This window comes from Scomber scombrus, chromosome 2, assembly GCF_963691925.1.
Source record: "Scomber scombrus chromosome 2, fScoSco1.1, whole genome shotgun sequence".
In the NCBI taxonomy this organism is placed as follows: domain Eukaryota; kingdom Metazoa; phylum Chordata; class Actinopteri; order Scombriformes; family Scombridae; genus Scomber; species Scomber scombrus.
The window spans coordinates 20,565,409-20,637,497 of NC_084971.1; positions in this window are offsets into that span (position 1 = coordinate 20,565,409).

Genomic DNA, 72,089 nt, shown 5'->3' on the forward strand with positions numbered 1-72,089 from the left:
GCATACAGCAGCAATCAGAAGGATTATACGAGAAATATTTCCAATCAAAGTGGGAAACATCAAATGTTTTTCTTGCCACAAACTTGAAAAGTCTTAATTTGAAAATAATTACATTTATACTCACTATATGGATTTTTCTGATAACACTATTGTCATGATGAAAACGGGGTAATAAACATTGCTAAAGATAGCTTTAGCATTAGAGTTTAAAACTACAATATACAGTTTCAGTTTCACTACCTGGCAGGATAAAATGCCTCTCAACCCCTAATTCAGACTTATCAAGGGAAATAAGCCTAAAATAAAATATTGAGTTAACTTTTTCATTGTATCTAGCTGATCAAATCCACTAACACCATCTGTCATTTCAGTTGATTCTCACCTATTAAAACATAAGAAGGCTTATAGCTACTTTATTTGGTTAAAGTGGTAAAAACAAGCAATTTGTGTATAACCAAACACTGACCCTAGGGAAAAACAGAACATAGATCATTATTTGCTCAAAGTGTAAATAATGGTGATCTTAACTGACAAGAGAGGCCACACAAAGATATTATAGGTATTGTATAAATGTATAAATGTACATCTGCCTTCAAAGAAAATGGGGGTCAGTGCAGCTCTCACAATGCATAAATATCCAGTTCTTTTATGTAGTTTCCCCTGACTCATACTCTGTCTCTGCTTGTCTTTTGATGACCTCTAAAAATATGATGCTTAAGACCTGGAAACATTTTTGGTTCTCAGCTAAACCTGATCTTTTTCATTTAAAAGAGAAATGGAAGAAAACACAAAGATCTGCTGTTCTAGTTTTGTTTCTGCCACTCGTCCATTATGTTGCTACTTTAAAGTCCAACAACAAAAACAACAACAACAACAACAACAACAACCATTCTGCTGTTCCTTAAACATCAGTATCAATAATACAAGTTCCCATAATAATTGCAACATTATGGAGATATACCTGACTTAAAAAATCACAGTTCATCTTCAATAATATTTGCATATTTCTTAGTGAATACCTAATGACTGTTAAATGTTAAGAAACTGGCAACAAAAAAGGGGAGATACCAGCATATAGATAGGAGTTTAGCAGGACAGGTAAACAAATGAACAAGTGAAATGAAAACCAACGACCATCCATTGAACTGAATTCCCAAGTAAGATTAGACTTTCTGCACAGGTAAACACTTTTACTAACTATGATGTTCATGTTTGAGCTCCTTCTTTACATCTTTCAAAAACGCTTTTACACTATATCTATTCACTTCAAGTGCTACTGAACATAATTCAATATCTTCTGTAGAGTTTGCAATTTGAAGCAATGATTGGAAGTTGAATTCCCAGCATACTACCCATGTTACCTGCATACATCTGCAAAAACCAATCATTCACAAACCCTCAGATAGACTGGTAAATTGTATAGAGCCAACTTAAATCACACCATATCATCTCAATTTACAGGTAAAGGTAGTTATCTCTGCCTCCTGTTGGCAACTTGCAGTACATGTACTTGGCCCAATCTCCAATTTCCTTTTGCTACAGTAGAGACAAGCACTTAAGTATTAAAATGCATATGCCTCTATCTACATTCATGCACGACCATACAAACATCACTCATGTGCACAGCCTCGTGGTAGATAGCCTGATAGACTAAAATGCTATTAATGTCCAATACAGTGGCATTCTGATGAAAAGCAGGGCTGGATATGAAAGCTATAATAACCATACATGCTTCGCTGTACAAAACACAGACATTTTTATCTCCTGAAGGCACTGAAAATTAAAGTCCTTGGAACATCTTCACAAAATAGTGAGAAATGTTGCTACCAACTTATTGGGGAAAAGGGCTATTTGTTATTACCAGGGACACTGGGGGAAAAAATGTAGTTTGATAAATAAATCAAATCTCAGTCATCAGCAGCAGCTGAAGTTCAGAAGTAAAAAGTGCATATTGATCTAACCTTGTGGTGTTCCTCCCAACAATGTGTTAATGCTGATGTGAAGGAGCTAATTACTGTTGAACTCCTGTGTTAAAATATCTCGTTTCAATAAATACCCACGTCCTATACCTGCTAAGCTAAACTAAATGGTGAATCTGACTTTGGCTTATGGTGAAATAATACTTTGTGGACCAACAATGCCTGGCAGCCTTCCCTGATGTCACTCCACTACTATGCAAATGGTATCCATTTTCCTCTGCCTGCATTTGTCTTTTGAGAGCATAGTGCTCCCTCTGCTCACTGTTTGTGGTTAGAAATGTAAATTTTAATGCAACGCTGTGAGGTATATTAACAATTATGCAAATATATAAGAATTTCTGATATGATCTTTCCAGCTGTTCTTGAGTGCAGGGGCTGAAGTAAAATGTGTTCAGGCAATTCCAGCATGTTGGGAATTGAGGGAAATAAAAGCACTTATGGATATAATATACTGTATCATAAACCTTACTGCACAGGGAATAACAGATGGTTCATTTATATTAGGGTCATCTTTACAATGGGGATATATTTGTGTATTGTTGCAGGGTAATTTCTGAATATAACCAGTAAACAATAAAAAGCCCAGAAAGATGATGATGGGATCAAAGCATGTTTGTTCTAACTGCTCTTTATAATGTGCGGTTTTCCACACATTATTTTACTGTGTTTACCATCATAGTGCAAATAGACGTTTTTGAAACTGATGTTCTAGTCTGTGTTAGTGTGAGTGTCTGGCATGGATGCTTGAAAATGAGAACTCTTTATACATTATTCCAGACATCTCAACCTGCAAAAAGTCATTTCAGGGAGGTGGTGTCGGTCCAGTGGCGGGTGGGGTGGGTGCGATTGGTCTAATAAGCAGCAACACAGAGCTATCAGGACGCTTTGCTCTCAGACGCGCTGAAATTGATAGTCACACAAACACACACACACACACACACACACACACACACACACACACACACACACAAGTCACTCTCTACAGCGCACTCTTGCTTGCTCGATCCAGATTCCGGGAGATTGTATCTCATTTGCGGGCGTCAAGGAGCCGCTAGCAATATGCGGGAAACTCCCGGAACTTCCGGGACAGTTGGGATGTCTGTTATTCATCAAATCAAAAGATTTAACAATGACACAAGAGAAAGTGTATTGCACCAATAACAGGAACTGAACCTAATTTTCACAGTTGATTAATCTGATGAGGTTTTTTTTCCAAATTAATGTTTAAAATGTTATAAAACAGTGAAAATGTACGAGACTCACAGGTCAATCTCTAAACGCTTAGTTCATTGACGCTGAGGACAATCCAAAGTCTTCAGGGCGGCTCTTCATACTGGGGTGGTGACATATAGTTCACTCTGGAGGAGATAGGAGGAGAGCATTATTTCCAGTACGGCATGTCTTTGACAAAGTGTATCACAGTTTCACAGAGACCAAGGCCATATTGTCAAATTGCTATTTAATGCATCAACATTCCAAAACCCAAATATATTCAGTTTACAATGCTATTTAGGGTTTGATAAATCACATAAATAATTATAAAAAATTTCTGTCGACTCATCACCATTACACGTACACTTTTTGACCTGAACATTTACAGTCTTGTGTAAATGAAGATACAACAAGGGTTGGTGGTTCTTTCTTTTGTTTTTTGTATTAAGTCTGGGAAAAGTGTTTTTTCTTTATTGCAATGTTACAAGTTACAAGAAAATAAAATTTAACTATAACTGTTAAATAGAAATCTACAGAAATCTATACATTTACTTTTACCATTCACGTCTTTACTGAGGTTTGTACTTGTTCCCTAGAAAGTGAAGATTCCTTGTTTTTTTACATTTTATAATATAATATGAGCATGATGACTGTACCATCTTCTAGCACAGTATAGACATGAATCCACATTATAGCCTCGATGAACCCACATGAGGACGTGCTGATTCAATGTACTCTCTCTGATGTTGTGTTCAATCAACTGTAAACCTTAAAATACAAGAGAAAAGCATTGCTCCAATCTACTTATACTGTATTACCCCAGCAAGGTTTTCGCCATATTACAGCCATCCCACCTTATCAAGGTAATCAATTTGCAGCCGCTTGCTCAGAAGATCAATAACTGGTTTAGATGCAAAGTGCCACCTCCCAGTTATGCTGCCTGTATATTTATTTTGACAGTTAATAAAATTGGCAGCCCAGCCAATTTGTGAAAAAATGTACTGTGGCTCATCCTGAAATGACATGTCTTTAGCTGTGTGCTTTTTCAAGTCACTTCAAGGTCTCCTGATTTACTTTTTTAGAGGTAAACATATTGTTTATGTAAAAAAAAAACACACAGACAAACAAAAAACAACTATTTTTACATTGTATTTGTGAACTGTAGAGAGAATAAAAAACATTTGAGGGTTTATTTATTACCATAAAAAATAATAAATATAGAACCTAACGTTTTCATATTTATTATGTATCACCATAGTAACAGAGTAAAGTATAAATTAACACATTTAATAACATTTAATTGTTAATAATATAAACAAATATAAATTGGTTAATTACTCTGTTTGGGCAATTGTTACATCTGAGGTAAGTGTCTCTCATTTGAAGTCTATTGGTGCAATGAGTGAACCAGAAACAATTCTCTATTCTTTTGTAATGAAATTAGTACACTCATTATCATATACTTATTAGTAGACTTGAAGTTATTGTAATTCAAAGCAGTATTTTGTTCTGCAAAGCTGTGCTTATGCATGTCCGTGCCTTCAGAAAAACTTCATAAACAGAGTCTCAAAAAGCTGTAGACACATTCATTTTCAGGCTAAATCTAACAAATTGTATCTGAAATACATTTGCTGTGTATTTAGAAGCTAATGAACTAGACAGAAATGAAGCATAACTCTGTGTGGCCCAGATAGATTAAACATTTGAAATAGATGCCATAAAGCAGAGAGGAAAAAAAACAAAAAACATTGATCACACCTCCACAGAGGCTCAAGTTTAAAAGTAAGATATCCAAAGGAAATGGTCTCTGACTTTCTGAATCTTGGTGCTCATTCCCCTTTAATATCCAATATTGTGCTGTTGTACCATAAGCCCAGGAAGAGGCAGACTTATTATATTCATACTAGGTGAAAATGTGTGTGCCTTTTGCTTGTCATGAATATCTGAATATAGTTCAAGGCCTGATCATCAAAACAAACACCCACATAGTCCAGCTATGTGGGATTTTGACTTTTGGCTTGATGTTTGCTTTTTTAAGATCTAAACTCCAAAGTAGTTTAACTTAAAATATATTGTGATGTTTTTTTCCTTCCTGTGCCAATTGTCTAACAAGGGAAATGGGAGTAAGAAAAGGGAACAGGGAAAAGCTCCAAAAATTATAAAACCATCACATGTTCTACTTCTCCAAATCTGTCGACTTTCAGTAGCGAGTCTAAAATTGGAGCACATTCCTGGGCAACAGCATTCAGGTCTAATCTGAAAAGGACTGGCATACGCAACGGCCCTCAAGGGACTCTCTTTCAGTCTTCGCCATTTCAATAGTTGCAGAAGCATCTTGGCTTTCCACAATTTGCACACACACACACACACACACACACACACACACATACACACACACACACACACACACACACACACACACACACACACACACACACACACACACACACACACACACACACACAAACAAGACTGAGTGAAACTGTATTGTAAAGCATGACTTTAATGAAGCGTTGTGCTAGAGTGCAATGACCAGCTCCTGGGAGAATGAGAGAGAAAGAAGATGGGTAAGGGAGAGATAGTTAGAGAGACACAGTGAAAAATAGAGTGACAGGGAGATAATGAGTCAAATGGGAACCAAAAAAAGACGGGAGGAAAACTGGGATGGAAAAGAAAAGAATGTGACTTTATTATTTGGTTTGGGTTTGTGAGATTACAGATTTAATTTTTGCCCTCTCAAATTATATAAAGTAATTGGTTTAGGATACATAATGTGTTCTGAAAAGGTTGTGGCATCGGAGTAACCCGAAAAACACAGATTTCATAGTTAAATTACTATATTAAACACAAGACACTTCCAATTACATATGCTGGCATTTAAGCTTTATGTGGCATCTACAAAATACAGGACTGTGCATGTCCTGTATGCGCTGAACCTTGAGATAATTATTTTTAAACTTGAAGACTACATTGTTCACACATGTATTTCCTTGGGGAGACAAGTTGGGCTAAGCCCAAGGCGAACATTGCTTTGGGACTCCCACTGCCTCCCAAGATGCAACATTATGTCCCTTGGTGCACCTCTTTCTCATCTATCATACTATCAAGTGACCCATATAAGAGGATATGTGAAAAGCTCTGAGAATACTTCAAGAAAAAAAGAAAGAAAAGAAAACCTTTTGGGATTTCTTTATAGATGGATACAAAGATGTAGAGGCTTTACTTTTATTTAAAAATCAAATAACTCCTTAACTATTGATAGAATGGCTCTCTGTGTGATGCTGTACACAATGAATTGTGTGTTAATATGAGTTGGATCATTCATTTTATCATGTACGTATTTCTGAGTTTTCTAGGTATAGAATGGCCTAGTTCTATTGATCCAGATATTACATCCTGATCAGAATCCTGTTGCTTTTCCTAAACAGAACAGAACATAAATAATAGTAACCTAATTACTGTTTGGATGTAAATTTGTTGCCTGGCAATTAAATATTTGGCACAAACAATGATCAACTTTTAAGCTGGGTGAAATCAATAAATTCTGCCATGCTGTTGCAAACTTTAAAGCTTTAAAGGGTGTAACATTTTCACCCTCTGCAGGAGCAAGAGCTACAAAGCAGAGATGGCAAAACTGTTGCAAGCCTACTATTTATTTGAATCAATCATTTTGAAACTTGGATAATGCCCCAATTGGCAAAGTGTGATACTGCTGGATTTATTCTTAATTTTGAAGCATGAAAACAAAAACATGGAATGAATATGTTGCTTCCAGTGCACTGGCTCTGATTTATTGGACAATTAGGACAAGTACAACCCTGTCAAACTCATCTCTGATAGTGTCATTCAGCTAATTATTCACTGTACACTACCTGCTCCCAATGATGGACATATTAACAATTTAGTTATTCAAAAACATGGATAACATTAAATACTCTAAGGAATATAACCAGGTGGCTATTTGGAAAGTCTGTCTTCGACAGGTTTTCTATTCCATCTATTTTTTATTATAATTTACTTTAAACTATCCTCAGTTTTTTCTTGAGTACATGAATTTACTCCTTAGACCTCCCTAACACACAAACCTTATGCCCCTTTTGATTTTATGTTTGTTAAGTTAGTGAAATGAACAAAGTAGTCCGAATTATTCAATTAGACCTATTTACAGATTTTAAAGCTTAAAATAGCACTGAAATATGCAACATATAAGAATAAGATATGGATAGAATTTACTTAATAACTTTATTACTTTTGTCAATGTTACACAGTCTTTGAACTTACAATAATACAAACAATGCTGTTGGCATACGAAAACAGAACCAGGACCTGGAAACCAAACAGCATGTAGAATCCAAAATATTTTATCATTTCTGAGCATTTTATAAGAGTTAGACATTTGTTTTGTATTAGAAATAATGTTACTTTTTAACAGTATAAAGGTGAACCATGTTTTTATTTCAATCCATCTGGTGTAGTTTATAAAATATCAGAACATTTTGCAGCAGACAGTCATTTTGTCAGAAAATTGCTCTCTCCCGTACATTCCATTGTATTGTCAATAGGTTAACATTTAACAATGTTTTCCTATAAAAATAAAAAGTGCCTAGTCATTTACAAAGTGAGCTCCTTCAGAGTAGGAGTGTATATCAACAGGAACAAATGGACTGAATCAGGTTTAGTTTTCTTTTTGCACTCTGCTGAATTTGGACCACAGGTCATGAAATATGGAATCTTGGATGCAGTCCTTCGTTTTGATCTTTTAAAAACCCTGTCACTATTTTACCTTTACATATTTTGAAATAGATATTTTCTGTTTTTTGTGGTGTGGTGGGCAGGCCAAACGGTTCTCAGAAACATCTACCTCTATCTTCCAGATAGTTCACCTCTGCATCGCATTGCCAGTCTACTTGGCAAATGGCCCATTTCACCCTGGTACTCCCTATCTAAGCCATCAATATCTGTCTCTTTCAATTGCTTCTTTTTCAAAGGTAGGAATGACAGTGATGCTGCACAAAGTATTTGGGGGATGTACACCTAGGAGGTGCAACATATTTAGCACAGTTTTAAACTGTGTTGAGAAAAAAAAGAGTTAAAACCTGTTTTCAATTGAAACACTCATATACAATTAGTCACAAACTTACACCTATTACATATTTATGAGCAGAATATACAGTATATGCAGGAGTATAATTCTGAAAATATATAAATAGTAAACGCTGTATGAAATATGATTGTTGAATCTGTTAATTAAGGTGCTGTACTTCTTTTTATAGAATCCATCTTCCTCCAGAGGTGCAAGCAGGAAGTAAACTGTTATGCTTATGTGACTTTTCACACTAGTAATGTGACAGTGATACATTTCAATTTTTTTCATTTAAAAGTTGAATTTCTTGTCCAACGCAAACAACAACACCTTTTAGAGATTAAAAAATAAATACATAAATGAATAAATAAAAAAATAAAAAATCACAATATAATTACTTTTTAAATTGTGACTATTGAGATTCTGCATTTACATATTTGGAGATCATTCAGTTGTTTTGTCTTTTAAATGCAACACTGTATGACTAATGTTTATTCAAACCTAGATAAGTTAACTAAATCCTGTTGCAATCATGCTGGTTTTATTTTCTCAATGGCAACATTGTAAGTGATGGATATAGCAAAATCAGCGTATTTTAAGTACAGGTAAATGACAGACAGTCACTCCCTTTCGCAAAATAGACAATTGACTGTGAACTTCTTTACTCGTGATTAATTTGGCCTTCCTGCGTTTTGCTCAAGCTTTTTCTGTTTTTCTGTTTTCTATCTGCGTGTTTTGATCGCTCCCAGAGTTAGAATACATTCTATTGAACTGTTGGACTTTGGATTGCTATTTTATCTACTGGGATTTACAGATTTTGGATTATATAACATAAAGTGCTTTCTATCTGTTTTACTGGGATTTGTGGATTTTTGGATTATTCAATGAAAAGTGCGTCCTACCTGCTCTACTAGAATTTGTGGATTTTTGGATTATTCAATGTAAAGTGCTTCCTGCCTGCTCTACTGGTATTCCTTTTCTCTGGAGGACAGCAGCTGTCTCTTCCTCCAGCCTGCAGGCTCAGGTGTGCCTCAAAGCCCAGTGCAGCTCCCCTCTCTATGAGTGTGGAAATCACCCAGAGCAACGCTGTCACTGACGGACTCTAGCAGGGATTTTCTTCAATGTGAGCTCCCCTCATGTTTGCTCTAATGTTTATATCTAATGTTTTAATTAAAGAATACCACTGCTAACAAAGCTCTGCTAACTCAGTGAACACATTAACCCAGCCATCATGACTATGGACCCCCAGCACACCTGTCGAGTTCTTGCAGCAGTGGATGAACTAGTGGCACTCTACAATGCATCTCTGAGCAATGTCTTTGATCTTCATGCCCTTGTCAAGACGTATGAGATCAATTTTTCATGTTCGGATCCCTGGTTCACAGTGACCTGTGGAAAGAAAACAACAACAGCTGGACATGTCCTTGAACAAGGTTTCAGACGATCTAAACTCGTTGTCCATAAACTGGCCTTCTGAATACATTAAAGGATTTACTCAAAGTTCCTTAAAAATGCTCGGCCACAGTTCTACTTTAACCTAATTAATAACAATCTTGGCAACCCTAAGTATCTTATTTTCACTATAAATCATCTCCTTAAGCAACAGTCATCTTCCCCAGATGAGGCTGTAACAGCTTCATTGACAGAGTCAAGGTCAACAACTTCTGTTCTATGATGTCCAGTTATTCCTATCTACCTCCTCCTGTCATTGAACCTCTGTCTGGGAGCTTGCCATCTCTACTCAATTGTATTGTGCCATCAAGCAAAGCCAAATTGAGGAAATCTTTAGGAAGATGAAACCCTGTACTTTTGTCTTGAACCCCATTCCCACTCAAATCACACACAAATTATGTCCAGTAGGGCTGAAATTGTCTCACTGGGAGGATGCAGGTCTACAGTAGATCACTACCTGTCACCTGTTGTGTTCCACACAGATCGGTTTCCAGCCCCATCTTTTTTACCCTCTACATGCTTCCCCTTAGACATGTCATCAGTAGACACAGGATATATTTTCATTGCTATGGCTGGCGACGTCATGAATACTCCACAGACCGGCTGTCACAAGCGAGTGTGCGGCCCTCCCTCTACTGTCAAGATCCGGTCAATATTCAGTCATGCAATGTACGCGGGTGACACCGATGCCGCAAGATACTGCAAAAACTTCAGTTTACAGTAAAACATGATGTATTTATACCGCTTTCTTGCTGTGCATTTCTCAGTCATGGTCACTCTTGTGGTCCGGTTCTTTCTTATCACTTCCAATTTTGCAACTTAAATCAACAACGAATCTGCTGACAGAAGCGCAACACAGCTGGAGCTGTTCGGTAAGGAAAACAGTTAAATTGGAAACCAGTTGGGACATAACGCTGGGGCCGGGGCCGGTGAAAAAAATCCCGGTGGATTTCAAGGCCTAACTCCGCCGCTGAATCTGGGTGTTGGGTTTGACCCTCAGGTGACTTTTGATGACCATGTAAGATATCTATGCAAAGCCTTCTCCTGCCATCTCAAAAAAATCTCTTGTAATCTTGTAAGGCAGAGAAAACTTGCTCTTTTCTTTATTTCTCAACACAGGACTATTGCAATGCGGTATTCAAAGGGATCGAGTGCATTCAGAACAGTGCCACCAGGATTATTCAGTTTTCTATTTCCATTGCACTGGCTCCCTACCTCCTTCAGGATTGACTACAAAGTCCTACTACTCACAACCAAATCCATCAACGGACATGCGCCTCTCTACCTAGAGGAGCTGATCATACCAAAAACCTCCACTCACACCCTCACATCTGCCAGCAGCGTGCTCCTCCAGGCCCCCAACACTAAGATCTGCACCATGGGGGGTCCAGCCTTCTGCTCTTTCACGCCTTTTTAAAAAAAAATTGAAAGCCTAAAAACCTCAAGAAGGCTTTTTCGTCTCAACTGGGTTTTTTTTGTTGTGTCTTCTATGTTATTGATACTGCAGCACTTTGAGTTTCACAATGAATCACAAGTGTGATACAAATTAAATGTATTATTATTATTATTCAATCAATCGATATATTGATAGAAACTTACTTATGTGTGCTCCTTCAATCCTGTGACAAATTCTCTCTAAGTACCTTTTCATGACTGCTTAATGCCGATCAGAACAAATGGAAGTGGTACAATTGCTCTTTAAATGACCGTTTACAGGGTAACAATTGAGGAACAAAGACCCCTTTACTACTAACACCTGCTGATTATTCGAGGAAGCAAAGGCAATTCTGGTCGTGTAAAGAAGTTAAAGAGACATTACACATCTGGGACCTGGCCCAGCAAGGGAGGAGAATAAACACAAAAGTGCTCTTTATTTGTTTTAACCTCCTCAGTGCTTGTCTTAAATAGGTCAAAGTCATCAATATTTCATTAGTATCCTGTTGAATACAAAACATCAGAAAGTTAAAGGATAACTGCAAATCAAAAACGGATTTCAACTTCTTAAATTAATAATGGCATTTTTAACATACATTAATTTTAATTTACAGCAACTGGAAATTTATGCACATTCTAATTAATGAATTCTTTTTCATCTTTGTTCATTTGTAGGTGGTAAGAACACCACATTTTGTTTCATATCAAGGTAGAAAAGCTTTTGTCTACTGTAAGTCAACTGGTCATCTACAAGCTTTTACCTCCTACACACTAGTAATTACAGGTAATTATCCACATCCATCATTTTTTTCAGCTGTACACAGGTGCATGTCATGGCCTGACTTCCTTTGTTATGAATTTTATTAACCACAATGATTTACATATGATGGGTTTATACAGTCAATGTCAGTGAGAGCAGGATGGTGTTCACCCTTAAAGCATACAGAAAATCTCTTTTATAGTAACTTGCATTATAATATGGCAAATTGTTTGGATTATCTTTTACACAGTATGCTTCTGTTTTATTGATATCTGTTGGAATCTTGCCCCTGTGAATTCATATTTTCTATCAACTGATTTATGTAGAAAATATGGAGTGTATTTTGGTTCTAAAATCCCATTATGGAATTGATGTAGCACACAGACCTTCAGGACATCTGAAAGCAGCAGAGGGTACACAGATGGGGGTCGGAGCTTAGGGGGTTTCTTCATAACCACTCCACAGGCGTGGTGTTGAAATAAAGTATTTTTCAATCTGAAGTGTCTTTTCAAACACCATATAGGCTGGTGGTGGTGCAGCTTGGTTGAAAAAAAGAGAGATTAAACTAAGATTGTATAACATAAATGTAAAGGGGACCCACTGATTTTTCAAATTAAAGTCAGTTTGGAGCTCTTAGGTAGTTCTACAAAAGTGAGAAAAGGTTGTATGACGATAAGAAGCGAGTAATGTCACTTACATCAGCGATTGTTGGGGTTTAAGAAAATGTTAATATCTGTGTGTGGGCAGAGAGGTATGGTTACCAGACATCTGCTGCCTGATCCTCATCCCTCTTCGAGGCTACATTAGCTCTTACAAGTACAATATACCTGAATCTCTGACTGATCTGTCACTGATCACCAAGTTTAATTGTGCGTAATGGAGGTGCCAGGTTTTGACAAGTAAGACGATGAATGGAATAAAATAAAGATGATATCTCTGTTCTGCTGCGTCAATTTTGATCCTTGTTTAAGTGTCCGCCCTGACAGACAATGCTAAAGGAGTGCAATGCTGACTCAGCAGAGTACTCTTTTTAAAGAATTTGATCTTTCTGCTACTTTATAGTATTCATGGTAATAACAACAGATGTGTATCAGCTTAATGAACCAAGATTTGGCAAAACCCCCATTTTCTTGCATCAGTCTACTATATGGCTGGACTGTGTATGAAACTCTACATGGTTTTAATTTGAAACACAGATACAGGAAGTGGCAACACGTGGCGACCAAGCCCCCAGGAAGTGCACTGGAAACTCATCATGTCTCCGAAAATGTCAGAGCAAATTTCCTAATTGGTGTTATTTGTATTAAATAACCACTTTGTAAATTGACTTTTTACACATATCGCTTCTGTTGCCATGATTGATGCCTTGGTTGAAATACTTTACTGGTCTGAATAATCGACCTATGGAGCAGCTCCAAAATGTTCAGAATTCAGCAGCGTATTGACCAAAACATTACACCAATCCTTGCTAAACTACACTGGCCTCCAGTCCCTTTTGGACTTCATTTTAAAGTGTTTTTAATTACATTATTATACATTATACATATATTGGCTTAGACAGCAGCCCTTCCTCTCTCTATCAGCTGAATGACTGAATGAGGATGAATGACTCATAGTGACTGATGTTTACGTTCTTCATTCTTCTAGTCAGTAATATTATTTATTTTATTTACATTTTTTTAAATTAATTTCCAGTTAGATGTTAGAGTTTATATAGTGACTTCTCTGTTGTAGACAATATTGTTGCTGAAAAAACATTTAGTTATATTTAAAATATAAATCAGTTCTATACGGGACATAGCACCAACTTCATCAGTGAGCATATTCCTTTCGCTTTTCTTCTCACTAATTTTCATTGGCATGTATTACAACTATTAAGGACATAAAGGCCTGGATGACCTGTAACTTCCTGCTGTTAAACTCAGAAAAAACTGAAGTTATTGTGCTTGGCCCTAAACACCTCAGAAACACATTATCCAATGATATAACTACTCTGGATGGCATTACTTTGGCCTCCAGTACTACTGTAAGGAACCTAGGAGTTATATTTGACCAGGATCTGTCCTTTAATTCCCACATAAAACAAATTTCAAGGTCTGCCTATTTTCATCTGCGTAACATTTCAAAAATCAGACACATACTGTCTCAAAATGATGCTGAAAAACTAATCCATGCATTTGTTACTTCTAGGCTGGATTATTGTAATTCATTATTATCTGGTTGTCCTAACAAGTCTCTAAAGACTCTCCAACTGGTCCAGAATGCAGCTGCACACGTTCTGACAAAAACTAGAAAGAGAGATCACATTACTCCTATTTAAGCTTCACTGCATTGGCTTCCCGTAAAATCAAGAATAGAATTTAAAATCCTTCTCCTCACTTTTAAAGCTCTTAATGGTCAGGCTCCATCATACCTTAAAGAGCTTATAGTACCTTATTTACCTACCAGAACACTGCGCTCCCAGAACGCAGGCCTACTTGTGGTACCTAGTATCTCTAAAAGTAGAATGGGAGGCAGAGCCTTCAGTTATCAGGCTCCTCTCCTGTGGAACCATCTCCCAGATTCGGTCCGGAGGGCAGACACCCTCTCTACTTTTAAGAGCAGGCTTAAAACGTTCCTTTTTGATAGAGCTTATAGTTAGCCAGCTCCTAGTTTATGCTGCTATAGGCTTAGACTGCCGGGGGACTCCTACCTCCATGATGCACTGAGCCCCTCTCTCCTCCTCTCTCTCTCTCTATCCATCCATCTATATCCAATAACATTCAAGTACTATTAATGCATTCAATAACCTACACTTCTTCCCCGGAGTTGTCTGTGCTTTCTCGTCTCACAGGCAATCTGGGCCTGTAGACGTCCGGATGACAGATTCCAGTCCCGGACCTTCTAGCTTCAATGTTTATGAACTATGTGCTTCTCTCTCTCTCCTATTCTTGCTCTCTCTCCCCCCTACCCCAACCAGTCGAGGCAGATGGCCGCCCACTTTGAGCCTGGTTCTGCCTGAGGTTTCTTCCTGTTAAAAGGGAGTTTTTTCTTGCCATTGTCGCTAAGTGCTTGCTCATGTGGGAATGTTGGGTCTCTTTAAAATTAAAACCTGAAGAGTTCGGTTTAGAACCTGCTCTATGTGTAAAGTGCCTTGAGATAACTTTGTTGTGATTTGGCGCTATACAAATAAAGATTGATTGATTGATTGATTGAACTACAGCTATCTGGGCCTCCAGATCCCCTCTGGTGTCAAAAGCTCCTGGTAAATTAACATGAACACGACTCGGTGAACATAAATAAACCTATCTGGAACAATTCTGAAGTACATTTAAGTTGTTCCACTGCCAGTTTGCAAAATACGGGTCCTGTCGTCATGGGCTATGTGCGTGCACAACATCACTGCTGCTGAAAATTCCTGGGGGAACACTGAGATGACATGGGAATCATTGGAGTATTTCTTCCCTGAGCATGGTTTTCCATAATTGGTTATGGTGGCTTTAAAAAAAAAGAAGCTACACTCTCTTAACAATGTATCATGCCTCGAGATATGTAACTTCAGACTTTAGAGTATGACTTTGCCATGAGTCACTGCTCAACAGCAAAACAACTTTATTTTCTTCTAATCTCTTTATCTGCTCCCTGAGGACATTACTCATGCTCTTTTTCATCAACATTTCCTGGGAAATGAACACTACCCGTTCCTACAGTCCTATTTACCAAACTCCCTTGGGTGCCCCCCCCCCCCCCTTTCCCATGGGAGCTGGGAGTGCACATAGGGCTTGTTGAATCAAATGTGAATTCAAATGTGAGGCATACTCATGCATAAAACAGACAAAATGACATTTACCAGAGCTAATTCTCCCATGCAAAAAGTTTAAAGAAAGAAAGAAAGAAAAAAAAAAGAACAAATCGCACAGAAAAAACACAATGAAAAACAGATGATTTCTTCAAACAGACAAACATTTTGAAACACAGGCAGGCATACATTATAAAACACTGTACTTCACTTAATTGACGTATACTTATTCTAATACATTTAATGGTTGGTAATCACTGCTCCACATCGCTACTTTTGTTATTAGAGATGAGATGCCTTGTCCTTTGATCAGGTAGTGGATCTATGGAGAATTAATCATCTAATTTGTAATCGATTTATCATTTTTCAATATTCCTTCCTTACAGATTCTCAGTTGGATATTTTATTGAACAGGGCATAAGAGGTAATATCTCTGGGATTGGGACTGTTGGTCTGACAAAACAAGCAATTTAAAAACAGCTTTGACTTTGACACACAGGCTTGAGAGCTTCTCCAATGTCCAGCTAGTTTGAGAGAAGAGGTGGGACTGACCTCCCCTTCAGGAAAACTATATATTTTTGTTTATGGAACAACACGGCGAAACAATACAAACAATGTTTGGCTGTAGAGTACAAGGACACTGAGAGTTTGTAGCTATATAATTTACAACTTTGTGGACTGTGGTTATCAGCCTACCTCAGCCATTTCCTGTCCTTGCCTGCTTTTCAGTACGTTACGCCGGTTGACTGACCACACCTTTAGAGCAGAAAGGTGACCAAGGCTATACAAATGTGTAGCTGTGATTGAGGCATTGATCGATCAGCCAATTATGTTGAACTGTTTTCAATAGCTTCCAGCTCTTTTGATCAGAAACCCTCATCAGCTAAAAGTTGTTAACTAGTGGCTACAATGGAAGTGAATAGCAGTGTGTGGGTGTCCATGTCAAAGTGTGAGAGAGAGAGAGAGAGAGAGAGAGAGAGAGAGAGAGAGAGAGAGAGAAGGTGCAACTACTTGTTTTACCCCCCGAGACATTATTTACCAGGACCCTTGCTGAGTAGTGCTGTGTGGTCTGCCTGTATTTCTGTTATTTCATTGTTATTCTTTTAGTCACTGAAATGGAACAGAAAGTGATTTAATGGCAGAGAACTGAGCTGAAAGCACAGAACAAGTCTAATGAAAAAGTTATGATATAAAGTGTTAAATGTTGAGAAAAACTGTAGGGAAATGCTTGTTGGATGTGTCCCCATTGGTGCTCTGTGTTAATGTGTTATTACTTTGCATTTTAAGTGATATAGGGTCATGTTTTTTAAATTATTTTTGATTGATAAATGCTTTGATTTTCACACATCTGTAGGTTTTTAAAAAAAAATGCTTTCATATTGAACTTATATTTATATGTGTGAGGGTTTGGTTTCCCTTTGTCCTTGTGATGACTTCTAATAAAGAAGACGAAAACAGATGGCTGTCAGTTAACTTAGTTTATAACCTACATATACCTGTCAGATTGCTAGATAGTTCACTCTATGCATAAAAGCTGGAACATCTTGCTCAGCAACATTTGTTTACATATAACTTAATTGATTTGTTTTAAACGTTTTGGCTGAGTAGTTTAGCATACATCAATTTTACAGCTTTCTAGGAAACAAATGTCAGTCTCAGGTGAATCATTTACGGTGACTGTGGGCTTGTTTTGTCATGATAAACTTGTAAAGCCTAAGTGAATGAAGGCACATTTTCAGAGGAATAATAGAGAGTTTTGTACTTTTTCATGCTATCATTAAGAATTAGATGTGTTTAAAAAAAATAGTGAACATTTTTGTGTTATTAATATTATACAATTTTGATACATACCCATTACCGTTTTTGATTATTGACATATATCACCTCCTGAAAGTAGTCAAAGTTCCTGGAGTTCCTGGTCATGCCCTTCCTTTCATATTTGCACATGCTCAGGGGTGAGTGGATGAGAACCTGAGCTGGAGAGCAGCCAAGCTGTGGCAGACACATTAGACAGTTGTAAGCACAAAGTAAGGTCATGCTCAAACTTAAGTGGCATAGACTGTGAACCTGCACCCTGCTCACTGGAGAGGTTAATAGGGATTAACAAAATAGGGCTCTCTCGGGAGACAACATTGTGTTGGCTGTTTTTAAAGGCAAGTGTAGACTTGACACACAGCCGGGCCTGAAATGGACATTTGGAAACTGTAGTTCAAGGAGCCATAATTGGTACAGATTTTTTTCTTATCTTCTTGAGAAATAGAGAAGGAAAAGTGTGTTTTTTTCTGATACCTGCAAGTGTCTATGCTCATATACGGTAGTGAGCTATGGTGTAACAACTGTGTATCCTTCTTGGTTTGAGTGTGGAGAGATTGATAACAGTGAGATATTGTGGGCATGGACCTGTGGCAGTTTGGGCTGGGTCAGCAATCTCCCCCCAAGGCTTAGGTAATGAACAGACAGAGCCGTTATTGCTGCGATAAAAGCCACTACATCAATACAGGAACATCATTAAGAATGTACCATTTCTGAGAGCTGAGAGGCCAAAGCCGTCGTGAAGTTCGGTTTTCCACACTTCATCTTATTCAAAAAATGTTCATATTTAAAGAGCTGGTACATCTTGCTTACTATTTCTGGAGTTACATAAACAAATGTGAGAAATCATTTTAATTATTTACAGGATAGCTTATCTGCAGCCAGACAGATTCTATTAGAAAAATATTTTACTTACATGTAAAAGCTGCCTTACTCTAGTGTATTAATTTATGGGAAGATGAAATGAAGAGAAGGAATAATAATCATGTAATTACTTTTGTTAACACAATGTCTGTACATAGTTTGTTTCACTAAAATGCGGGAGTACCCACCTACTAAAAGTACCAGGTGATGATGTAGCCCTTAATCAAATTTATTTCCTCTTGGCAAGTTACGTGTAGTCATAGCAGCAGATATTATAACCTCCCATTAATACTCAATGAGGCCCACGATAAATTAAGCAAAATAAACTGGGGAAAATGAGCACATCAGTCAGCAATGTTTATGTCAGGTGGGCGAATGCAATTAGCAGTTCTGGCACAGTGCTTTTGCATGGTGAAAAATGACTGAACGAGAATTTGAACAATATTAATTATCTTATAGTGAATGAGCTGCAGAAGCAAATGAAGTATAACAACAAAATAAGGATTATGTTAATATACAGTATGATGAACTAATACATACACAGTAATGAGGACATGAAAAAATGAGGTGTTACTAAAATGTTGGCATATAAAAACATGTTTCTTAGAGGCCAGAAACAATGTGTGTATACATGCTGTTCTCCCATCATATGTTACACTGTATATCGTATGTTCCCATCTCATCTTACTTTCTCTGTTAGTCTCTTCTCTTTTCTGTTCTACTTTTTCTTCTCTCCTCATTCCACCTTTTCATCATTATTTCTATTGCCATCAATTTGTTTCCCTTTCTGCTCCTGCACCCCTTTCACCTCTTATTATTACTGCCCCTTTTTCTTCTTACTCTCTTTATGTCCCTCCTTATTCTTTCCTTCTTCCACTCTCATTCTCTCTCCTCATGCCTTTCATCATTTACTTTTTGCCTACCTCTCACCTATCACTCCCTCCCTCCCTCCTCACTTCATCATTCCATCTTTGTACTGGTGCAGCTGCAGAAATGAGACTTGGCTGTGACTAATCTGCTGGCAAAGCCTCCGAGGGCCCCTTGTGGTGATGCCTCTTCACAGAGGACACATGTGATTGATTGAACCTAGGGAAAACTTTGTCAGGCTGGCCATCATGACTGGATCTCTTGCCTGATAATAAATTCCCTCCTCCCTCAAGTACTATGGGGAGACACAAGTGTCATGTGGCGCATTTTCATGACACATGGTGCCCTCGACTATTACCGTTGATCCACACTGCTACATTTTTACTTTCTCTTATACATACAGTCTCACTCTCTTCCTACTCCCATGGTTACATGCCCCTGACTCCAAACTAGCCAACACATTTCTATGTGCAGCATGCTTGAACAGGATTGGATGCAAAAGAAAAATTGGGCAATGTGTGTACGAGCATGTGTTATTGAATATGGACATTAGTCTGTCCAAGTACAGGATCACAGGGCGTGTATTTGCTAAATGTCTTAGTGTTCAACCAATCATTCCAATAACCCCCTTCTTGGTGCTAAGCCTAGTGTGCATATCAGATGATGGCCGGGGAGAGACAACAGGGAGAATTACTTTTATCGGTAAAGTGTCATGACAAATTGATTTTCTCACTTAAATCCTAGACAATGGACAAGACATAGCAGGTTGACTGTTTCTCTCCCTAAATGGCCCATTTTCTCTTTCCTTCACAGATCAACGCCGCAGAGTCATTAAGAACGGTGAGGTAGACCCCTGCGCCAAAACCAGAGGGGCTACAGCGCCAGCTCTCTCTCTCCCTCTTCACCTTTCCCTTCCCAATGCCACACATGTTCATTTATCAAGTTTCCTCCTGATGACTCTGGAGCAAAAGTCCATGTATTTTATCATAGGCTCAGTCACCCATTGAAAAGACTCTGAGGTACGTTTGTCATTGTGCTGCTAGATTTTTAGTGAGGTTAGCACATAAGCATGAACAACCACAAAAGCACGCACGCACGCACACACACACACACACACACACACACACACACACAGACTTAAGAGTAACAGTACCATGACCTGTAATGTAACTGACAAACGTAATGCAGTATACTGTGTATTTATAGATGACCTAAATCTATCAAGTTTCCAGAGGTTGATTTTAGAGCTTTAATGAAATTAGTGGAAACCAACATTTACACAATCTTCAATAGGATTGCACTGAACACTGTTGAACAAAAAATCTGTAATGTGAATAATATATGATCTGTAACTCTAAAACAAGTTTGTTGATAGTAGCTCAAAAATCATAAAGATGAACATAAAGATTTTCCGAATATCATTTAAAATTGAACATTTGGTTTAAACTCTAAAGTTTTTCTCAGTAGCACTACATACACGATACTAAATAGGCATGCTCAAACTTTAAAGGGAAAAAAACATCCTTAGATCTTATTTATTGAGTTTTAAACACTTAAAAACTCAGCTTTATCAAGACTATGTGGGTGTGGTTTGATCAAATTCAATCAACAGTGCCCTCACAACATGGCAAATAACCCCACAACTGTTCATCATCTGTTGTATCATCTGTTATCATACCACTATGTTGATTTACATGTTGCTAAACTTAGATTTGCGCACAGGAAAACGGCTTCTTCAAAATTACCCATGTGCACTTCAAACCATTGAGAAGACTGCAGAAAAAAGCACTAGAGACAGAAATCTCTCAATTGAAATAACCAAAACATGTTTTAAACTTGACTAAAAACTGCATGTCTGTGTAGGATCCCAAAGTCACAAGCTGAAAAAATAGAGAATTCAGGACATGTTACTTATCTATTTTCATTTTCCACAGGATTTGAAAATATTGACTACTACTTATGTCTGTATGGCGTTCCTTTAGTCCTTGCGCCTGGTAAAAGTGATTAAAAGATAGTCATGTGCTCTAGTTTCTCCTGGCCTAAGTTAGTATACTGACCTGTCCTTCTCTGAGAGCACCAGTCCTGAGGCTGAAGCACATGATACAGGATTGCCAGATTATAGCAACTTGTTTCAAGCTGAATCACCAGCTTGATCGTTGGAGAGTAAACATTTTTTTTTGCGAAATATGTTTTCCACATAGACATTGAAATGGGTGCTTTTTGCCATGTAGCACTCAGATGTATAAATATTCTGTAATGTTATGTGTGTGTGGTAGTGGTTGTATGATTAATGCTACTGTAACTGTGGCAGTTAAAACCATAAGTGGCTACACAATGTAGGATGGTCTTGAGGTAAAAACCTCATACCCTGTTACTGTAAACCCCCCCTAATTTTTTCTACTGGTGTCACTGCACAACATCAAGATACAACATACGGGCGCATGCCACGTACACAGCCGACCCCGGTTTGAATCCCGGCCGGTGGTCCTTTGCTGCATGTCACAACCTCCCTCTCTCTCCCATGCTTCCTGTCTGTCTACTGTTGAATAAATGCCATTATAAATTTAAAAAAAGATACAACATACAATGGTAATTATCTGTATTTATCAACTGTAAAGGCAGCATCAGTCAGTAAAAGAAAAAAAAAGTTAAAATTCTTGTCACTTACATATTAACCCTTACATACTGTTCATAATCTGACTCATAATTAAGTGTCTACACTAATTTACATTTATCAGTCATTAATAAATGTTTAATTAAGCTTTCATGAAGTGTATTCTATTTATCAATCACTATTTTATGATTTATAGATTATAGATCATGAAGACTCCAAAAACATGTTTGCATGCCGATTTTCACAGGTCAAATTTGGACGTCTGCATAAGTTTTACATTTTTAAAAAGTATTTCATTTCCATTTTTGTATATTCAAGGTCACATTAATCCTAGAAGAAATGTGTGAATGGTGTTTTTACAGCTTTAAAATGTAAAAACGGGTCAAATCTGACCCCTGAACAGTATGTAAGGGTTAACATATGTGACTGCACACTGACAATCACAACTCTTATCAATACTCCATATCAGTTTGTTTTTTATCGATACTCTAAACTGTTATTTTTCATTACTAAATAATTGCTTTTAAGACAGAATTAATTCATTAAAGTCCGTGTAAAGTAAGAATAAATATGTGTTCTGAGTTTGACATACCACAGAAAAGTGTGTTGTTAACCACCCTGCCAAATTTGAATGATTAAAAAAATCGGCAAATATATGAAATTAGGCTTCAAAGTTGTGTAAAAATCAGCCTGCTGTCTCCGGTAGTGACAAGGTTAACCACTGAGGAGAGCGGACTCTCGGTCTTATATAGTAGGGGAGGGACCAAGGTCACGCGGGTATGCCACTACGTCACCCCTTTTTTGCAGGCTCAGAAAATCAGGAAAAATGAGAGGGTGAGAAACAGTTTAAGGCTCTATCTCCACAATTCAGTACTGCATAGTTATCAGCCTTTTCACATTTTCTGTAACCATTTTCCAACATGTATAATATGTTTAGAAGTAAATCAATGAATTGACTTTACACAGACTTTGAGAACATGATTAGAATTTATTTATATTTTAAATGTAACTAAATATTGTTTCTAGAGCAGCAGCAACATTTATATTTACAATACAAGTAACTCAATAACATCTTGCTGGAGAGAAATCTAAAACGTCATTAAAATGTATGATAATCTTGACATCTAAATACTGCGTCAAGCATATGCGTTAGCCTGCATACAGACAGCAATGTTTGCCCAATAATTGTACAGGCGGTTGTTATTGCGGAGGATGAGAGACTGCAGACAGAGCAGACTGAAATAACACGTTTTCTACATGTTTATGCTTGTTGAACAGGTGTATTGATAAAGTATTGGCTTTTTACTCGCAAAGGTTTTATTGCACTTACAGTAACAAGCATAGTTGTCATCACCTCAAGTAATCTTGGAGTGCACTTCACCGTGTTTGTGTGTGTGTCTATGAGGGGGAACTAAGCACTGACACAGAAAGCAGAGGAGAGGGTGCTGTGTGATAACGTCTGGAACAATGAGTGTCTCGCTGTTTAATCATATACAAAGCAAATAGTAGTGTCATAGTAAAATCTTTTCTCTTTTTTGGCATTGGTAGTAGTAAAATAATTTATTAATTACTATTTACTATTTATTTATTAATTCACTTTTTGGAGCTCTCTTGCCCCCCCCCCCCCCCCCCCCCCCCCCCATGCATTTGTGCATTTTTAAGTCAGTGGTTTTAAACCTCTACTGTTACCAAAATGACCTTTTGTGTGTATACAAGCTCTGAACTTAATGGTCCATGGTGTATTTGAGGTGATACACTGTTGTGCACAGCAGTTCCATGCTTGGAGGATTGGGGGACCTTTGTGAATATTGCTAGTCAAGTTTTTTAAGATTCATTGCTAAAATGAAATGTTAACACAAATGGCAGTGTGTTTTCATTTTATTACATCAGCACTGCTGGATAAAGAGAAGATGCAGTGAACCATAATTCTGATAGCTCACAGGTGTAGAGGCTTGACTGACTGACCTGAATGTGTCTCCAGACGCCAGCCATGGCGTAATAACACAAATGTTACCATGACTGAATACAGTCTTGGATGTTACACAGCTGACATGTTTCTACTCTCACTGTTAAGGCTGCCCGCTATCACTATATTCCTATTTAACACCGTAGTGGTACAGTTAGGGTTAGTTACTGAGACTCATTTACCACCCCCACTGAAATTACTTAAAATCATACACTACTATGGTGAAGTCATTACTGCCTTTTATTTACTGCCTCAATGAATTAACGGCTAAATTATGTTTCATTTGTATGACAAACACATGTGATGCTGAGCTCCACACATTTAACCACAATAATGAAACAACAACTGAAACAAGCCATGACCTCTAAATTACCCATTAATAACTGTCGTCCACACTGGAGGGAAGCAAGAATAAAATATTGTTATATTATATGAATACTTCCTTGACCCTGCAAAGGCCTACACATGCATCTATAAAAGACATTTGTCAATATATGATATTGCATATTTGGAGAAACATGACGCTCAGACACTATCAAAAGCAGGGAGAAGGACATTTGATCAGGCTGTCATTTCAGTTTTCTCCTACTATACGTGTATACAGGAGTAAATGCTATACTGCTAAAACTCCATTATATAAGAAAAACAGTCATGCCTTCAGCATCCAATGTCATGTGTCTATAATGACTTAATAATATCAGCGTCTACCAAGATTACATATCTAGTACCCAAATGGTTGGCTATCTAGTGGGTCAGCATGCAGCATGTCTTAAAATCATCTCAAATGATGTTTGACTATCTTAGAGGGGTGCACTGCTTCACAAGTGATATGCTGCCAGGAAACACAATTGCTGCATGTTTTAGTCTCTTACGCTGTGCCAGTGTCAAATTCAAAAGTGTTTGTTTTTGTCTGATAGTAAATGCCTCTGTAAAAAAATGTAAATGCATCACATTTTGTGAATCTATGCTGCTTTAGAGTCACAGTAGCTATGACGGGTAAGAATGTACGCTAGATTGGGGTGCAGGTCAATATGTCACAAATGTATTGTGACATGAGAAACCTAATAGAAACAAACATGTACATTTTCAGGTAATGATGTGATGTCCAAAGCCCTTTATGCAGTACAAATAGAGAGAACGTTTCGAAAAACACATTTATTGAATCTTTTAATCTCTGTTTATCTAATGATATGAACATGTATCAAGGGTTATTTCACGTTTAAACTTGTTTCAAAAGAGAATGCACCATGTACATTTTTCATGTACCTAGATGCTTAATATTTATATCATTATTCATCATTTACAGTTGATATGAGTGTGAGTTCAGTTTTCACATTTTAAGATTTTTTTTCCTAGACAGTACTGTCAAAAACAGAGAGCGGTGAGGTGCAGATCCCAAAAGAATGCTTACCCATTGCATAGGGAGGAGTTTATTATGTTATCATACCTCTATTGACTGAATAAACTCTGTTTATATAGTTTATGCCTATTAGGGTACTCAGTGTAGAAGACACACGTGCTACTCATTAAAATGAAAAGTATTACAGTAAAAATAATTAAAAAGGGAATCAAGCCGTAGTTCACTTTGACAACAATTTCACTTTGTCTCAATTTCATCTCAGTTATACAATATAATTGTTTTGGTCCACCTACCAAATATGTTTAAGAGGCAGCGATATCTATTGATACATTTGCTGCAGAGAAAAAGAGGAGACAATGGAGGCAAAACCAACAAGACCGTAGGGAAATATTTAAGCAATTAAATGCAGCGTTTAACTCTACCTCTTACTCTATTAATGACAGTGTGGCCTGAGCAGCTTCATCAACATCAGCCACATAATACACAGCCAACTCACCCTCATGCCAAACAAGATGAGAAACCCTCACCTACCCCCCAGCAGCCCTCACCTCCAATTGGGCCATCAAATCCAGAGAGAGGTAACATAATCAATAACATCATCTCTAAACTGAAAAGAGAGAAGTCAGTGTTGAAACAAAAACTGCTCACAATGAAAATGCAATTAGCTCATCAAAAAGGGAAGTGTGAAAGAATGTGCATAAGTCTAGAAAGGTCTTATCAGATGAAGAAGACTGTGAGTGAGAGGTACAAGCCAAGGGGGGAAAGAAACTGGCAGCATCAAAGAAAAAAGAAGTCAAGAAATGTCTTTGTAGAGATAACAACAGCTGAATTTTCACTGGGAAGAGACACCATGACCCAAGGGAAAAAATAAGCAGTAGCGCATAGTGCTCTTAAGGAATCTGAAAGAACTCCACAGTACATACAAAATAGCAGGGAAGGAGTTAAAAATGTCATACAGACAGTTTGTGCACCTGCGACCCTTTTTGTGGCAGAGTCAAAGATGTGATGGCAACACGTGTGCTTGTCTTGATCATAAAAATGTTAGGCTGCTGGTAGAAACGAATCAAGTATACATTCACTTCACTCACATATAGCATGCGATCAATCAAGCAAATGTAAACAAAGACAACAAGGCAAACATCAACTTTGTTAAAAAGATGGAAACAGAGTCTTGGGGAGAGCTAGTTACATCTTTCAGTCAAGAAGCAGATATGCGGCAAAGCACCACTTCAGTTGGCTTAATCAGCTGGAAAAAATGCGGAAAGCTCAAAGAAAACCTCAATGACATTGAGGTACTGTAGTTGTCCATATCGACATCTCTGAAAATTACAGATGCAAGCTGAACTAAGAGATCAAGGCCTTTCATTTTGGTGGAAGTCAAAAACAGGCAACCATACACACCTGTATGGTATACACGAAGCATGAGTGCACGTCTTATGCCGGTTTCATCAGAATGAAAGAGCTGTCTGGGCTACTTGAACAGCTTAAACCAATCTTGAAAAAAATGAAGGAGGAGAAACCAAGCATAAAAACGTCCACTTCTGAAACAATGGCCTAGTAACACAGTCCCAAAATAAAAAGACATTGTATCTTCGGAGCACAGTCCCATTCCCCTGGGGGTTTGATGACATCACATGGAGTTTCTCTCATGGGAAAGGTGATGAAGTTGGAGGAGTCATGAAACATACTGCTGATGTCCTGGTGAGAGAGAGAGATCCAGACTCTTGAGGAACTTTACACGGCTCTGAACTTTACAGCTCAGCCATAGATTACTTCTGAATTAAAAAGAAGGATTGGACCAGATATGATGAATCTGTACCAAGTCAGCTTCCAGTTGTGAGGGGCACAATGAATATACACCAAATTGCTGCACAAACCCCCTGGAAAGATCACTCACAGAGAGATGTCTTGCTTTTGCGTGCAGTGAGGAACGATCTGTCAGTGCCACAACCCCATACTGATCGACTTCAATCAGTCAGAAATTGAAGAAAATGTGGAGGCCACCACCACAACACAGCACCCACTACAAATTTGTAGTTGTGACTTATGGAGCTCCAACTTTTGTTGGCCATGTTCTCCAGGTGGTGGAAGATTAAATTGTGCTGCGTGAGACAAATCGGTGGTAAGAACTCATTTGTGTGGACAGAGACACCTGAGGTCATCTTTTACTAAAGATACTACTGATATCCAAGCAATCATTTCTGAGCCGCAGCCGTACACTAATCGAAGCTCTCAACTGTGCAGCCAAGACTGGAGAAAGTTTAGTGAGATGTGGTAATAATCTGCAGTTGCAATCATAATAACATAATGATGCTTTTTTAATTGCTTTAAATGCTTTACTCTGAATGTTTCTGTCTTCGACATTAGATTTTAGAGAATGGCTACGAAACATGTTTGCTGTTCTGTGATTCATATTCAATTAAATTAATCAAGGTACTTTAACCCATTAATTGTTGGGTTTTCAAAAATGTTGCTGTTTTATGACCTTTCATTGACCTGAAAAAATGTTTACCAAAGTGTAGTTTGGTAATGATTTTGGAATTTTCCCTTAAAATTGATTATTTCATTTTATGTAGCTGAGAAAAAGAAACATTTTGCAACTTAAATTACATTTAACTTAAACTACTTGAACAAGTAGGATCACTTAAGAAGCAAACACATAATTAATCAGAAAAATAATTGCGCAAGCTTTATTTTCTAAGATCTAAATATTGGTTATTGTCTCACTTTACATATGTATTAGGTATTTAACACCCCCATAAAGGCAAAAACTACTCTGATGTGCAGTTTTAACATATTTTAATTTTTAGTCAACTTGAAAACCTTATTTCTCACTGGGTATGAATCATGTAAGTACTCATGTAAGTTTTGTCATATATAAAATGTGGCAACATTTTTATTAGTTCCAACTGACCGTGCACTAAACCTGTGACCCTAACTACATTATTATGTAGAGTTATTGTGTAGAAAAAGCTTTGTTAAGGATCGACACATTAAGTGTGTAAGCTGAAATGACAATGGTCCCAGATACCTCAAACAGTATACCACTAACATTAGAGTTTAGGGTAATGTTATTGGCTCTGCCCTGCTCTGTACTGAATTTGGTTAACTTTATTTAAAATTACCTTTCCAAATACACTGGTTAGTCCTTGTCCTTAACACCTTTTTCATGTAAAACTGTAACATACTGTTATAGCAATATAGAAAATTATAGCAATAAAGCTTAAATGAAACCCTTGGGGTATGTTTATCCATATGTTGGAAGTCTTGTATTACAGGTTGTTATTATAATACTGTGCTACAGTATAATTCCACGGTTAACCAGCTTTACCCTGCAAAATATGAAAATTGCTACCCCATTATTTTCGCGTCTTCTACATGGATCATTAACTGGTGAGGATGCTGGAGCTATACCCTTTAGCCTCAGTCCTCTTTGCATCATTACGTAAGACTGAAATAGCACAATATTGTATGCTATATACTGTATAGACATAAACTGCATATTTAAGACCCTTTTGCAGGTTTCTCACTTTCACAGATGTCAGCTAGAGTTTTGAACCAACTCACAGCAAGAAAAATACAGCTTAAAAATCATCCAGTTATAGCAAGAAGCTACTAATTCTGCCAATGTCTTACTAACTAGGCTGTTACAATATCATACTGTTTATGCATTTCATACAGGTAGCTGAATAAAACTTATTATTTAGTAATGATCTTGTAGATTCTAAACTGCCACTGATAATTATGTTTATAATCTGGAAATATTAAAACATGCATGTTTAAGCAAGCTTACTTAAACATGCATGTTTTAATATTTCCAGATGGCACCTGAAGGCAGCAAAATATTCATTTATTAGAAAGACTATTTGAAGTGGAACGGCACATCTAATACAGGACTAGAAAACAGCAGGGGATTTTCTGGACTATTGAAGGCACACAAACACACTAGTCCACTGGGAAAAGTCTTGCTCCTGACCGATCCACCTCTGCTTAAACTGCATGATTTCCCAGATGAAGTGCAATGCACTCACTATACATATAATGTGACAAGCAGTTGAAACAACTCCTTTAAGACACAAATTAAATTACCCAACTCATTGTGGCTGAGAGGCTACCTGTGTAGCTTAGAATGCAAATAGTCATCTCATGTGATCTGACCACATAAAGAATTATGTTTTATGATCATTGAATGACCTTCTTTATACAAGCCATGAGCAGGCATGTACCACAGAAAGAAAAACAACTTTTAATTAAAATGTTCTAGTTTCTTAAAAACTCAACTACTTGCAGATACTTTGATGAAGCTCTGTTGATGGAGCCAGACCTCATAAACTGTAGCTGGAAGTGTCAGTAATACTACTCATTTCAATGCTGTGTAAATATATTTCAAATTAATTGATTTAAAGATGCTAAGACTGTGATGAGTAGCATTTACGGATTTCAGGTAAAAACAATTAAAGCAACACAATTTAATTTTATAAAAAATTTTAAAAATCTCTGCACACTGAAAATGTGACCGGTGTGTTTGAGGAAAGTGCAACTTGAAAAAAATTAGAAGAATTCCTGTACATTATCTTGCTTATTACTGGGATAGGTGTTAGTTCACAACATTTTGGTCTGTCTGACCTTCATCAGGTACATCGGCGACGTCACAACACTTCTATTTGTATACAAACATAAGAGCTTCCTCAATCATCCAATCAGTGGACAACATACGTTAGTTTGACTGATCAGCACCGTGAACTAACCTTAAATATACATGTCAACATCCAGGTCAGTCAGTAAAAAAAAGCATTGAAAAGAGCAGAAAAATACAAAATGACATAAGGGTAATAATATCAATACAATACAACACTCTTTTTTAAAGTAACAGACCTTCTTCAATACAAAAATAATACACTTGAACAGGGTTGCTGTGGGTGCAGGATGCCACTTGTCTCCCATTATGATGCTGGCATCAGCATCATTAAAAGGATATTTTAAATTTGTATTATCCTACTTATAAGTACTGTGTGTGTATTCAAAGCCTGATATATTGTTTTGTAGAGATTTTTAGATAATAAACAAATATTTTTGAAAATTGCTGGCTTTATCTTTTAAGAGCATCATTTACAATCCAAATACTCAATATGTGAGCAGTGTCATGAGATGTTTTCAGGTTTTCTTTTCTGCTAGCAGCAGTTGGTTCCTGTCGCTAGTGGCAACGCCTTCAGTTATATAGCAGCTGCAGCCTGACTGACATTTTTACCCCCCGCTTTTAGTCAGATGAGTGAGCAAGTAACTACTGACAAGAGTCTTTTATCTTCTCCACAAAATCCCCTTGTTGGAGCATTATCTGTCGGTATATTGTTGATTTTTTGCTGTCTGAGACTAACATGTTGGAAATAGAACATTTTAAGCATGTTTAATGTTAGACTAAGATGTTTTTTACTCTGTTTACTTTTACACTTGTGGATTCTGTGTTTCTGTCATGGAGGACAGTGTAACCAATTTGACAGTAACTCCTATTTGTGGTATGTCATCTGTAACCACAATGATTGAAATTGTGTATTATCCAATACTGTTTCACAACTGCTTTCTGTAAAACATGAAAGACCAACTCTTGTCTTAAACCTTTATTGAGGTGAAGAAGTGAGGGCAGAGGAATCTCTATGTGCATGGCTATCTGTTATCTGTCTACCTGTTGAATCTGTTGCCACACACTTTTTTGGTCTGAAACCTTGCAAAGTAATGACTTATTACTCATGTGCAGATATTTTATTGTTTATTCCTGGCAAGTGACGCTCGCTCCTTGTATTATTGTTCTTAATCACATTCAAGATTGGTTTGTTGGGTTAATTCCGACAATGCCAGTACTACCCAACTTTATCACTTTAGTAAATAATACAATGTGTACTAATACATTGCTTGGTTGGTCAGTTATATTCAGGGCATACTAACAAAAAGGTGAAGCAATGCAACAAGCAACTGTATTGTAGTTTAAAAATGAAGAATGTTGCTTCAGCTTTAAAGCATCTATTTTATTTATGGACATAGCTTGAAATCAATTCTCTGGGTCATTATTCAAAATAGCTGCTACATATATAATTTACCTAACTGTCTATACCGATACTCCTGAAATCTTGTGACGCTAATTATTATTCTACTACACAGTTACAAAGAAGCAGCATCACAGCAAGCCAAAGGTTGTAATACACATCACAACATGATGTTCATGGGAATTAGAGGATTAGGACTTGGAGAGCTGCAGCTCAAAACTGCGACAGACAGATGCAGTGATGCAGTGATGCATCTGTTTGCTTCAAGCTTAATTTGTGAGTATATTATGGACAAAAAGGGTTTCAGTTTATGTTCCCCAAGAGTCGCACCAAATTCAACTTGCTTAGCATAACTTAGTTACTAAATCCCTCAGAGGAAGACTTTTACAGGTTTTAAGCTTGGTTTCTGTACAGTCTTTTCTTTGTATCAAGTTTGAAAGCAACCCAGAGATAAAACAGATGACCTTTTAATGATAACCTTTTTACAGTGGGTCTTCCATTCCTTTATCACTGTCGGCCTTACATTTTAGAGACAAAAATCCCCTCATATCTGCTCTGTTCTCCCTCTTACTGTGAATATGGTGGTTGAGGTCTGTTCCCCTCTATAGGCTTGTCATGGCTTTGCAGCCTGTCAGCATCCTCTCACTAAAGTACTCTAGGGGTTCCGACTGAGATGACCATCCTGTAAAGCAAGGATTGCCATGTAAAGCTGCCTCAGTTTATCACCCGGACCATGTTTCTCTGTGTTCTCCTCTCCCCTGTCCTCCCAGGTGACCGAGATGACATGTGTCAGTGGTGCGTGTTAGTGTAGGGAGATGGAATGGGGAAAGGGCAGGGTTAGCCTCCCCTGCATCAGAAGTCAATGATTCACTGGGTTGAGAAGGACATTCTGCAACAGTGAACACTTCCTTTAGAGCACTCTTTTCCAGTCCACATTTTCATCCCTTAATGCTTTCTGTTATTTCTATCATGTACAGAACAAGTGGTTACAATATGAACCTAATCAGAATGCGGGGAGATTTTATTTGACGTTACAGATAAAATATGTAAATATACTGTTACAATATAGCAAAAAACAAGACATTCTGTAAATATACTATACCAGTACAATGATATAAATAAAATGAAAGTTTCTGCTCAAAGCTCATCCTGGCTCAATAACATTGACAACAGTAGGGACAAAAACAGTTGCTTAGAAATGTAAATAAATAGAAACAGACTGTAACAGCTGATGTAGTGATGTACAATGACAATAAAGACTTTCTATTCTATTCTATTCTATTCTAACTATATAGAGAGAATAGTATTTGCTCAGCGAGTGGGGGCCAGGAATTGGAATGGACCAACCAACAAAGTGTACAGCCTGGCCTGCAAAGCAACACTAATATTATTAGGTACAAAGTACACCTGAATCAAAAGTAATGAAATCTGGCATAGAGTGAGGACACAGTTTCCCAGCAGTGGAAGGAGGGAACTGCAAAGCTGCAGCTCAATCACTATTGATAGCAGATCCGAGACCAAAAAGACAGAACTAAGTTCAGCTCGAGGCCTGACAGGAGTGACTTAAAGTTAGCTAAATAAAATTAAGCTAGCCTACCATGACACACAAATGGCGCTGTGTTAAACAAGGGCTTGAAGTGAGGCACTATTAGTCTGGGTCTGCCGACAGGAGACAAGCAGACAAATGCTGCAAAGCCAGAGAGCAGAGAAAATATAATGCCAACAGCACACGCTATCAATGTGCAGCACAGGAAGACTGAAAAAGTAGGCTTACAATTGCTGGGACACCAGATCACAAGGAAACACGGCAGACACTCCAGTACACCAAACTACGCACATGACAGTTAGAAAGTAAACCAGGCTCAGAAAGAGGCAAGAACATCCATCCGAGAAGCGGTCACCTGCCTAGATATAGTGCTGAGTGTGCTGCTGCATAATCAGTGCACAGCTGATTTAGCGGGCTAGAGGAAAGGAGACAACCTTAATCTGCCACACTAAGAAACCCTTTAGGTTTAGGTGGCTGAAACACTTGGTCATTGCTGAATATTCTATTAGCAACCCCTGACTCCATCCACAGGGCCTGTGCACATTCACAGTAGATCCAATATGCATGTGCTTATTTATCACAGATGACACAATGTTTGCATCTTTTCAGCTGCTCAGTAGCTGAGTTTCCTGTCCAATGGACACACAGGAGCCTCTGTACTGCGCCTGTGTGTTTTGTGCTTTTTGAAGCTTGTGCAAGCTGCATGCTTCAGGTGATATGGAACAAAAAGAAGGAAGAAAAGATCAAATATAAATGTACATGTGTTTAAACCGATGATCCTGGAAAAGGTTTTTTGTAGTTTAGATTTTAATACATGTCAATTTTTTTTCTCTATCTACACACCATTTAATGTATTTTTGTACAACCTTGGCATTGCAGAATCCAACAAAGCAACTGCAAACACTTGGCTGATTTCACAAGTGCATTTTCTCAGCAGCCTAATAATACATACTGATCTAAACGTTAGAGCTGTGAATCTTCACTGGCTTCATGATCTGATTCGAATGAATAATAATTCAATGTATGTTGATGCATCTCAATGTACCACATCCTTAATTTCCACTGCACATGGCTACTTTTCAACAATTAACACAAGCAGTCAAATATATCTGACTTCTCTGTTTACTTCTCTTGACTAGCTTTAGCTTCATTGACTCCGTTAACTGGACTTTGGTTTCACTGTGGAGAGCAAGTATAGTTGTTTCTCTAAACTGACTTTGTGATGGGAACTTATGCTGTGGCATCAGGGTCTTCAGCAGGTGGCAAAGCCAGTTGTTCTCTGTGACCGAATAAGGCCATAGATTCTTACTATTCTTTATGGTTGCAGATGTTAGCTCAGGGTGAAAATGGCTAATGTGGCTCCTCTAATTCATTTAATTACCAAAGTATTTAGTTTATGTGAGGCAAATTATACACACAGCATGTGTCTTGTCCAGTTCTTGATTCCTGTAATTTTACAAAAATCAGAAATGTGCCCCAACATCTGCTTTCAAAATAGTTTTGTTTTATCATTTGCTGCTGATCTCTGGCTTCCTCCACCATATCTGTCAACATATAAAATTAAAGTTAGCCTTACGTTTGCCCATAATTCAATGTAAGAGAGAGATGTTGCCTCCTGAAAGTAACTGTCATTTTACAACTTTATTGTGCAGCTGAAGCCAGAACTTTAACAACAGTCAATTTCACACCAATTAATAAACTTGTGACAAGTAAGATCTAGGCTTTTGCTGGCTTCTTGTAGTCTCAGTTGAGTGTCACACTCAAATCTGCATTCAGGATCGAGTAAAACTCCATGTGGGTCGACGTGACTTCAAAAGCAAATACTATTTGTGGTAACACAAGAATTAAAACAAAAGATCTTGTTTCAATAAAAGATTAAAACCGAAGCTGCTTGGTCCAAAAAGAAACAAATCTGTCTTAATAGAATACAATAGAATTGTGTCACATGATAGTTCATGAGTCACTGGAGACTAGCTCCAAGGAAGATTCCTCTGAAGTTTGCCTTTTAGCAGTTTGGACAAGACTTTAAAATGTTATTTGTCAAAGTTCTGATGCATATTTATTTACTCTGTTTGGGACACAGGTGTTGCTGACACAAAAGTTGCAGTTCAGAGTACTACATGTCATTATTGCAAATAATGTAGTGTAAAAACATTCAGAAAAACTGTTAAGTATTATTTATTCATTTCATAAGTCAATCCTTCCTAACATTGTAGACCAAACATTAACATTCATATTAATGCTTCTCTGCATTTCAACCTTTTTTGATTCAAACTGTCAACCAATCTATACGTCTAGTATATAGTGGATTAAAGGTTAAAGCAGCAATTATGTGACTAGATAAACATTCAGTAACATAATTTCAAATATAAACTCAATGTTACGCTTACTCCATAATACATACAAATTATTCAACATGAAATTCTTCAAACATTATAGCTGCTCTTACTTAACCACTTAATCCATTCAATGTGACTTCTAATTTAATTTAACTATTAAAATATGATTGTCTATAAGTTAAGTAGATAAAAAATTAAACACTACTTAATACTTTTGCATAGTGACCATATAGATATTCATTAGGTCTTTAAAAAAATGTTAATATGAAGTTCTGACCTCATCAATGGAGGGCAATATTCTCACATGTAATACAATCAAAACTTAATATCTCCTCAATAGATTGCTGAACAGTTGTAAAAGTTCCACCATTATTTATGAATTTTTATGATTAAAATATTACATGATTTATACAATAAATGTATGCCCTTCAGGAATGTGAGCTAGTTTATGATGGTGATCTTGGAAGATATGGAGACCAAAAGGGGAGTTTTATCTGCATGTTTGCATGCAGTTCTCTGGTTCCAATGACCCCAAAGGTCAATTATGCTTTTAGTTCATACCATAATTTAGTTATTGGTCTGAAATGACTTCTCAGGAGGTCAGTTCAATCTCCATTTTGTCACAGTGTTTAACTTTGTCCAGTGTCATGCTGTTAGACCCCTACTTGGCAGAGAGGTCAGTGTGGGTCGTGGGTTAGGAAATTCCCCATGTCTCTTTGGAATTCACTTACCTCCTCAGTCTGAGTCAAAGAAAAGTTATTTCATCCCATGGAATTAAACAAAAGAGGGCATGGTGTCCTACAGCAGAAAAGGTTCAAATTTAAGTAAAAAAAAAAAAAAAAAAGTGTGTATCCTCTGTAAGGAGACAGCCAAGTTTATTGACACACCATGAAACTGTTGTTATTCAATAGCAGCTCATCTTTTAGTGGTGTTGGTCTTTTTGCTAATCTTAATGTATCATAGTTCCTTACCTTGTTTCTTATACATTAAATACATCACCTCATATTAACAGATGAAATTTCCTGCTTTGTGCTGTCTTACCACATTACTTTGATTTAGATTACGGTTATATTCTAAATGGAAAAGTGACATAAGACGGATTCATGCAATTATTTCACAATTGCCATGAAAGTGTGAAAAACAAAGTAAAAATATGCTTGAAATATTTAAGATATGTTGCATCATTTTGTTAATTTCAGCTTTGCATGTGTGGGTGTGTGTGAAAATGTTGAGCATGCATGTATTTTTCTCTGATAATGTAGCTGCTGTCTCCCTCGAGGGGTTAAAGTTTCATAATCAACCCACTGCTCGTTCAACTGGCCTTGAGGATGTTAAAAATGAGTGCTCTTGGCAATGGAGGTGACATGAAACTTCTTTAAAAATGATGGGGAAACTTTGATAAGTCCTCAACAGGGACATAGACTGTCAGGAAGACAGATACCTAAAGTGAAGCAGGGACCTTTCATTAATGTAACACAATCCCTCGACCATCTGTTTAAGCTGACATCAAGAGGTTCCTTTTGAAGCACTCGTGAGCCTCGTGTGAAGCGCCTCACAGCTCGGCTTATCATTGACACTCTTAGGACTCTTCAGGTGATTAAATGTGTATCTTTTTTCTTTAAAAAAAATATATATTTCTTTAATAATAGAATACATTTACAGTGGATACATGTTTTCTTAATTATATCTATTTATTTGTTGTGGAATGTTGGGAGATTGCTTGTATAAAATAACTAATCAATATCTAAATTAAAGAACATTTCTGTATGGTTAATTTTGTGTTGCTGCATGATTTAGCGTGAAGAAACATAAAACATCATGCTTTGCTTTTACATATTAAACCTTAATACCATATTTAAGTAAAATCAGTACACTAATAAATGTGAGGCAATTACTTCGAAGTTGCTTAGATGTTGGATATTATTTGACATTCTACTTAAACAATGGCAAATACAAAATAAAATCTTTTTAACTTTGTGTTGTTTTTTTCCTTTTTTGTCATTTTTTGCTTTGTATCATTTCAGAAGCGAATTGCCTTTGAAACCGAGATACAAAAACAAGTCTGACAGGCCCTCAGCTGTTTTGATTGATTTAAAGAACTGCAAACAACTCATTATTTTTCACCTCTAGTATCTCACAATGAACAGTGGATGTAGGCCGACATGTCTGTTACACAGTCTGCAGGTGTCTTGGAGATCTGCCTGGTGCTGGTGGATGATTAGTCATCATTGTTTGCTGATGGTGCTGCTTCTCTCTGTTTCTTAACGCTGAAAGCAAACACTCACTCAAGAACAGTATCTTGCAGCTTAAGTGGACATTGTATTAAATAAATGCATCTCCCTACTATGTATGCCAGGCTTGTGCCTTTGCCTCTTCACTACTGCAATAATGTATCAGCACAACTATCAGTTTGTTTTGTTTTAAAATGTTTCCCACATACTCTAATGTTTGTCTGACCTAGAAAAGCAGTATTGTGTGATAATGCACTTTTTTAACTGAGTGGTGAAATATCTTAGACATACCATCTCAGAAAGAAGACTTTGAGACATAATCGATTATAAAACACACTGATTCAAATCATATGAACATATACAGTACATATGGATGTTTAGGCAGTTTGTCACACGCTTAAATTAAATTCAGATATCCTGTCAAATCCTGTGTCACGTCAGGGCACAGCAGCTTATTATAGAACTTTTTTTTGTTGTTCCTCCACTTTTCTTTTATTTGTAACTTTAAAGCCTTATGTGACCATGGTTTTGAAAAAGAACTATATGAATAAAGTTTTTCTTACAAAACGTGAAAAGAATGTGAAATATTTTACACTGCTTGTGTTTCCCAAAGTTCTTGCACTTATAATCAGATGAACAAAAGAGTCTAGTATACCTTCTTGCCATGTGCACAGGACTATAAAATCAAACTACAGGTGGTTGACAGCTCTGAGCTGCATTGGTATTACAGCTACAACTGTCTGCACTATCTCAAGTTCTTCGATTTATAAGCCTCCTCCACTACAATTCTTTTGTGTCCAACTACAAATAAAAATCTCTGGCCAGCACACTACTCGAACAAGATGGTGTTGTAACTTGCTACTCCCAGTATCAGTATTCAAGGCACAGGCCAAAGATACATTTTCAAAACACAGCAACCGCAGCTCATGGACAAAAGTGTCTCCAAAGTGGGTTTTACAGCTCACTGAAGTAGGCCAAAAGGGGAGCAAATTTTTCATAATCAAAGACAGTTGTACTGATGTGAAAGCATCAAGAATGAAGTAATCATTGAGCACAACTAGCTTAGGAGGTGTCTGACGGAGTGACAAGGATCTAAAGGAAAGAAGGATGGAGTGAGGAACATAAAGCACTAATGCGTGTGACAGGCCACAAGAGAGGAACGAGACACAAAATGCAGAGCCTATATTGAGAGAGGGTAGACACTAATTAAATTTGAGAGAAAATCTCAATGTGAAACTTTATTCTAAAGGCATGTCTGATAAAACAGCACTCTCCTTGAACATGTTGCCTCTTTATTGTTCTTTGAGTGGCGGTCAATTAATTTGGTGGTCATGCATGACTAAAGGAGACAGTCAGTAAAGCAGCCAAGCATGCACACGAAAACGTGAGAGAATCTGGTGCCTGCTGTGATAGGTGTGAAGAGGCCACCCAATCGGTAGCCCGATTAAGCACCTAATTGAATGTTTACTAAAAAACAGAAAAAGAAGAATTACCTAGTCGTCCAATACATTCTTTATATTTCTATTATCTTAACCTATAGTCTTAGTGTCTCAATTTATTATGCTTCTATTTTCTCCACTGTTCCTGTAACTGTTCTTTACCCAGGCATAAGTACTGTAAATGGACTCCACAGTATCTACTCACGGTGTGATTTGTCTGAAGCCCACACCGTACACAAGCAAATTAGCCTCGTCTGCCAGATGAGTCTGGCGAGTTAGTCGAACTGTGAATCATATCTGCACTGTCTTTCCTCTTGCGTATGTTATCTCAGAATTTGAAAGTGTGAATGCAGTTTTCTGCAAAAACATATCTTCTAATCTGAGGAGAAGATGTTGCTGCTGTTTTCCCTAATAGAGTTGGCGAGTTCACTTGGTATTGAGGTGGAAAAACAAAATGGCACTGAAGGATAAAGCAGTAATCACTGTTGTGTTTCCATTGGTCATGGAAGATGCACATTGTACAAACTGTCACTGCCGCCTCAGATATCATCTATGGATGTCTGTGTTTGTTTATTTTTCCGCCAGCAGTCTAGAATCATAATTGATAAATGACTGGTGGAAGCTGTGCTAATATTAAGAAGATCGTCAAATCATCATTATGCAAATGAGTACATACTTCTAATATGTTATGATATTAAATATTGTCAGTAAAATATGCACAGTGCCAAATGAAACATTATCCTGAATGTTTTGGAAATGTAAAATAATGCAAAGTGTATTATCATCCTTCATAATGCAAAGTGTGTCTGCATAAAATGAGATTTTTAACAGTGTGATCAGCTCCCAAGACTCATCTGGTTTATGTGGTTATGAGCATATGTGATATGTGTACATACCTCACACATGAACACACACATACCAACCTAAACAGTTTGTGCAACTAGTACTCACACCTGCAAAATGCAGTTAGCCTTAAAATCAGTCAAACAAAATGAGCAACCACTCATATTCATGCTTGGGGTGTTACATAATGCTGCTTTAATTTCTCTCTCACTATTTTTCAACCACCCACACACACACACACACACACACACACACACACACACACACACACACACACACACACACACACACACACACACACACATTGATTGTGACATGATACATTATTATGTACTTTACAGCAACATACATTGTCACACTCTTTGCACTCTTTGCTCTTAGAAACAGCAGCGCTTCAAGCTAAATGCTAATGTCAGCATGCTAACATACTCACAGTGAAAATGTTAATGTACTGATATTTAGCAGGTAATGTTTACCATGGTCATCACCTTTTTCAGTGTATTAAGATGTTGACATGTGCTGGTTAGCACTGAACAAAATATACAACTGAGGCTGATTGGAATGTCACATGTTGCACATATCTGATCGTAAACTAAAAAGTATTGGACAAATTGTTTTTTTGAAAAATAATTTTCAAAGATAATTTTGCTGATTTTCTATATTTTCTTGCTGTTAACACATCTCATGTGCAGAGGCAAACCAACAATGAACTGATCATACTTACAAATGCATGTTTACAAAGCCTGATATATCTTATCTCTGTGACCTCCATTGTTGTCCAAAATTATTATAATACTATTAAAATGACATCAGTGGGCCACACTATTGCACTGGTGACATGACACCCTGATGACTATAAGCACATTAGTTTGTTTATATATAACTCCAAAAACTAATAACAGGGATCATATTATCAATCTATCTTGTGAGGCAGACTCCACTATGCATGTGTGGGTATGTGGCCACACAACTAACTCTCCTAAAGGGGCGTTCAGACCAAAAGCGTCTGACGCGAATTGAGCAGCAGGTCTACATAGAAAATCAATGTAAATGGCGCGATAACACACAATTTCATATCAGGCGGCGCGAATGAAGCGTCTGAAGCGGCGCGAATACAGTTGGAAAAATTTAACTTTTCAGGTGACATCGCACCGCGACATCCAATCAGTGGTGAGTTTCTCCCGACGTCACAAGCACAAATGAAGCGATGATCCAAAAATTGATATTTATGATCAAGTGGCGCGATACAAGCAATTCAAGCGATTCAAGCGATTTTTTCGCGTCAGACGCTTTTGGTGTGAACGCTGCATAAGACTAAAAATGTAAACCATTTCTTAACAAACTACCATGACCAAACTCTAAGAGTAACATGTCACAGACACATTTTTGATCTGATCAGAAAAATAACAGATTTCCCCACAAATCTACACATCTCCGTCTGCTTTTAGTTACATTCATGCTTACAGCGACCACATATTAGACAAAGCCTGTGCCCTCTCATTCCACATTACTTCTGAAGCTCTTATAGGTATGCATTAATGTTTGCAACAGTTTTGTTCTGAGGGACTTTGAAACTTTTAGCAGAGCATAGAAACTGGAATTTGGAGCAAATTATATGAATGGGGTCAGACAGGATTTTCTGAGCCTGTCTGATATCAGTCTACTCTTACAGTAAATGGACTGAAGAAGAGATGAATATTCTGTTATCTTCACAGCAGTCTGTACCAGATGAGCAATTTGAGATTTCAGCTGTTCAGATAAATGACCATACTATGGTTTCATTATGTGTCATACATTCCTCTCTAGGAATGGATTATAAAATGACAATATAAACTTTGGTGACGCGTATGTCAGTGTTAAGTATATACTTGCAGGTACCTTTCATTGTTTTCTCAGAGGCTTATGGAAGCATAGAAAACCTGAACTGCTCATAGCCATCCTTGAAGCAACACGGTCCTTATCTTTTACCACTAAGTATGGCTGCTTTTATGGAATGTTGATTGCCAAAAAGTTAATCTTGCGAGTGTGGAAAATTGACTCTGTACCCATGTATGTTTTGCGGTTGAGAGAAATAGCAAACACATTATATCTGGAAAGATTTTATAATGAAGATAGAGGAAATGTGTTCGATAAGATCTTGGACCCTGTACTGAATATTTTTCAGGGTCAGTACTAATGTGTTTTGTCCAATGTAAAGCACTTTGCTGTGTACCTTTGATGCACCTCATCTACTAGCAGCATACTTCCTTCCTGTACCAGCTTTGTTTTCTTCTTGTTTCCATTTCAGCAAATTGCCAATCATTTCATCCCTATTCATGAATGATTTCACACACTAAAATGAACTTTTTCAAAGATTACAATCACATGCAGACAAATGTGTAGTTTTCTTTACTTTCAGCAAATAGCGTTTTTATCCTTAAGATGGCCCTTTAGACTATTCTCATTCTTAAACGTGTCATGAATACAGGATCAGCTAATTAAAATCATGGAATATCATAGACATCTCAGAAAGACTGGGGTCAGACTGGCTTATGAGGGTGTGCACCAACCAACATGTGACCACTCGAGCTAATCGTAAGACTTTACTCAGAGCTGCTTCTCACCAGTACTCACACTGAAAAGTGCAGTCAAAAAAGAATAAAAAGCAATTAGTCTTATTCGAGTATATTAACTTGTCACGCAACACTGCTTCAACTTCTTGCGTATGTATGTGGGATGATTTGTGATGAGATATGCAACCATATCTGCTGTAGTTCCTATGCTTCTGGGAAACAGCTGCTTTTTTGCTGATCCAATCAAACACAATTAGTATCTCCAACATAAACACTGCTTTTTCCTCATCTCTCTGTCTCTCGCTTTCTCATATGCACACATTCACACAATTGCATGATTCCCTCCTCCCTTTATTAACACCACTTGCCTATAGGGAGCTGGCAAAGTTAAGTGAGCTCTCCATCTGTTAAATTAGAGAGTGTCAAAACTTTTAACTGCTGAGTGATCCAGAGACATAATCCCATGTCTCCTTGGGTAATGAATTGTACTCATGCTAATTAGCACGCACATGGCCAGCAGTAGCAGTGAGAATGTCCTAATCAAATAGACTTATGGTTTTGTCATGTCTATGGTTTCTCTTTTTCTCTGGGGCTGGCTGGCTGGGCCTTGGCTCAAACCACTGCTGCTCATCCTTCCATTGAAAACCCCACCGAAGGACACAATTTTATTGGGTAGTATAGAGCAACATTAAACATTAGCAGAAAGGGGTGGATGTCATGTGACAAAGGTTCCTAGTTGGGCTCAAAACAGGGACGTTGCTGTTACATGACACGCATTTTATACTGCAGAGACATTCATGTTTTGGATCATAGGATCTTTTTCTTAGAGGGTGAATAACAGGAATCTGGACTGACAACGTCCAAAGCTAAAAATACACCTATCCAATAAACAATGAAAAGACAGCAATACGAATAGACAAACAAATGTTCAAAAACTGCATTTCTTGAACCAATATTTGCACCTTTTATGTATGGGTACTATCAGTCTCCGCGATGGAGTCGATAGAGTGATAGAACAGGAGAGTGAGAGTGACACAGAGAAGGAGAAAGTCTTCAAGGGTGAATGGAGCACAGGGTGTCTGTGTTGCTAAACACTGGCTATAATAGAGGCCAAGGATTAGATGGCAAACTTTATACCCCTGCACCCACACACATACTGCATTCCATCAAGGCTTTATCTGGCCTTTTATTTGCCTTTATCGAGCATGGCGGAGGCAGCCCGCTCAGCGTTAACAATGTCGGGCTAAAGTCATTTCACACAACACTACTTGGTCATGTAAGCTGACAACTTTTATATTCCCTTATGTCCTTGGCTTGCTCTGTCGTATGGGCTTATCAGGAGTGGGGAGTGGTGCAACCAGTTGGTTTTCAGCACCAAGATGTGCCACAGAGTGGGGTAAATTGTGCTAATTTCAAGCCTGGAGTAACCATTACTAGGAGTTGAGCATAACTTGTAGTGGCAGACAAAACTGCCTAGAAAGCGGGAGTGCACATTGCTCATGGATCTACTACATGCTGCACTGGGTTTAACTGTTCAATACAGGGCGTTGGTGTGCATCAAAGCTTTCACATGCAATTTATTCTTTGGCTGACAAAGGGTGTGTGCATGTATGTGTGTGTCTCTGTGGCGATGGTGGAGGTTTTGGGTCTGGGGTGTAAGGGGTTCATCTGCACAGTCTTTTAATTAACCTCATGCCCTGTTACTATCCACACTTCCAGGACTTGGCTGACCTTACAACGATTTATGTTGCAATAAAAGTGACAAGGTTATGGAAATACAGGCTGAAGCAGGACGTGACAGAGGGGTTGCCGGACCAACCTTTAACAGGCTGACAGAGGCCATTATCCTTGATGTCAGATGAAGAGGTGTGAGATGGAAATGTCCCTTGAATTTCATGCTGTACTGCTTAGAGCAACCATGGAGATGAACTAATGGTGGGCAGACAAACGCAAAGTGTTTACTTAAGTATGACTCAGGCCCACTTCACAAAAATGCCTTAGTCATCTCCTTAGAGAAGTGGTGAAGGAAATTTTACACTCTCTCACACACAGACACACACACACTCAAACACATATGTGTGTGTATACATATATATGACAAACTCTGATTCTGATTCTTGCAAATAAGCTACCGAGTTCACTATAAATTTGGACCATAAATCCCTGTAGTCCAACTTTAATGCGTTATTCAGAGTTAAGCTTTTATATAGTGTGTTCAATATTTTATTTATGCTGCATTTTAAAACACGACATGCATGTCAATATTGTCTTTGTCTATGGCTGCCATTGTACGCCACCATTAAGAGTATTACATTTTTAAAAATGTTCTTGTTTTACTTTATCATTCTTTAATACTTAATTTGAATTGACATGGGCTTTTATATAGTGTATAAATCACTTAATACCTGACCTGTCATAACTGCCTTAAAACCACCATGTTTATCAGTTAAATGATAGAAAACTAGGGGAGAGCACAATAATCCAATTCTGTTTTGGATTGCTAGCGGCTGAGGAGATTCAGATGAGTGATGATTTTTGATTGAATATTGTGTGTTTTTTTCCTCTGTATTGCTAAATCAATTAAAAAGTCTGATATGGGTCTATTCAGTAGCACATAATTATCTTGTCATTCCAGTTAATTAGCATCCTATAAGGATTCACAGCCCACAACTGGGTAACTGCCCATCAAACAGCAGGGCAGATGACTACATAATAAGATGACTTAAGGGATGTGTACTTGGGTCAAAAGGTAGGTCTCTTTCCCACTGGAGCTGTGCACAGTAAACCTGCGGGTCACGCCGTATTCAAGCTCTGATGCATACAGATTAATCCAGTGTTAGGGACACACTAAACTCTGTGCAGCTTTAAGTTAGAAAAAGGGACACATTTACAGTAGGACATATAACACTAATGAACTTTAAAAAACAACAACATGCAATCGCTGCATCTAATTCTGCACATGACTACTGTTTGCATGCAAATGAGAGTAGAGTCTGAACTGCAAGACTGAAAAAGAGAGAAGCAGAGGGAAAAAAAGATTTAATTAGGCTGAACCAATAACAATGTTTATTTACCATTATTTTCATTATTGATTACTCTGTTCATTATTTTCTGGATTCATCTATTAGTTGTTTGGTTTACAAAATGTCAGAAAATTATGAAAAATGTTGATCTCCATCTTCCAAAGCCCAAGATGCAACCTCAAACGTCATCTTTTGTCCTGACAAATAGTCTGTAAAGATATTCTCTTTATTATCAAAGAGGACTAAAGAAATAAGAAAATATTCACATTTAAGGAGCTGGAACCAAAAGACCAAAAAACCAAAAAACATTTGCTAAATATAACTAAACACAGTATGTCCTCATCTTAAAACAGCTGCCTGCTGCTGCTGGAAATGGTGGTGGTAAGAGTAATAAGACTGGACATAAACAACAGTAAATTGCCGTTTCGTGAAACCGGGAATAATACACTGAAAGAAGCTAAATCTCTCCATATAAATTCAGAGTCAGATGATTATTTATTTCAAAAAGTAAATAAGAGAACATTCATAACTTCTCTTTTGTCTGTTCCTCCATAGTTGTTCACTGCAGCTTTTTAAAGCTCCTCCTTCCTACCAGCATGTATCATGCAGTGAGAAATTCTATTCTATTCTAAAATCTAAACTGATAACTAACTACAGCAAACACAGAGATAAATAACACAAACACTGAGATCAACTGCCAGATTTCAATGTGCTTTTCAGGGTTAATAATCAATTTGCAATATGGTGATTTCAGTGCCTCATAGTCCTCCAGCCAAACAGTTAGAAAAAACAATGCCAAATGCAAAAACAACAAAACAGAAGCATCACTTGAATCACACAAGCAGCGAGAGAAAAACAATGTGTGTGTGTGTGTGTGTGTGTGTGTGTGTGTGTGTGTGTGTGTGTGTGTGTGTGTGTGTGTGTGTGTGTGTGTGTGTGTGTGTGTGTGTATCATCACTGCTGATCTGGCTTAACATCAGGCATGTTCGTTATATCCACAGGTCTTTGTTTATAAAATGGTACTAGCTCACATTTAAACTCTATGCATATATATATATATATATATATATATTTTCCCTTTCTGCAGAGTTAGTTTGTTTTTTTATGTTTTTGTCCTGCTATGTAAATAGCTTCTGGCAATGTTCATTGATCTGCAGCACGTTGTGTCTGGATGTTGTTTTCGAGATAGGGCAGGATGAAGCAGTTTATGTAAGCAACAGTTGAAGTCATCAGGGGAAGGAGAGATTTTGCCGCACATCTATAGAAGAGAAGTGATGAGATATTACCAATATCAACACACTCACGCTATGCTTAAGCACATCCATGGATTCCAGAGCCCGAAGGCTGATAAAGACGCTGCAGCAGAATGGTAAATATCGCTGCGCTGCATGAACATCTGTTCATTACACTGAGACTGCTACATTACCAGCCTTGGAAATTAACTGGGATTGTGTGCCATAATGCCACTCAAGCTGGAGGAAAATAGAGACAGTATATATTTCGTGTTTCAATTATTTTCCCTGCAATATAAATGTACATATATAATGTAGGTCTGCAGAAATGCAGTTTGAACTTTTCTATAGCATATCTTTATAGATAAGCAGTGGGTGTAAATACAAAGGATTAATTAATCTTTATGAACAATAATTGTGCTAAAAACTTACATAAAAGCTGTAAGACACTAAAATGATCCATAGACCTGAGAGGAAATGTGGGTTTTTCACCATGAGTGAACCCTTTCACATTATTTAGTCATTTTATCCATTGTTAATATGAAAATATTGATTAATACAGCTTTAAGGGATGTCAAGAGTGTGTTTAACAGACACAAAAAAGATCAATCCCCATACCTCAGGCCCAAATAGAAGAATCCCACGCAAGAGGCCAGTTTATTTTGTCCATGATCTGACGGCATTCACTGATTCCACATGTGCAGCCAAAACTGAACAGCAACAGCCCTGAAACAACATCCAATGTAGCATTAAAACTGTGCTGAGTAAACAAAAACAAACTGAATGAATACGATGATGTAACAATTTCAGTTTTAGGGAAAGGATTCAGTAAATTGAGGGAATCTGTGCACATGATTTCTACAAACAGTCTTGATTCCTAGCTAGCTACAATAACCGCTGCCACAGCACTGCAAGTTAAAGCCATTAGCCTGATTTGAGCAACTATATGGAATGATTTGAGTGCATAATTTAATAATTCAAGTTCATAAATTAATTTAAGGAAGCAAATTAAGCAATTACTCAATTGAGGGGACAATTTACCAACTTGAAACTGTCAAAAAAAATGTCCTTGATATTTGGAAGTCTTTGTATGACAAGGGGAAAGGGAAACAATTTGTATTTCCTGACATTAAACAGACCAAACAATAAATAAATTAATTGAGAAAATAATAGGCGGATTAATTCATAAAGAACATATTTTTTAGTTGCAGGAAAGAAGCCTGGTCATGAAAAGAAAAAAACAATCTCAATTCTTAGCAAGGACTGACTTGCACAGTATGAAGTGCTCAAGATCAGATGGATTTCAGATGGATGTAATAAAAAGATCCATATCTGCAGTTGTATCACTACCTGGGTGATAAAGCTGCACTTAAAACAAGAGGAGGCTTCGTTTTTATGACCGTGTTACATCACTAACAGGCAAAGGTCACTCCGCAACAGCTGTTTTGTGGAACATCCCATCAGCTTTGAAGTAATTAATTTCAGTAAAGTAGCACAGCTTTAAACAGGAAAAGCTCTGAGGACACTGCTGACATTTTGGTGTTTTAAGTGATTTTGTTTTCAGTCCGTTTAACAATATCTCTTGATGATATATTGAAGGAGGTGATTGACCTTAAGTGTTATCATGCACTTTGTCTCTCAGTACAAACATTATAAAGTATAGCACACAAAATACTTCCTCCAGTCAGCCATAAAGTGTGCATTAAATCTGAGCCTAAGTGACAGTCAGAGGCTCCTCTCTGAAACTATGTCTGTGTCAAACATTTCAGTCTGCGTTAGCCTAAAATAAGTAAACAACCTTCAGTCCATTTAGTTGGTTGTACAATAAGTGATAGAACTTTTTAACTATGTAAAAATGTTAAATGTTAAATAGAGTTAGAAAAAAAACAAGAGTTTTCCATTTTCAGATGACCACATTAAAAACCTTCTTTGAAGAAATGTGCTGTGAGAGAACCCGTGGCATATTTGTCTCAAGAACACAGAATTGGTGAATTCTAATTAAATAATGCCCGGGGACATTTGAATATCAGAGTGCCACAACTCTCTGAAAGATACCTGCTCAAAGCAGTAATGGTAATGAAATAAAAAAAAAATTAAAAAATGAAAATGACTAACAATGAAGTCAGTCTTAAAAATGAATCCAGGATGATTTGGGCAAATACAGTTCATTGAGTATAACAGCATGGAAGAATTTAATAAACTCCTATGCTGCCCTCAGTGAGTTAAGTAGACATATATTCTCATTGTTTAAACACATGCTACCAAAACTTTATAATGACATCAAATGACAATTTTATATTAGGACAGAAACATCCAACTGGAGTTGCAATGATTAGATTATGGACTGCTGGTCAGGACAAAACAAGACATTTTAGGTTTTATCTTGGGCTTTGGGAAACAGTGATCAACATGTTTGTTAGTTACAGCCCGACATTAAACAACTCTAAGTCAACAACAACAGGAAAAAAAATCATGCTTTTTAAATATTTCATGGTTCAGATGGTGTTTTATATTTCAATGGTTCCACAGGAGTGGACCAATTTTGGTTGCAATGGGTGACTGTTGGGAGGACACTCATTGACATAATGCACTCCCTACCTTTACTATAACCTTTACCATTACAACTAAATGACTAAATCCAACCCTTACTCTAAACTGAACCAAAAAACAATTCTAACGTTAAACTAAACAATGTCTTAACCCTCAAATCCCCCTTGAAGTTGTAAGGACCAGCCAGAAATGTTCTTAAGAATCTGGGTTTTTTTTTACTGAAATGTGTTCTCTCAAAGATAGAACACCATGCACACACATGCACACAACTCATTAATTTATTAGCTGTAAACATGTTGTAACACATTAAACTGTAAACGCTACCACACAGCAATGTAAGTAGCACACACGTTATTTGGCAGTTCACATCAATACAGGATTTATAATAGCTAGAGGCATGATTGGTTTTCTTACACCTTCAAATTAAAGTTAATAAGTAACACTCCTCTCACTCTGCTAAATTAACCTGCACCAGAGACTGAATATTTTTAAAAAGGATCCTGTGTTTTTGCAGTTTCTCTTACACTCAGATCAAATGTTGGTATAGCAGGCTTATTCTGTGTCCAGTAACCAACTTAGATCACCAACCTAAAAAACAGAAAATTCAATTTCAGGATCTAACTTTAGAACTAAACTCATTTTGGGTAATATCACTATAGTCTTGAACCTCGATTCAGTAGCCTTCAAACAAATAAAAACACACCTGAGGCCCATGACAAACATGACTGCTGCTGCTGACTTTTAACATCACACCTACAAAGCTGCAACTTTTTGCTCTCATTCCAAAGTGGTTTATATAACAAATGTTCTTTTCTTGTACATAACAGATGATAATTAAATGATTCATTTGTAGTGGATTTTTATAGAGTTGTTGTGAAGGCCAAATGTGGCCTGCATGAAGTATTATTTTACAAAATGAACTGTTTCATAAAACTAATTTCTAGTATCTAAGCCTACACTTCATCATCAAGGAAACAAACAACATCATTTTTTATGGAAATGAAATAAACACACTCAAACTGATTTAAGTCAAGTCAAGTCAAATTTTACTTATAAAGCACATTTCATACACAAGATAAACTCAATCTGCTTCACAACAAATAATGATAATAAAATAAATAACAACAAAGTCAAGTGTAAAACAAGATAAACAAGTCCAATCAAACACACACAAACACACGTGCACACACCTATACACACAAATACACACCTAACCAAGCACTGTCATAAAAAGAAAAGTTTTTAACCTGCTTTAAAAAGTGGCCAATAACGTGGCGCCTCTCACTATTTCAGGCAGGGTATTCCACCTGCGTGGAACACAAAAAGCTGCCTACCCTTCCTTAGTTTTTGTGCAAGGAATAACTATATTGCTGCTGCCTGTGGATCTGAGGGTTCTTGCTGGTGTGTAACTGATGAGCATGTTTGGTATGTACTGAGGTGCGAGGCCATATAAAGCTTTGTAAACCAGGAGGAGGACTTTGAAATCAATTCTTGTTTTGACGGGTAACCAGTGCAAAGATTTAAGAACGGGAGTGATGTGTTGATATTTTTTAGTTCCATTGAAAATATGTGCGGCTGCATTTTGAATTAGTTGTAACCTGTGAATACTGGATTTCGGAAGGCCAGTGAAATGGCCATTACAGTAATCTAATCTGCTTGTTATGAATGTGTGGATTATTTTTTCAGAATCGGATTGTGACAGGAAGCTTTTTAGTTTGGAAATATTTTTGAGATGATAGAATGCTGTTTTTGTAACATGGTTGATATGAATTTTGAAATCTAAATTACTGTCCATTATTATTCCCAGATTTCTTACTGTAGATTTGCTCTCCAGAGACAGACAATTGAGATGTCCTGCAATTGTCTGTCTCTGAGCTTGGGCGCCAAAAATAAGTATTTCTGTTTTGTTTTTGTTTAGTTGTAAAAAGTTTTCTGTCATCCAAAGATTGATATCATTGATACATTGAGTGAGTGTAGTGTAAAATTTGGTGATAATTACTAACAATGAGCAATGTTGTATCTGCTAAAAGGGTACTTGATTGTTGACTATTATTTGCTGAAGATGTTCAAATTTGAAGGCATTATGTTAGACGAAAGTGTATGTGATTCTGCATTTAGTGAGTGAATAAGTACCTTTTAATTGAATAAGTATGAGAAACCACAATATATGTGATTATATATACCATACTTTTATATTATTATTATTAGTAGTACTATAGAAAAGAATGCAGTAATAACAGTAAATGGGTAATATTGAACTTAAAGACATCTGTGATAAACATTGCCCACACAGCTAATACCAGCTAAGGAAGATAGGTGGAAGCACTTAGTAAATGGAAAAGTACAGGAACTGGAGGCGGAGAATGATGTAATCCGAAATCTCCTATAGCAAAACACCTGCTAGCATAGAAACGGAAGGAAGAGCCATAAAAGGTGTTTTAAGGCGTCTTTAGGATAGGCGCCAAGAACGTGAGTTCAAGTTGAGGTGAAAGAGGGTGCGAAGAACGTGAGTACGAGTTGGGGGGAGAAAGAAGCGGATTGGTTGAAACTCACTCCACCGAGGGAGGGGTCGAAACTTTTCTGCAAGAGTCAGCAATACAGATCAGGATAAAAGAGGCTCCGAGTTTTAGCTCTTTGTGTCATGTATGCATAGATTCTGTCTGTGTATGCTGGCTCCGGGTTTTTCTGTCGACAATAAAACTCTAACTGCATTCAGACTGGACGACTCCTGGTGACTTTTTGATTGAGTATTTTTTGGAACTCCTGACTTTCTCCGAAGACGAAGTACTCAGAATGATTTAGGCTCTACATTTAATGGCACCTCCAGTAAAGGGACCGTTGTGGCTGACAGGTTGTTATCAACGGGAGGACACCTTTCGATCTGCGATCCAGCGTTTTTTATGGCCACCAAATTGAAATAAGGTAAGCAGAGCCTATTTTTCTATCTGCAAATTTTAATCGCTGAATGAGCAGGGATGAAAGAAAATCCTCCCAAAAGATACGACTTAATAACAGCCCACGGCATCCGAACCAAATTTATGTTGAAAAAGGAAAATTAATCACTAAAAGAAAACAGTCACAGAAAAAGAGGAGTTACGTGAAGCTGGATGCAGTTGTCCGTGTTGTACGTCTTGTCAAGTCTTTGTGTTAAATGTTTTAACCTTATGTTTGAATGCAAACCGTCGGCTAAGTAGCAAGTACAAAATAATTAAAAACAGTTTATCACCACTGACAAGCAGACATAATAAATAAGACTGCACGATATGGCGGCTTAATACCGACCATGTGTCTGAGGGGGAGGATTTGACTGGCAGCAGCACAAAACAGTTTATCACCACTGAAGATAGATAAGACTGTATGATATAGTGGTGTGCTGCCAGCTTTACATTTGAGGGGGAGATTCGGCTGACAGGAAGAGCGAAAAGAAGATAATCATATAGAGAAGGCAAACGAGAAAAAGATCAGAACAAAGAGTATTTTTGCTGGTAGAATTATGAAGGTAAAAGATAGTAAAGTTAATAGCTGTAGAAGTAGCAACGGGAACGATATTGTAACCAGTTTTAGATATTGAACTATTCTTTTGAGTAACAACATTTGAAGTACTTTGATTTAAGTGTACACGGAGTGAAGTGTGATAATTCTGCCCTGGAAGAAGGAGAGCGGAGGGGTGTGTGTGGTGATAAAACCGTGTTTGGACGGAGTGTGTCCTCCGTCAAGATAAGCTAACATGCTCGGTTGTGAAGTTGAATGATTCAGTTTGTTTAACCCAGAACCGACTAAAGAACACACAAACACATAAGTGAACCATACACACAAACATCGGAGAAAACGTTGCTGTTGTTCTCCCTCTCACGGCATACCCCTCTACAAAAATCCCCTGCTCTCTTCCCCGTGTACATACACACACTCACACACACATACACATATAGAGACACTATCGGGGACCCCGCCTCACACACACATACACATATATAGACACTATCGGGGACCCCGCCACACACACACACACATATAGAGACACTCTCGGAGACCTTGAACTTTTTTACGTTGTGCCGGCTGTTGAGAGACAAACACACATATACCTTGGCCTAAGACACACACTTAGGTTGGAGGAAACACATACACTTACCTTGGCCTAAGACACACACTTAGGTTGAAGGAAACACATACACTTACCTTGGCCTAAAACACACACTTAGGTCGGAGAGGACACAAACACACACACATACCTTGGCCTAAGACACACACTTAGGTTGGAGGAAACACATACACTTACCTTGGCCTAAAACACACACTTAGGTCGGAGAGGACACAAACACACACACATACCTTGGCCTAAGACACACACTTAGGTTGGAGGAAACACATACACTTACCTTGGCCTAAGACACACACTTAGGTTGGAGGAAACACATACACTTACCTTGGCCTAAAACACACACTTAGGTCGGAGAGGACACAAACACACACACATACCTTGGCCTAAGACACACACTTAGGTTGGAGGAAACACATACACTTACCTTGGCCTAAAACACACACTTAGGTCGGAGAGGACACAAACACACACACATACCTTGGCCTAAGACACACACTTAGGTTGGAAGAAACACATACACTTACCTTGGCCTAAAACACACACTTAGGTCGGAGAGGACACAAACACACACACATACCTTGGCCTAAGACACACACTTAGGTTGGAGGAAACACATACACTTACCTTGGCCTAAAACACACACTTAGGTCGGAGAGGACACAAACACACACACATACCTTGGCCTAAGACACACACTTAGGTTGGAGGAAACACATACACTTACCTTGGCCTAAAACACACACTTAGGTCGGAGAGGACACAAACACACACACATACCTTGGCCTAAGACACACACTTAGGTTGGAGGAAACACATACACTTACCTTGGCCTAAGACACACACTTAGGTTGGAGGAAACACATACACTTACCTTGGCCTAAAACACACACTTAGGTCGGAGAGGACACAAACACACACACATACCTTGGCCTAAGACACACACTTAGGTTGGAGGAAACACATACACTTACCTTGGCCTAAAACACACACTTAGGTCGGAGAGGACACAAACACACACACATACCTTGGCCTAAGACACACACTTAGGTTGGAGGAAACACATACACTTACCTTGGCCTAAAACACACACTTAGGTCGGAGAGGACACAAACACACACACATACCTTGGCCTAAGACACACACTTAGGTTGGAGGAAACACATACACTTACCTTGGCCTAAGACACACACTTAGGTTGGAGGAAACACATACACTTACCTTGGCCTAAAACACACACTTAGGTCGGAGAGGACACAAACACACACACATACCTTGGCCTAAGACACACACTTAGGTTGGAGGAAACACATACACTTACCTTGGCCTAAAACACACACTTAGGTCGGAGAGGACACAAACACACACACATACCTTGGCCTAAGACACACACTTAGGTTGGAGGAAACACATACACTTACCTTGGCCTAAGACACACACTTAGGTCAGAGAAGACACAAACACATACATATACCTTGGCACAAAAACATACACTCAGGCCGGAGCACACACACCTCATTGTTACGTCGTGAGGGCTTTTGAGACTCGCAAATCGACGGTGTGTGCGGGCTTTTGAGACGCACACACACACACACACACACACATAAACCAGCCTGAGTAAACACGCATACACACACACATCATATCACATAAAACACAATCTTCAACTCAACTCTTTCACACAAATCTTGCTTAAAGTTGAAAGCATAGACACACAAAAACATACACTCAGGCCGGAGCACACACACCTCATAGTTACGTCGTAAGAGCTTTTGAGACTCGCAAATCGACGGTGTGTGCGGGCTTTTGAGACGCACACACACACACCCACACACACATAAACCAGCCTGAGTAAACACGCATACACACACACATCATATCACATAAAACACAATCTTCAACTCAACTCTTTCACACAAATCTTGCTTAAAGTTGAAAGCATAGACACACAAAAAACATACACTCAGGCCGGAGCACACACACCTCATAGTTACGTCGTAAGAGCTTTTGAGACTCGCAAATCGACGGTGTGTGCGGGCTTTTGAGACGCACACACACACACCCACACACACATAAACCAGCCTGAGTAAACACGCATACACACACACATCATATCACATAAAACACAATCTTCAACTCAACTCTTTCACACAAATCTTGCTTAAAGTTGAAAGCATAGACACACAAAAACATACACTCAGGCCGGAGCACACACACCTCATAGTTACGTCGTAAGAGCTTTTGAGACTCGCAAATCGACGGTGTGTGCGGGCTTTTGAGACGCACACACACACACACACACACACATAAACCAGCCTGAGTAAACACGCATACACACACACATCATATCACATAAAACACAATCTTCAACTCAACTCTTTCACACAAATCTTGCTTTAAGTTGAAAGCATAGACACACAAAACATAAACTCAGGCCGGGGCACACACACCTCATAGTTACGTCGTGAGGGCTTTTGAGACTCGCAAATCGACGGTGTGTGCGGGCTTTTGAGACGCACACACACACACACACACACACATAAACCAGCCTGAGTAAACACGCACACACACACACACATCATACCACATAAGACACAATTGTCAACTCTTTCACACAAATCTTGCTTAAGTTGAAAGCATAGACACACAAAACATAAACTCAGGCCGGAGCACACACACCTCATAGTTACGTCGTGAGGGCTTTTGAGACTCGTAAATCGACGGTGTGTGCGGGCTTTTGAGACGCACACACACACACACACACACACACACACACACACATAGGCCAGCCTGAGTAAACACGCACACACACACACACATCATATCACATAAAACACAATCTTCAACTCTTGAACTTCACACGCACACACACACATAAACTTTGAACTTTGTTTGAACCTCAGAAGTACAAATACACACACAAGCCTGAGAGACACACATACACACACACACATCCACACACACCACACACACACATAGACTTTGAATACATACAACACACACACACACTGAATTAAACACACATACATATCCACACACACACACACACACACACATACACTCACCAAATTGAACACACACACACATCCACACACACACACATACCGAATTGAACACATATACACCCTGAAACCACACATATACACAAACATTCACATACACAACAAAATAAACCTTGCTTATAAAAAATCTTAGTTTTAACAAATTAAGTGTACAAAAACATCTGCAACGATAAAATAAAATATAAAAATATATACAACACTACGCATGGAAAAAGAAGATAGTAGTGACGATGAGGTTATAACAAAGGATAGTCATAGCATAAAAGAAAGCAACAACACTAAGGGAGTAAGAACACATTTTCGGCTTGAACGCACATATATTAATGAGGAAGGAGCAGAACAATGGCAGACTGAACAAAAAATCTGTCAAATGCTGTGGCATCTGACCAAAATTGTCAATTTATCACAAATTGCGAGAAAATTCCCTGCAGTATCGTGGACCAAAGTTTAGCAACAATATTAGAACAACTCTGTAATAATCCACTGTCTAAAGTTACTATCCCATTGAGTCCTTTTCTAGGATTTCCAGAAGGATTGACCTTGAAAGGACAAACAGAAGGGCAGTAGATGCATGACTGGACATCACTATCATCCCCAGAAAAGTAAAATGGGAAACAGGTAAATTTAGTAGTATTACCAAAACAATTTCAGAAGACGGCACTGAGGATGTAAAGTATAATCCCACACGAGAAAGGAGACTCAAACCAGGAATCACTGCAGGTAAAATAGTTGTGTGGATCAGAACAAAAGAGGAAAGAAAACCAGAAAAGGTTTAGACAAGAAGACAAGCAAGACAAGGACACATGGGGGCTAAAATGATAAAAGGGGAGGGGGTGTTGACTCCATTGGCAGTGGTGATGAGGACGCAGCCAGATCATGAAAAGCAGATTAGACTCTGTATGAAAAAATGGCTTAAACGCACATCAGGAACACTACAGTGGCCCATGGAAGGAACATTTGAAGCAGCCCGATGTGATGAAGAAGAAGCCAACAAATGCATGACTAATACGCTAACACAAATGCAACTACAAGAACTAAGTATAAAACAGAAGGAAAATAAAGTGCAGGCACCTATGATAACAATGGAACAAACCCCAGCACAAACCACTGCAACAATGGCACCACAAAGTCCAACAGGACCCCCATCACAGCCTCAGATGCAGACCCCACAAACATTCGAGCAAACGATGCCACCGGCTATGTGGTCACCAGTCCATGTACATATGAACCAGCCTAGACCCAATGTGGAAGCTCACTATAAGGGACAAACAAGGCAAAGAGGAGGTCCAGTTCAAAGAGGTGGTTCATACCACGGAGGGCAAAGATACGCCCAGAATCAAAATGAACACACTCAGCACCAAAGTCAACAAAAGCAAAAAAGATATGCACATACGATTTGTTGGAGGTGTAACAAAAAGGGACACCGTCAAAGAAATTGCCGCACCAATCTATGGTTGGGCCCAGCACAGGAGTGGCATTAGGGGTGCCCTGAGAAGCCGGAGGGAAAGTACATGACACCTGTGGTCCCAATGCAACCACAAGATGAGCCAACAATATCAGTGAGGATACAAGATCAAGAAAATTCATTCATGATAGATACAGGGGCGACTTATTCATGCATCGGAAATGCTGGCTCCAAACTCCCCCTGTCAGGATCATCTGTCAAGACTGTAGGCTTCTCCGGGAAAACACAAACAATACCCCTAACTCAACCTGTACCAATAGTCATCGCAGGAAAATCAATAAAAGCGCCCCTGTTATATTCCGACAATACCCCCATCAACCTATTGGGACGAGACATCTTGTGTCCACTAAACGCCAACATCTTATGCACACAAAAAGGACTGAAGGTGGACTTTCCTAGTGAACACACCTATAAATTGACGCCAGTGCAAGTAATGAAGAAATTCGACACCTTAATACAACCGGCTGTATACTGGATCCAATGGCCTCCAAAATCAAATCTGAAACAAGAATGGGAAGCCTGGAAGAACTGGATATTGAAACAAATGGGCACAGCACATGAACCACAGGCACCATTACATTGTACCATGATGTATGATGGAACACAAGAAGATACAGATTATGAACAATGTTGGGGAGAACTAATCAACAAAAGGCCTTTTATATGAACAGCCCGAACATATATGTGGGACCACAAGGAGCAGCAGCAGCAGTGAACCTTCAGCCTAAATTACAACAATGGTTCCACGTCCCAGGCGCTACACCACATGTCACACTCATGATATCAGATGGATATGAGTCACGAGATCTTGGGCCTATGATGAAGGTGGCACTACAGATACAACGATGGCAGTCTACAAAGGATAAAAACGTTCACACCACCTCGAACGGACAATATTTAAGAATTTCACTAAACACATGTGATGAAGGGACAGCAGTCAGGGTATTGTTGAATAGGAGATCACCGACTCACATAATGACCTCCTTGGAACATAACGCTTTGCTTAAACAAGTACCACATGAAGTATGGTCACAACATAAAACAGACGTAGGTTTAGTAAAATCAGCACAGCCTATCCGAATCAAGCTTAAAGCTGGAATAGTGCTACCATTTCAAAGACAGTATCCTCTAAAACAACATGCTATCGATGGCATCAAACCAACCATTGAGGGGCTGCTGAAAGCAGGAGTGCTCATTAAGACTCAAAACCCCTGCAACACGCCCATCTTTTCACGATTTCATGATCTGCAGGCTATCAACACCATTGTGGATGTTGAAGCACCCCTCGTCCCAGACCCACACACATTACTTTCAAACATTCCCCCAACAGCTCAAAGGTACATAGTAATTGATCTATGCTCTGCATTTTTTAGTGTACCACTGCACTCAGATTCATGATATTTGTTTGCATTTACCTACCAAAGCCAACAATATACGTACATTCGACTGCCACAAGGTTATGTGGACAGCCTTTTTCTTTTCAACAAAGTGCTAACCAATGACTTGCAGCACTTAAATGTGGCAAGTATAGTGATCTAGTATTTGTTAATATGTCGCCCCACAAAACAAAAACAATGCGAAAAAGACCCAATTGCATAATCAATTGCATTAGCAAAGGGGGGGCATAAAGACAGCAAAGACAAATTACAGTTATACCAGACAAAGGTTCAATGTATAGGGAGCTGAATAGAAACAAAAAGAAGCATAGCTTCCTCACAGATTGAAGCTATAATCAAAGCTCCCAAACCGCAAACGGGTGGACAAATGTTGTCATTCCTGGGGAGGGCAGGGTATGATCAATCGTGGATTTGCGTCTATGTAATCAAAGCAGCCCCAACTAGAGGACTAATTAGAACTGCAGGTCCAACAAAATCCTCTACTAACTTATACTGGACAGCAGAGGCAGAAGGGGCTTTTCAAGCCCTAAGAACAGATATGCAGACAGCTCCAATACTCTGTGATGCTGACTATGCTAAACCATGTCAGTTTTATATTACAGGTAGACTTGGCTATGCATATGCGGTTTTGGTGTAAGAAAACTCCAATGGGTAAGCAGCCATTAGCTTACTACAGCACTAAATTGTACTATAGTAAAACAGGTCTGCCACCCTGTTATCAGGGACTGGCAGCAGCATTTTATGTTAACCATTCTGTAAATGTCTCATCGACTACATGCTCTCCTCACCAGCCCCAGATTTGTACTTACGCAGGAATACTTTCTGCACCAGAATTAAGAATTCAGCGCTGCAACACTGTTAAACCAGCAGCGCGAATGGTGACACCTGTAGAAGGCTCACCACATGATTGCCTTCAAGCCACTGATGTGTTTCTGAACCCACGTGAAGATATGCATAATCAACCGATAACAGCAGATCTTACTAGGTTGGTTGACGGTTCCTGTTTTAGAGACACGACAGGTGACCAAAGCTTTGACTGCCGCATATAAACTAGCGGCAGGTAAGCGTCTCAATGTATATACAGACTCTCAGAATGCCTATACAGTCTGTCATGTATATGGTAACATCTGGAAACAAAGAGATTACTTAAGAGCTAATGGCATACCAGTAACTCATGGGGAGCCATTTAAGTACTATTAGAAGCAACATTAATCATTATTAAATGTGCAGCCCATCAAAAAGCAAACTCTTTCATAGCCAAAGGCAACTATTTGGCAGATGAAACCCCCAACTGAAAACAGAAACAGACAAATTAGAAACGGCCCAAGACAAAGACAAATATGAACAATTAATGTGGTTTGAAAGAGGTGCTATCAAAATTACTCAGGATGGACCTCAGAAAGACTTATGGCGCAGTGCCCACAGACACTTTGTCTTACTTGTTTTGTTATTGAGGTTTGTTATTTGTTATGCGCATTGCTTCGACCATTGCGCAAGGGGGGAAGTGATAACATGATCTCAAAGTCTGATAAACACAATTTTTGGCACAAACAGTATGATAAACACAATTTTTGGCACAAACAGTAGATAAAACATTGGCAGAATGCGATGTGTGTGCACACCATAATATAAGAAAAGTATTTTCAGCGCAGCTCACACACATCCCAGCACCTACTGGACCACTTCGCCATCTGACAATGGAATACGTAGAGGTGACAGGGTGAGTTAAAAGGTAAGGGAACATCTTGGTAATGATTGATACATTCAGTAGCTAAATTTGTTTGGAAAAAGTTTTTACAAGGTTTGGTTTCCCATATACCATCAGGTCAAACAATGGAAAATCATTTGTTGCTGCTTGCGCTTATGTTCATGCGAACAAAAACTAACAAACTAACTCACCTAACAACGCATAACGCATAAAATAATCACAGGGAGACCAATGCTGGTTTCCTATTTAAAGGGTCCCTATAATGGACCTCCGCTTGAACAGTGAATCAACGAAATTTTCTGCAAACATCTAAGGTTATATGTCAACAGGGGAAAGATGCAACTAAGAACAGGGACGCAAACATCCCAAACACACAGCAGAAGATCAAACCTGGGAACTGGGTCCACGTTAAGGTTTCCAAATGAAAGTGGGACGAACCTCGACAACAAGGTCTATAAAGTCTTTTTAGCAACTCCAACTGCTCTCAAAATCAAAGGTAAGAGAGTTTGGTTTCATTTAAGTCACTGCTGCAGAATCAGAGACCCAAGCGAGACAACAGCAGTACAGCGTGAACCTGAGAAGGTCAACGCCACCCAACTGGAAAATAACATTACTTGGGTGATTGGATGGATATATCCAATTTGGTACCAGAACCTAAAATCAAAATACGAAAAATTGACAGAATGTGCAATTGGGGTGTCAGCAGTACAACAAAGGATAATACCAATTGGCAAAGTGACAAAATTCACATACGTAAAATCAGTGTCACATAACCAGGCACTAATGACTGATCTGAACAACACCAAAATAATTGGCCTACCAATTCACAAACAATGCAATACGGAAGGAGTGGTGAATGTTGTAATGCTAGGCTCAAACCAATTGTGCACCAACCACAGGTACAGTAAAATGTATTATGAATTGTAAAATGAATTATGAATTAAACAACGGATTGAGCATAGGACAACAGTGTACTCCTATGGTATAAGTATTATTTGATAGGAAAAGGCAGATGCGCACCTCCATACACCAAGGGAAAAATAGAAATTTGGTGTTCCTTGGAGAAGAAACACTTTTTAGCGCACATTTGACCTTACAACAAAAAGGGAAGTAAGGAGTAACGACACTGTCAATCATTATGAAGGAAAATACAGAGAATATACAGATGAACCTTACATTGTGATTGGAAACAAGCACCATTGGTGCAAAAACTAAATATATTGGTGATCCAGACCAGTGGAGAACTGAAATTACAATGAGAGATAGAGACTTGTTTTTAGGGTTTTGATGGTTGAAAGAGAGGAATGGCACCAGTGATCCCATTGATTGGCATAAATAAGTGAACTCATCCTTGCTTTAATATCATCCTGATAGATAAGCATGTGGAAGAACAATCCATACCCAACAGCAGGGCCAAGCCAGGATTTCTAGGCCCAGCAACTGTCACCAATGCTTGGGCCACAGGGGGAACCTCATGAACTGGTCCAGGGAAGCTACTACCTGCCATATCCGCAGGGACCAGAGACCATGACAATCATGGGAGGCAACCCATCACGAATCATCACGGGACCATGGCCACCCAGTCCTCCGGTATCAGGAATCAAGGGACCAGGACCATCCGTAAGGACATACTATCATCAAGGACCACCTGTGCCTTTACCAGCATGGCGTCAGAAGCAGATAAATACAGGAGTGGGTACTGGTGAAAGACCCAGATGTCTCAAACACACTAGAGATAGTACCACAAGGCATGCCAGCAACTGATGAGCAGAAACGGCAGCTCATTGACCTCGAAAGAGAGAACAGAGAACAAATAAGAGGAAAACTGGCAACAGAAGATGAGCGGTCTCATCGGCCATGAAAATCATCTGAGGAATCAACTGATCATGACCAAGAGAGTGATAGAGCACAATCAGACCCTGCACAGGGGTTCGTATGCTACCTTCTGGGATGTGGCATGCATAATAGTGCATGATACTCCTACTTCTGCCTGGATGTTGTCTTACAATGTAATGGCAGAAAGGGATCTACCTGCACTGTCAATACAATGCCACCAACTGACAGTGACATGCCAATCAAAAGAGAGACTGATGAGGATTGAATTGTATGCCTGAAAAGGACCAACACTGGAACATTTGTGTGAACTGCATCGAAACTCACTGAAATGATGAACTGCATTAAAAGTCACTGAATTGATTGAATATATAGAGAAGTACAGCTATAACATCTATTTCTGTTTTTATACTCGTAGAGTACAGAAAGCACTCATTTAAAGGACTCACATGCTACTAATTCTTTTAAGTTGTTATATACTGGAAATATGAAACTACTGAAAATGTTAGACTACAATCAATGAAAAATGAAGTGAAAGTAAAACCAAAGAATTATTCAAGTATTTGAAGGAAAAAGTAAAAACCTGCATATAATCTCTAAGACTTTCTGGAAGCATTGAAGGGGTTGTACCTAAGTACTGATGTGATGGATCACTATTGCAAAATAGGTGCATAGTTGAACCCTTACTAGGGGGACCCATTGGTGTGACTATAAAGTCACAAAGGGGGGATATGTAGTGTAAAATTTGGTGATAATTACTAACAATGAGCAATGTTGTATCTGCTAAAAGGGTACTTGATTGTTGACTATTATTTGCTGAAGATGTTCAAATTTGAAGGCATTATGTTAGACGAAAGTGTATGTGATTCTGCATTTAGTGAGTGAATAAGTACCTTTTAATTGAATAAGTATGAGAAACCACAATATATGTGATTATATATACCATACTTTTATATTATTATTATTAGTAGTACTATAGAAAAGAATGCAGTAATAACAGTAAATGGGTAATATTGAACTTAAAGACATCTGTGATAAACATTGCCCACACAGCTAATACCAGCTAAGGAAGATAGGTGGAAGCACTTAGTAAATGGAAAAGTACAGGAACTGGAGGCGGAGAATGATGTAATCCGAAATCTCCTATAGCAAAACACCTGCTAGCATAGAAACGGAAGGAAGAGCCATAAAAGGTGTTTTAAGGCGTCTTTAGGATAGGCGCCAAGAACGTGAGTTCAAGTTGAGGTGAAAGAGGGTGCGAAGAACGTGAGTACGAGTTGGGGGGAGAAAGAAGCGGATTGGTTGAAACTCACTCCACCGAGGGAGGGGTCGAAACTTTTCTGCAAGAGTCAGCAATACAGATCAGGATAAAAGAGGCTCCGAGTTTTAGCTCTTTGTGTCATGTATGCATAGATTCTGTCTGTGTATGCTGGCTCCGGGTTTTTCTGTCGACAATAAAACTCTAACTGCATTCAGACTGGACGACTCCTGGTGACTTTTTGATTGAGTATTTTTTGGAACTCCTGACTTTCTCCGAAGACGAAGTACTCAGAATGATTTAGGCTCTACATGAGGGACTGTATGAGAGATAGATCATCAGGATATAGTGAAATGTAGAGTTGCGAATTATCAGCATAATTATTGTTATTAATGTTATGTTTCTGTATGACATGTGAAAGTGGAAGCATGTAAAGATTGAAGAGCAGTGGACCAAGAATTGACCCTTAAGGGAGGGAGAAATTACCAATGGATACAAAAAACTTCCTGTCTTGTAGGTAGGTTCTGAACCAATTTAAAACTGAGCCAGATAGGCTGACCCATCTTTCAAGCCTGTCTAGTAGAATGTTATGATCAACCGTGTCAAACGGAGAACTGAGATCGAGTAATACAAGGATGGAGATTTTTTTGGAGTCAGGGGTTTATATGTAGATAATTTACAACTTTGATAAGTGCTGTTTCTGTGCTGTGGTGAGGACGAAAACCTGATTGATAAATATCAAGAACACTATTTGAGGTAAGATCATTTTTGAGCTGAATGTAAACTGTAAAAGTATTTTGCTGAGGAATGGTAAATTGGAGATGGGCCTGTAATTAGCAATCACACTTGGATACAGATTATGTTTCTTCAGAAGTGGTTTGATGACAACTGTTTTAAGTGATGTGGGAAATATGCCTGATTGAAGCGACCAGTTAATGATGTCTAAGACCTCAGCTGCTAAGCAGTTAAAAACAGATTTATAAAATGTAGTTGGTTTAGCCTCTGTGTTTAAGTTTAGCTTCTGTGTTGCTCTTGTAGTTTAAAAGGGCATACTAAAAAAATTGTCATTGCATGCATTATGGGAGAAAGTGGAGTACAGAAAACATACATTTAAGTGATGCACTTACATCTCATGTCCACCACTTCAATATCGCAGGTCATCAGATTAGGTGCAAAAGATTCCATATTCACCAGCTTTGGAAAACAGGTCAAACACAGGTCCCTATAGTGAAAGAAGCAATACAAATTCAGGAAAGGAGGACGTTGAGATCTCATATGACCAAAGTGTCAAACAAAGAGGAAAACAAACATTTAGATTCATCATATGTGTACTCGACAACGCGTTCAATTGTTAGACGAATCCAAATCCAAATGTGTTTGATTTTGACAACAGGAGAACTTACTGCCTTGATTATACCATCTTTTAAACTTTTTCTCCCCCAAACACAGTAAAACTTTCTATTGTCCCAGTAGCTTCACAAATTTGCATTCAAAAAGATGTATTCACCCAGTGGGACATACACTCTTATAAACAATGACAAACTCTTTCATGAATAATACATTTGGTAAGATGGATTTGAGAATGCTTAACTTGTAAGAGGACCAGCCCTCCAGTTTTTTTGACTCATTGAAAAAGCCAAAAATGCTTTGAGCCATAATTCTTAACTTTAAAAAAGATATCACCAAGAAAAACAAGACAAACAGCAAAAGCTGTTTGCATTTAGCGTAACTGTATCTTTCGCTACGCCACAGGACACAAAACCAAGTAGTGCAGATATGTTTGTTTTCAGCCATCCCCGACTTATTTGGTCCATTAGTTAATTAGTTATTTATCTTTCATCACTTGAAGCCCACGTGTTATCATGCTATAAGGGTTGCCACTATACAGATATGTTGTTTTTGGAGGGGGGAAACAACAGAGAGAAACAGAGAGAGAACAAAACTATACATTCAAATTAGCATTAATGAAGTGAGTTATAGGACTATGTATGGTGACAAAGGGGTCAGGTCTCAAAAGACACTCAATATCAAGTGACATAGGGAGGTGAAAGGGAGGCGTGTATTAACACCCAAGGAACTTCCTTGACACTTTTTAATTGCCACCTTAACCTCTGGTGTCGGAGCCATTTAGTCACCACAAAGGCATCACATGCAAAAGGGAGGAGGAGGAAAAAAATCCAGGCAGTGCACTGCATCAACCTCACTTATCCTCCTTAGCCTCTGACACAGTGTTCCCCTATAGCGCCTTGCCAATAAACCACTAAAACTCCCCCAAGGCTCCGGTACACATGACAAGCCCACGCTGCTGTTATGACCCTTCTCACTTGGCGCTGGTAACTGTGGCTCTTAATTGCCATCTTCTGTCATCTGGGTGAACTGTAGACCTGTAACCGCAGGCATCACTGGTTGTGGAAAGTACATTACATAACATAAACTCACTCATAATGCACAATAAAGGGCTCTTTGCTCTGTGGATTACACTTGTGGAAGAGATACAGACTAAGAATGATACAGCAACTGTCATAAAACTGAAATGAACAACTTTCAATGAATCATTTGCACACCATTACAACAAACATTTTAAGTTTTTCTTCATACATTAAATTATAATGCAAGAACCCTCTGTCAGACTGTTTGTCTGTCTGTATGTAAGTATGTGTGTCTTTTACATATCTTGAAACCCATTCATCCAATCCACCTGACACTTGGTGGAAGTATTGCTGGGGACCCAAGGATATGCAAGGTGTTAGATTTGGTACAGTTTGGACATGCAACATGTAAAATATTAATGAACTTTGCATTAACAAGCAAACCACGCTCTGTGCAGCATCGGGGAGTGGGGCTTCAGGGTTTTGCAGACTGAATCAAGCATGTCTTCACCTACACCTGCAGTGGACCTTATAGACCACAAGTAATTGACAACAATTCACTTTTGCTGCTGGATGCTGGATAAACTAAGGTTACAACCAAACTCTTCACTTCCCTGGAGTCAACGAGCACCAGCAGACTAACTAACTAACTTAACTAACTAATGTTATCATCACCAAAACACTTCCACTAATTAAATCCATGCTCTACTTTGTAACTGAGGTGATTATGTCAAAGCAAGCGACTAATACGCCTTTTTGGAAATTTGCCCCAATGTGTCAGAACAGCCACTGCTGTTGCAGCTGTTGTCCAGGTGAGACAACTGATCTCAGCTGCATGATCCCTGATGAGAAAAAGCATTTCACCAGTGTTTCTGACCACAATTAGCTGTGATGTGGGGGTGTTTTTCAGTGGTGGATTTAGTGATTTGGGAGCCCCAAGCAAATGCCGTCTAGATTTACTTTTCACTCTTTCCTTTTATTTATAATGAAAAGTAAAAAAAGAGGCATTATGAGCACAATGTACTTCACTTAAATAACTTTAAATTTCTCAACACATGTTAAAAGTGGAGCTTTTAATTTTAATATAAAATAATATCATATTCATTCATTAATCCATTCATTCACTTCCTTTACCGCTTATCCTCTAGAGCAGTGGTCTCCAACCCTGCTCCTGGAGAGCTACTGCCCTGCATGTTTTAGGTATCTCCTCACTCTAACTCGTTATCAAGCAGCTGAGGCTCGTCAAAGGGCTTGATAACGAGTTGATTATTAGAATCAGGTGTGTTAGAGTGAGGAGATACCTAAAACATGCAGGGCAGTAGCTCTCCAGGAGCAGGGTTGGAGACCACTGCTCTAGAGGGTCGCAGGGGAGCTGAAGCCAATCACAGCTGACAATCGGCGAGACGTAGCGTACACCCTGGACAGGTCACCAGTCAGTCACAGGGCTAACATATAGTATAGAAGACAGACGACCATTCACACTCACATTCATATCTACAACATAATATAATATTTTGTGAGTAAATTGCATTGCTAACAAGCTGAGCGCCAGACACGTGACCTTCAATGTCACACACTCCAGCTAGAGGCCGAAATCGCCTATGTCTTAAGCAGAGTGCCTGAATTCTTCCAAGAGCAGCTTCATGATGATCACAGGCAGACACCCAGCAAGACCTAACTGTTTCAATGTCCGAACTGCCCACATTATGACGTTCTTAATCAGAACTTTGTGAGGCAGGCTAAACAGTGTAACACTGGCAATGGCACAATGGCAATTGTCGGTGTTCAAGAGGTATCTATGCCTGAATTCAGTCCTTGGGTTTAATATTACACAGCTGGTCCCCTTCCAGAGCAGGGTCATACCCACTCTTTGCCCAGATCTACTTCTACGATCCTGACCATGAGCTGCAGTACCATTGCGACAAGAGCTTAAACAGGGGTCTGAACAAACACTTTTTTCTGAGAGCACAAGAGGCCATTCTTGAGTGCAACCTGTACATGCAGCAGTTCAAATCAGCCATTGAGTATGTTGCCCAGAATGATGGAATAATGGTCAACTAGCCAATCAGAGCCAAACATCATCAATCAAGTGTTCCACATGAAGATAGAAGCACATCTCATATTGGTGAAGGAAATGTAAAAGCCATCATGCTTCATATATCTACAGGCTTCTGACCATGTTGCCTCATGACAAACTCAGGACCTCAGACCATATAAATTGTGTGGTGTCTGCTGAGATTCCTAACAAAGACACAAACCCGGAACTACATCACATCGTCACAATACACATGATTTATGGTCCATGTGGGAAATGGAACAATGCCAGCCTCCGCATGGCAGCCTGGAAGTATACAAAAGAACAACCCAAAAGTGCAAGAGAAGAGAAGCTTCTCTGATGACTCCTATCCTCTCTACAGGAGAAAGGCAGAAGCAGCACCTGGCGCTCCCATCATGAAGATCATAAGAGGCATCGTCAACTGTCAGTCAACAATCCATTGGTTTTGCCTTATAATCAATATAGTCTACCCTGGTACAATACTCACATCAATATCAAGATCATTTGTGCTGTGAGAAGTACTTGTTCAACCACCTTGAAAAGGCACCAGGTCATTGCCTGGTGAGACTGGACGTGCCAAATAAGATGTGAGAGGCACGTTGCAACATGATGAAGTGACACAATGCTTGACTCAGGGCCCTCTCATTTTCAATGCCATGTCTCTTCATCCAGAAATGCAGCATGTTGTGTATTCAGATGTTTCAATACTTCAACTATGTGCAGAAGACATTTAAGTTGCAAAAGAGTTCTCAGGATGACCGAATGGCTGACATGGATGGATGACTACCCATGATTGCCTTCAATCCTCAAACTGCCAAGCTGTACTATCTCTACATCCTACTGTACCCAGTGCCTACATCAGTGTCCAAAATAAACTTTTTGACTCACCTGCTAAGGGGACTGGTAGATGAAAAAAATCCTCCAGCCAAGCACAGTTTTTACCAGCCAAAATAATAAATTGCATTTTTGTGTCACATATACATTTTGTTTCAGTACTTTTCATTGAGATAATAATGTATTATGTTGAATACAAACTTAAAGACGAGGCCAGAGCAACATTTCCATAAAATAACAAAACATGTACTATATTAGCATGTTAGTACAATCCAATATTATATTAATGTGGCACACAGTGTATGAAGAGATTTTGTTTTGGTAAATCTATATACCAAAATATAGATATTTTATTACATGACCCTTTTGGTACATTTACCCGCCAGTGTGATGGATAGCCTTCCAAGATTTACTCCCCAAAAGGAAAATACACCCAAATTTGGCACTTGATGGATGTTCATTTCAGACCCCAGCCAACATGTTTCTGGGTCCTCCAACGTGTTGGCAATAGGGTCATGGAAACCTATCTGGCAGCTTGCATTATTCATGGAATTGTTGACAATGACCAGGAGGTGAATTCTATTCGAACATCACATTTGACCTGACAGAACGTGAGGTATTTGCCACCATGTTTATGTTCGTTCTTAGAGGGGAACACTTGCAATTCTGGGAACAGCACAAGCATTGCTGTGTGAAGACCTCATGCATGATGTTATTGTAGGTGCCCTTTTATTCTCATTGACAAGTCTACTTGGGGAATGAGCAAAGACGACAGCACTGCAGGACTCATCTGCATTAGAACAGCAGATAGTACATTCCAGTGGCTACAAGGTTCAAAGAAGGCATTTGGTGGCACTACAATGGTATTCAGTGGTGGCTGTAGGCAGATCCTTGCTCTGATGCCACATGGTAACCACACTGAGATAGTAGGAAGGTGCTTGAAGAGCTCATACCTGTTGAAGATTGGCGAGATTCTTTGTCTTACTGAAAACATGAGATCACTGAGGCTGTTGGAGAGCAATAAGACAAAGCAGATTTTGTAAAATTGCTGCTGTACCTTGACAAGCGAAAGATTCCTATGATACCAGTGGAGGGTGTATTAACTGTTACAGTCAAAGAATTGTTCACTCTTTCCAAAGACTCAAGGACATCAGTTGACGTCAGTTCAGTGATGATGACATCTGCGCCATCATTGCCAACCAACCAGCCAAAAGTGGCTATGTGTGCCCGACCAACTATGAAATTGAAAAGGTGAATGAGTACATGACACAGATGTTTCCAGGAGATGTTTGTAGCATTGTGGACACAGTAGAGTCTGAGGGTCACTATGTGTACCTGGCTGAGTTTATACATACCCTCTGACTGTCTGGTATGCTTCCCCATTGTATCACCATCAATTTGTGGTTGGTGTCAACGTTGGATGCACACTCCTCTTTCCGCACATCATCCTGGGCCCATCCGACAACATCTTCCCATTCACTTGGTAGTGTTGGCAGTTTCCGGTGAGACCTTGCTTAGCCATGACCATGAATAAGTCTCAAGGGCTGTCACTACACCATGTTGGGGTCTTTTGCACAAGAGCCACAGTCAGTTCTACGTGGCGACCAGCAGGGTTGGCAGATCCAGAAGGCTTCACATTCTTGCTGAAGATGAAAAGACAAAGAAGTGCTGCTTTCTATGTCAATATTGGTTGTGAAGAGGTGCTGATGAGATAAAGTTATGTAGATCTGAAGGATTTACAGTCTACATAAACGGGACTAAATCATTGACAGAAAACATCTAGACTTGGCTAATCCTCCGGAAGTTCTATTATGCAGTTTTGGAAGTAACAAAAATTAATTGAAAAAAATGGAGGTGATGAAAATGCATGTAAATTGCAAAATAGAGTGATAAATTATCAAGTGAATTAAAAATAGAGTGATACATTATCAAATGATTTGATTAATTTAAAGTCTATTTGATTAAAACAGTCGTGATATAATGAAAACAGAGCCACGTTTCATCATTTTGTCCGTCTTACATTCATCATTCATCATTCACAACACAAAATTGCCATTTATCATTTAAGAAAAGTAGCCTCAAGGGTGGAAGTAACAAAAAATAATGTTAAAAAATGGAAGTGAATAAAATGCTTATGAATTAATAATAGAAGTGATTAAATCTATGTGAATTGAAAAATAGTGATAAATTGTCAATTGATTTGATAAACTTCATTCTACTATTCATAATTCACCACACCTAACTGACATTTATCATTTACAGCAAACAATTTTTGTTACTTTCGCCCAAAATGTCATCAAATTATCGTTTAAAGCAAGCAATTTTTGTTACTTCCGCCCAAATGACAAAGCAAAAACCACGCCCACTGACTAGCTGATTGAGTTTCTGGCTCTCAACTTGCAGGCCTGGTCTGCTCGTGAGCTTAGATATAGAAACATATTTATTCTTTTAAAAACATTTTGTAAAATGGGGCATTAAAATGTCTTAGAAAGTCTTAAATGCTGCTACCTGTAGACACCCTGTTACATGGAGCCTTTTTAACAGATGTATTTGTGTAGTGTAATAGTAACACATCCATCCAGTGGGTGGAAGATTCCAGGTGCAAATCCTGGCACAAGTATGTTGATTGCTTGCCAGATCACACATGTAGTGTAATCAATTTGATTGAGTGAGATAACAACACTAATTGGCCAACTTAATAATGTGATGTTTGATATGTCTTTTCCTCTGTGTAGTAACATCATGTTTGATTTGTCTTCTCCTTTATATTTTTTGTATTGGTTGTTGGTGATTCACAATTTAGAACTTTTTCTGATGGAAATATGAACATGCCAGAGTGTTGGCTGTGCTTTGATTTTGTAGCTACACCGGGAGGAAATACAACAGTGTTGAATTTGCGTCTCCCATCTTGGTGATACTCCATATGCAGTATGAGTGTCTGCTCCGGGGAACATTATCACCTCCAGTCTTACTATTGAGGTATATAAAATCTGGGGCTTATCCATGCACTTTGCAAGGGGCTTTGACCCCATTGAGG